Source organism: Oncorhynchus gorbuscha, linkage group LG04 (genome assembly GCF_021184085.1).
Source record: "Oncorhynchus gorbuscha isolate QuinsamMale2020 ecotype Even-year linkage group LG04, OgorEven_v1.0, whole genome shotgun sequence".
NCBI lineage: Eukaryota > Metazoa > Chordata > Actinopteri > Salmoniformes > Salmonidae > Oncorhynchus > Oncorhynchus gorbuscha.
The window spans coordinates 57,861,406-57,930,634 of record NC_060176.1 but is presented as its reverse complement, the minus strand read 5'-3'; the positions used below and the strand labels follow the sequence as shown (position 1 = coordinate 57,930,634).

The following is a 69,229-nucleotide window of genomic DNA, read 5'->3' as shown; positions in this document are numbered from 1 at the left end:
GAGGTGAGAGAAGACAGAGGATGCAGGAGTTGAGCAAACCAATAGAGAAAATGCCCATGACAAGGAAACTTATGGGGGGTGATAAGGGCCATATTTAAACCTCGTGAAGCTACTCATACCTCTCACGAAGTCACCTAATGTCTTCCTAACTCCATAAAATACCACCATGAATTAACACTGTTAATGGAGACAAGTTTTTTTCTAAGGCGCCAAACTGCCGACGAGTTTACGTCACTTGACACGTACACGTCATGTAGACGTAGCGTTCACGTTGTGTAACGTGGCACTGACACGTCATGTGTCGTCATGTGTCGGTTTGCTTGTAAGTTTATTATGTTTAGTTTATTATTAAAGATCTCACCATGAACGCCTTACAGACGTCGACATGTACATGATTTTGTAAAAAACAATATTTAATTGCCAGAGTAATCCATTCAATTTAATGTGTCGATTTAGCTAAAATAAGCTTATCACCTCAATACAAAAATTATTAGACTAGTTGATATCGCAGCCAGCCACCATTACTGTGTAGTTACTGTATGCCTATTACTCACATCAATACAGCCACAGGGGCTTCTTTGTTGGAGATAGCCCTATTCAGAAATAAGAGGTAACCTAGGTCTCTAGTGGCACATTCAAAAGAACTCGTAATTCGGCAATCTCTGACTTTCGACTTCAGTGTGTTCAAGACAACTGGGAACTCGGAAGAGCTCAGACTGGGAAAATAGTTTTGAACGTCATCAGATTCAGAAACTTGCATCTTTCTCTGACCTAAAAATCAACCATTTTCAATCGTTTTTCCCCAGAGTTCCCAGTTTAACAGACACAATCACTGTCACTATGCAATCCTTAGGTTATACATTTCTGTGGAGATGTTTTATGGTCAAAAGCAGGGCTCGAATTGACGGATATAGGCTTAACCCTTGTTATAGAGATGGGTAAAAAGCATATGCTACCCCTTGTTTGCTTAGCCTTAGAAAAAACAACGGTCCAGATTATGTAAAGCAATCTAGGCTATAACAATGATTACCTCCCCGATTATTCCTGCACAGTATACTAGCCTATTGAAGGACTTGCTCAGCATCAACATGGTTTCTTGGTGGACCAATAGGCTTATGAAAACATTCATTTTTAAATTAAAAGCAAGTGTCACCATCACAGGAAAATATGGTTGAATTAAATGCTCTGTAATTTAGAATATTAGTGGTAGGCTATACCTACCACAAAATACCAAAAATATAGAATCGGTATGGGTCTATCCATAGACCAAACAGTTTAACAGAAACACTTTATTACTCAGGAGAATCACCTTGAATCAGGCTATTAATTTCAGTGCAGTTGCGTTCTTAGTCTAAACGGAACCGAAAACGCCCCAGCCTGTTATGATGACAGATCATGATAAAGCCTGAACATTTCAGCTATATTTGTCATTGATTGAACCCACAATCGCCTACATATTTCATACACATTGAGGCCTTTATTTAGTCTGGCTTTGACAAACAATAGCTTGACTAGGATACATTGACTTTTCTCCACATTATATTTGTTCCCAATTAGGAAAATTTGGTCCTATTAATAAGCTTCTGTTTTCCTATTCATTTTCATAGGCTAACCATTGTGATTAATGATATTTACCATCATCTGCTTTGATGAATAAACAGGCATCAGGGTATCAAAACAAAAACTATATTGCATTTAATTCAACCATATTTTCCTGTGATGGTGACACTTGCTTTTAATTTAAAAGTTAATGTTTTCATAACCCTATTTATTCAACCACAAGGGTTTACTAATGAGGTATACCTTTTTTTAAATCATAATAGAGGATTGCTGAATTAGGCCAGCTTAAAATGAAAACATGCCAGCCAGACAAGTTAGTGTATGGGCGGCAGGTAGCCTAGCGGTTAGGAGAGTTAAGCCAGTAACGGTTGCTGATTTGAATCTGCGTGCTGACTAGGTGAAAAATCTGTCGATGTGCCCTTGAGCAAGGCACTTAACCCTAATTGCTCTGGAAAAAAGTGTCTGCTAAATGACTCAAATGTAAGAATAAAATGTATTTGCAATTCAGTAATCCTCTATTATGATTTTTTTTAAACACGTATACCTCATTAGTAAACCCTTGTGGTTGAATATATACAGTGGGGGGGAAGTATTTAGTCAGTCACCAATTGTGCAAGTTCTCCCACTTAAAAAGATGAGAGAGGCCTGTAATTTTCACCATAGGTACACTTCAACTATGACAGACAAAATTAGATTTTTTTATATTTTTAAACCACATTGTAGGATTTTTTATTAACTAATTTGCAAATTATGGTGTATTTGGTCAATAACAAAAGTTTATCTCAATACTTTGTGATATACCCTTTGTTGGCAATGACAGAGGTCAAACGTTTTCTGTAAGTCTTCACAAGGTTTTCACACACTGTTGCTGGTATTTTGGCCCATTCCTCCATGCATATCTCCTCTAGAGCAGTGATGTTTTGGGGCTGTTGCTGGGCAACACAGACTTTCAACTCCCTCCAAAGATTTTCTATGGGGTTGAGATCTGGAGACTGGCTAGGCCACTCCAGGACCTTGAAATGCTTCTTACGAAGCCACTCTTTCGTTGCCCGGGCGGTGTGTTTGGGATCATTGTCATGCTGAAAGACCCAGCAACGTTTCATCTTCAATGCCCTTGCTGATGGAAGGAGGTTTTCACTCAAAATCTCACAATACATGGCCCCATTCATTATTTTATTTACACGGATCAGTCGTCCTGGTCCCTTTGCAGAAAAACAGCCCCAAAGCATGATATTTCCACCCCCATGCTTCACAGTAGGTATGGTGTTCTTTGGATGCAACTCAGCATTCTTTGTCCTCCAAACACGACAAGTTGAGTTTTTACCAAAAAGTTATATTTTGGTGTCATCTGACCATATGACATTCTCCCAATCTTCTTCTGGATCATCCAAATGCTCTCTAGCAAACTTCAGATGGGCCTGGACATGTACTGGCTTAAGCAGGGGGACACGCATGGCACTGCAGGATTTGAGTCCCTGGCGGCATAGTGTGTTACTGATGGTAGGCTTTGTTACTTTGGTCCCAGCTCTCTGCAGGTCATTCACTAGGTCCCCCCTGGTGGTTCTGGGATTTTTGCTCACCGTTCTTATGATAATTTTGACCCCATGGGGTGAGATCTTGCGTGGAGCCCCAGATCGAGGGAGATTATCAGTGGTCTTGTATGTCTTTCCTAATAATTGCTCCCACAGTTGATTTCTTCAAACCAAGTGGCTTACCTTTTGCAGATTCAATCTTCCCAGCCTGGTGCAGGTCTACAATTTTGTTTCTGGTGTCCTTTGACAGCTCTTTGGTCTTGGCCATAGTGAAGTTTGGAGTGTGACTGTTTGAGGTTGTGGACAGGTCTTTTATACTGATAACAAGTTCAAACAGGTGCCATTAATACAGGTAACGAGTGGAGGACAGAGAAGCCTCTTAAAGACGATGTTACAGGTCTGTGACAGCCAGAAATCTTGCTTGTTTGTAGGTGACCAAATACTTATTTTTCATTTGCAAATACATTCATTAAAAATCCTAAAATGTCATTTTCTGGATTTTTTTTCTCATTTTGTCATAGTTGAAGTGTACCTATGATGAAAATTACAGTCCTCTCACATCTTTTTAAGTGGGAGAACTTGCACAATTGGTGGCTGACTAAATACTTTTTTTGCCCCACTGTATATAGTGTAGGTCCTAGGATACAACAACGAATAATGTTGAACTAACAAATACCATCAAGGGATACCTTACAATTTACAATAATGAACACCTTATGAAACAGCTGTGAAAACCAACCTGCCAATATTAAAGATTGAAATATATAAACCTAGATATTTGTTTTGGTACAGGTGTGTCAATTTACTTTCACAGATTTTCTCTACGCTCACATAACAATAATAGCCTGAAATACTTAACTCTGGTGGGTGGAGTCCAGGCACTGCTGCTCTGTTTGCTCTGAGTGTTTGCAACACTAGTGTTTTTAGTTCATCTGTGTATCTCACATTATGTGCCCAGTATGATAGAGCAAGAACATTTCTTAGCAGATAATGACAACATGACAATATCAGTAGCTGTAGATGATGTAATGACATCAGGTGGATCCATTTCTGGGTGTTAGGCAGAACCCTTAGGTCCTGGAGAACAAGAGCAAAGTAAAGGGAACAGGGCAAGAGACAGAGAAGTAAACAAGCAAACACACAGGTTACAGGTTGATCAGGTTGATATGTAAAAAGACAGTTATTGAATTATTAAATTGAAATGTTTGACTAGACATGCAATATTGTTAATGTCAGACAGAAAATAAAGGATACCCGTCTGTCATTTTTTATGTCAGTGGGGTGGATGAGGGAGGTAAGGGATGGTCCCTGGAAAAGATGAGAGAGGTGAGTGGGGTGGTGTCATAACCACTTGAGTCATACACCTTAACAGTACCTATCTGGCAGCAGAGGTTACTCATTGTGACCCAGTAGTTAGCTTTGAGATTGACTATTTGGAGAACCCCTTGGCCAGTGTTGGTACTGTTGAAAGCATGACGATGCCGCACACCGCGAGGAGGCAAATGCAAATAGTTATTGAAGATTTTAATTATCACCTTAACGGATGGTGGCCCCAGCTAGAGCAAAAGCATAGTTTCCCAGGTCTCGCCTTCCTTTCATCCTTCTTCCAAACCAAATAATTTGCCCGCATGTCAAAGCTCTTGGTTCTCAGTGGACAACAGTGGACAATAGTTTTTACCTGATCAAAAACATTGCAGTGGACTTTCATTAACACGCAGGAGTCACGCAGATGTTAGTAAGGCGTTGGTATCACAATTTTTTTTACATTTATTTTATTTCACCTTTATTTAAACAAGGTAGGCAAGTTGAGAACAAGTTCTAATTTACAATTGCGACCTGGCCAAGATAAAGTAAAGCAGTTTGACACATACAACAACACATAGTTACACATGGAGTAAAACAAACATACAGTCAATAATACAGTAGAAAAATAAGTCGATATACAATGTGAGCAAATGAGGTGAGATAAGGGAGGTAAAGGCAAAAAAGGCCATGGTGGCGAAGTAAATACAATATAGCACGTAAAACACTGGAATGGTAGATTTGCAGTGGAAGAAGGTACAAAATAGAGATAGAAATAATGGGTTACAAAGGAGCAAAATAAATAATTAATACATGAGAGGAAGAGGTAGTTGTTTGGGCTAAATTAAAGATGGACTATGTACAGGTGCAGTAATATGTGAGCTTCTCTGACAGCTGGTGCTTAAAGCTAGTGAGGGAGATAAGTGTTTCCAGTTTCAGAGATTTTTGTAGTTTGTTCCAGTCATTGGCAGCAGAGAATTGGAAGGAGAGGCGGCCAAAGGAAGAATTGGTTTTGTGGGTGACCAGAGAGATATACCTGCTGGAGCGCGTGCTACAGGTGGGTGCTGCTATAGTGACCAGCGAGTTGAGATAAGGCGGGACTTTACCTAGCAGTCTTGGAGATGACCTGGAGCCAGTGGGTTTGGCGACGAGTATGAAGCGAGATCCAGCCAAAGAAAGCGTACAGGTCGCAGGGGGCTTTGGTGACAAAACGGATGGCACTGTGATAGACTGCATTCAATTTACGTAATTTTATGACTGCATCCAATTTATGATATTTTGTAAATGACATCGCCAAAGTCGAGGATCAGTAGGATGGTCAGTTTTACAAGGGTATGTTTGGCAGCATGAGTGAAGGATGCTTTGTTGCGAAATAGGAAGCCAATTCTAGATTTAACTTTGGATTGGAGATGTTTGATGTGAGTCTGGAAGGAGAGTTTACAGTCTAACCAGACACCTAGGGATTTGTAGTTGTCCACATATTCTAAGTCAGAACCGTCCAGAGTAGTGATGCTGGGTGGGCGGGCAGGTGCAGGCAGCGATCGGTTGAAGAGCATGCATTTAGTTTTACTTGTATTTAAGAGCAGTTGGAGGCCATGGAAGGAGAGTTGTATGGCATTGAAGCTCGTCTGGAGGGTTGTTAACACAGTGTCCAAAGAAGGGCCAGAAATATACAGAATGGTGTCATCTGCGTAGAGGTGGATCAGAGACTCACCAGCAGCAAGAGCGACATCATTGATGTATACAGAGAAGAGAGTCAGCCCAAGAATTGAACCCCGTGGCACACCATAGAGACTGCCAGAGGCCCGGACAACAGGCCCTCCCATTTGACACACTGAAGCCTATCAGAGAAGTAGTTGGTGAACCAGGTGAGGAAATCATTTGAGAAACCAAGGCTATCGAGTCTGCCGATGAGGATGTGTGTGATTGACAGAGTCGAAAGCCTTGGCCAGGTCAATGAATACGACTGCACAGTATTGTTTCTTATCGATGGCGGTTAAGATATATTGTTTAGGACCTTGAGCGTGGCTGAGGTGCACCCATGACCAGCTCTGAAACCAGATTGCATAGCGGAGAAGGTGCAGTGGAATTCGAAATGGTCTGTAATCTGTTTGTTGACTTGGCTTTTGAAGACCTTAAAAAGGCAGGGTAGGATAGATATAGGTCTGCAGCAGTTTGGGTCAAGAGTGTCCCCATCTTTGAAGAGGGGGATGATTGCAGCTGCTTTCCAATCTTTGGGAATCTCAAACGACACGAAAGAGAGGTTGAACAGGCTAGTAATAGGGGTTGCAACAATTTCGGCAGATCATTTTAGAAAGAAAGGGTCCAGATTGTCTAGCCCTGCAGATTTGTAGGGGTCCAGATTTTGCAGCTCTTTCAGAACATCATCTGACTGGATTTGGGAGAAGGATAAATGGGGAAGGCTTGGGCGAGTTGCTGTGGGGGGTGCAGTGCTGTTGACCGGGTTAGGGGTAGCCAGGTGGAAAGCATGGCCAGCCGTAGAAAAATGCTTATTGAAATTCTCAATTATAGTGGATTTATCGGTGGTGACAGAGTTTCCTATCCTCAGTGCAGTGAGTAGCTGGGAGGAGGTGTTCTTATTCTTCATGGACTTTATAGAGTCCCAGAACGTTTTTGAGTTTGTGTTGCAGGAAGCAAATTTCTGCTTGAAAAAGCTAGCCTTTGCTTTTCTAACTGCCTGTGTATATTGGTTTTCAGCTTCCCTGAAAAGTTGCATATCATGGGGGCTGTTCAATGCTAATGCAGAACACATAGGATGTTTTTGTCTTGGTTAAGGGCAGTCAGGTCTGGAGAGAACCAAGGGCTATATCTGTTCCTGGTTATACATTTCTTGATAAGTAATCCTTCTCACCCCCCCCCTTTAATATTTAGATGCACTATTGTAAAGTGACTGTTCTACTGGATGTCATAAGGTGAATGCACCAATTTGTAAGTCGCTCTGGATAAGAGCGTCTGCTAAATGACTTAAATGTAAATGTAAATGAATGGGGCATGCTTATTTAAGATGGTGAGGAAGGCATTTAAAAAAAACAGGCATCCTCTACTGACGGGAGTTAACATAACATGTTAACGTAACATGCAGGTGACATGCAGACGTTAGTAAGGCAGCCACACAGTGGTACAGTTTCCTGGGCTTAATTATGGCCCTTATCACCCCCCATAGAGACTCCTTCAAGGGGTGAATGGGAGTGAATTGGGCGCTCGCTCAAAAATCCAACATTAGAATGAATTACGTGAATAACAAGGACAACATTACTTATAATTTCCGAGATCTTAGTTATTTTACTTGTTATTTGTAATATCGTATTGTTTTGAAATCGTGACAATGCGTACTTTTGAGGAAAATAATCACTTTCTCTACTCATACCCTGTCTTTTTACAGGGGATTTCGTGACGATTAGTTTAGCAACCGCGTGGCGTGACCTGATTGGTCGACAGTCTGCTGGGTTGGCCGTTATACATTTCTACATTCATTGACTAATGAGATACCTATCTCCTTATTTCTTAAAGTATTTATGTTAAAGTGAGTCCCGAAAAGGTTCATCTCAAGGCTAAGGCTGGAGAATCAAAATCTAGAAAATCTTTGTTTATGACAAGCACACCTCATTTATTTATGTTTTTTCACTGTAAATATGTTGGAGGCATCCCTATGGTTCAAATTATGTACTTGCACAATTAAATAAAGGGGCCAATTGCCTAGTCTAGTCCACCATCTCTCTCTCTCTCTCTCTCTCTCTCTCTCTCTCTCTCTCTCTCTCTCTCTCTCTCTCTCTCTCTCTCTCTCTCTCTCTCTCTCTCTCTCTCTCTCTCTCTGTTGTGTGTTAATTGACAAAATAGACACATTTACTTTCTTAATTATGACTGAGAGAATAACTATCATAATTTTAACTATCATAATTTCTCCTGATGCGTTCTGCAGGCAATCTTGACTCTGAGTGAAATATGGTTGTGAAATAAATGTAATATTTCCCCCCTACCTTGTTGAGAACTCCCCTGGGACACCCTCAAGGACCCATAGGGGACCCTGGACTCCAATTTGGGCCATAGTTGCAGTCTGTGAAGTTCATAAACACTCTGTTTTCAAATGTTAGGATAATAGACCTAGAGTGGCAAAGATACCTCCTGGAGAAAATATAGTGTGTATCTAGTCATAGAATATTTCTCAATATAGACTGAGTATGAATAAAACAGATGTGTAGGCTATAAGCTGCAAACTTTGTTTTCAAATAATATGAAGGGACAGTTTTTGACTTTTCTGATTTGCCACTTTAGCAATGTCTAGATTTTATCAATAGGTGGTGCTCAAGTTCTATGATTTCATATACACTATTCAAAATGGCTTTCCTCCAGGTTTTTCTCTCCATCCAGCTCCATTTGTATAGAAAAACAAAGATACAGCACTCTCTAACATAAGAATATTGAGATGTCTATTTTAGGAGCAGCAGTAGTGCTGTAGTGCTGGTTTCTCACATGTGCCTGCATATTGCAGGGTGATGCACTATTGTGATGGGATAGTGTCTGTTGGCAAATTCAGTCACTATCAACATTTAAGTCATATTTAGATACCATTTAAATGATTATCTGCATTGTCTTGGTCTGTTTAATGGGCTGTAGGCTTTCTGGAGTTCTAGCTTGCAGTGCAGACAATAGTCTTTAACGTGACATGGCTGATTTGATTTACAGTTTGTCAATACATCAGTTAGACGAGGATGTTGAATTTATTCCGTTTTCAAGTAATTCCAACTGTCCTTCAGGGCTATCTGATAGAAGTGTGAATAACTACAGACTTTCCATATACATAGTGTTTATTTTGGTCCTAAATTGTAAGACCAACCAAAATAAAGGGGAAAGACTAAATACCAAGTTGTTATTGTGTCCTTCAACTTAGTCTATGTATCACATTGTATGATCATTGTTTTAGTGATTTGTACGGTTTACTCGAGAGCCTTGATATGTCTGAATATAAGGCTCTGCATGGTTTACTCTAGAAGAGAAATGCAAAGAGAAAGGTCTGTCTTTATTTTCAGTTTATTATACATGGGTTATAAACGTCACAAAATATCAAATTGGGTGACATCTTGCAGGAGGAAAAAAGAGCAACTTTATATTTGTCAGAGGCTCTATCAATGGAAACATAACATGCTTGTTTCAGTGCTGTGTAGATGCATTAGGAGACATTCTGTATCATTTATGTTCAAGTGCAAAAGAAGCTCCCAGCAGCTCAAAGCTCCAACTTATCATTACCAATATGTCATGTTTAAATGTTAAGTTGCTCTTTTGTTTCTTCTTTTTATTGCATTTGTGTGTTCATTTACAGGTATGAAATACATTGGGCGGAATAGGATATTAATAGATATTCTTCAACAAATGTGTTAGTTAAAACATTTTTTCCTCAACCAAAAATAGTAGTACTAATATTTCATATATCTTCGAAAATAATATTCAATTCCCAAGCATTGAATGTCAGTTTATTATAACCATTGTCAGTCTTATCATGAGCATAATCCATATTAAAATACCTGAATATAAATAACGTGCTTTAAGCAAAATAAATGTTCATTTGCAATGTCAAGCAAATGCACCACATTAATTTACAGTCAAGAGTCAAGCCTTACAAAACAAATCCACACATTGCTTTCTGTCAAATGCATTTTCTACTGAAGGCCACTATCAAACAAGTTATCAAGCGTGTTACAATGAATTTAGCAGTGTAGAATCAGTACAAAATCTAAACAAAGTGATGAAAGAGGGTGCAATTCAAATGCCTAAAACAAAATCAACAACTGGGAAACTAAAGGGGTGATAGGATTCAGAGCGTAGATGTAGACACCTGATTTATTTTTATCCATATGTAGGCATAATGAAAGTATTATTATCAGCAGTGATATTAATAGTATTAACTAAGATTTCTACCCAGACCCTGGCACAACACAGCAATTTCAAGAGATTCTTGATATTCAAATTAGAATAATTTCTGGATATATTGAAGCATCTGCAGAAATACAACAGTATTTTTTTAATATATTACAGCTGCTGAGAAAAGCTTCAACAAGTAGAACACTAGTGGAGATTATGCTTTGAAGCTTTAATCTAGTTTACTTTATAAATGCTCTTAATAGTAGTGCCTCCCTCAGTTATATTCAGTTATATTTTTTATTATTTGTGCTTGTTCCAACCCAGTTCATATGGTATCAACACAGACAGACAGTACCTTGTCTAAACAGGGATTAAAACTAAATAATGACTTGTAAATACAGTATGACCATTTTACATGCAGATCAAACTATTTCAGTGTAACAGGATCAAAACAATGCTACTTCAACCAAAAACTACAATGATAAAGTGTTACATTATAGTTTGTTTGTGTGTGCAACTTCAGTCAACCTTTCCTGCACATTGTTTGTATGAATCACTTCTAAATGATATCTAATTCTTAGTGATTAATATGCAAACATTACTACTGGTAGTCTTATTAAAGGGATACTTCAGGATTTTGGCAATTAAGCCCTTTTTCTAAATCCCCAGAGTCAGATGAACTCATAGATACCATTTATATGTCTCTGCATCCAGTTTGAAGGAAGTTAGAGGTAGTTTCGCGAGCCAATGCTAACTAGCATTAGCACGAAGAGTGGAAGTCTATGGTATCTACTAGCATGCTGGCAGTTACCATAGACATCCAGTCATTGCGCTAATGCTAGTTAGTAATTGTGCTAGTTAGGGACATAAAATAGTATCCACGAGTTCATGTGATAATGGGGAAATAGATAAAGGGCTTCACTGATAAAATCCTGAAGTATCCCTTTAACAATCTTCCTTTCTGATGTAAAATACATGTGTATCTACAAACATCCATCATAATATCTGTTAAATCACATGTACATACATGTACATATAGGTGACATCAGAGGTGCACAGGTCAGTACTATATAATATCATCCAGGAGATGGGGTGTACCCACCCAGTCTAGCGTTCTAGGCTCAGAAGCAGCCATGATCATACACATGAACTGCTTCCCTGTTCTCTTATCTATGGGGTAAATGGTAGTGGGCGTGAATCTCTTGTTGCTTTCCACAAATTCACAGAGTTGACGGTATATTTTGGGATACTCATGACGCAGGAAGACTCCCCTGGTCCTGAGCTCACGTTGGATATTGATAAAGCAGATCTCTCTGGCTTTCATACCCTCCTTTCCCTCTTTGTCAATATCAGGTGTGCCTGGTGGCGGGGTGAGAATGAGTGTCTCCATGTCACTTTCCTTCTTGAAGACCTTTTTATCTGGGCTGGAGGAGGCCAACGAAATCTTTGCATATTTTCGGACTGTTGGTGTTTGGACTCTTGGTGAAGGTCTGTTAGGCACTAGTTCACCAACAGCTATGGATACATTCAAGAGAAAACATTCATTGGGGTCATATTCATTGCCAGCCTGCTGCAGGTCCTTACAGTAATCCCCCAGGTTGTCTTTGAAGCTGTCCAGCTCTCTTAGAGACAGATATGTTGGGGACATGACAAGGCTCTCAAGCCCAACCTTCAGGAAGTTGTCAGCAGTCCCTGGGTTAGCAAAGCCCAGGAAAAGAATGCCTCTCCCTCTGGAAAGGTAGCCAGCTTTGGCAATGCGAGAGAAGGCTTTATGGATCTCAGAGTTCTCTCTGCAGTACTTCAGCATGTGCCTGCACACACTACTGATACACCCATATAGACAGTTCTCTTTATGGCTGTCCCAGTCATCCCGACGGCAGTTCCGGGAGCAGTAGAAGGTGTAGCAACTATGACAGGATTTGAAATAAAGACAGGCATTGAACAGGGTCTCTGTCCGCTTGCACTTCTTGTTGGCACACATCATGGTGTCATCGTCGTCTGTGCTGTGGTCTGGGGAGATCTCCTCTGGACTCCTTTGTATGCTCTGTAAGCCATCACACCCACTGTCTGGGTCTTTGATTGTGTCAGGGCTGGTTTTAGTGGAGGCGATTGGTGAGCTCAGAGTTCCTAGACTCTCTAGGCCTCCTAGACTCTCTAGGCCTGAAGATATTAGCTTTCCTTTTTCATCATCCTCACTAATCAACTGTTTTAGTTGGTCCATTAGATCCTGACTAGGCCGCCTGCTGGTCGAGGGTTTGTAATCAGTGACAAGATCAGCTAGCAGCTCGTCCAGTTGCTCTAGGCTCTGCTGCAGGGAATAATCTTTGTGTTGTCTGTCTTTTGTCAGCTCCGCTGACTCAGATGGCTGCTCTTGATGACGAAGAACATTTAGAGTTGGCACCTTTTCACAATCCAGTGCATCCCAGGTGGCTGACCGCACATCTTGCAGTTTGTGGTTGCGTGCGCGTATGTCATTGTCGGTTATCGTGATCTCAGGAGTTACAAACCATAGCCCAGCCTTAGTGTTCCTTCCAGGATTGTTTGGACCTTTCTCTAAGGAGTTTTCAGAGAGGGACAGGGCAGCATAGCGCCTTGGTGAACTAGATAGATTGAGTATAACTGGCTTTGGTGTATCATTAGGAAACAGAGCATGTCTCCCCTGGTATAACAGATTATCATAGCTGCGTCCACACGGCACTGCTTGCTCCCTGTCATGACGAGGATAAAGAATATTGTCCCAGGACTTTGAGTGTTTTCTGACTTCTGCTCCCAGTCTGGTTGGCTCCACATAACTGTTTTCAAACCAGGGGGCCATTACTGGCTCTTGTCTTACTCTCTGTGGTGTCAGCTGAGAGGACTGGTTAGAGTATCCAGATATACTTGAACAATACCAGTCATCTGCATAGGCCTGGGACATTTGTGTACGTCGACGGCCCTCCGTGTGATATGCCCTGTAAGGAATATACTGTTCTGCTGGGGGGTTGTACGGCTTGCTGTATAACATCCTGGAGCCATTAGACTGACAGAGATAGCCCCTGGGTTCTTCCCCATAGTACGCTCTTGCCTGTTGTGTTTGAGCAAAGTATGGCCCTGCCTCGCTTGTGGAGTAAGGTCTGGTATAGACAGCCTGCACAGGGTCTCTGCTGGACATGTGTTGCTCTGTGTAATATGGCCGGACTGGGAGAGTGTGAACCCAGCGAGTCCGTGGATCATGCACATACTGACCATTAAGAGTACTGCCTTGGCTGGTGAGGCTGGAATTATCATCCTGATAGTACGCTCTAGCAGAGGGGTGGACAGGGTATCTGGTCGGATCCTCAGTGTAGAAGAATTTAGTGGGTATATTGGGGTTTGAAAGAGTCCTCTGCTCCCTTGACAAGTATTCCCTTGGCATTATAGTGGAGGGCACCCTTCGCATGTCTACTGGCTGGATGTAGCTGGGGGGCCCGCAGGTAGTGTACTGATATGTTTGTCTATAATCGCCACTGTAACAGTCGTTTGGTGTGGGTGTCCGTACCTGCCGTGGCACAGACAGACCTCTGCTCTGACTGAAGTAGGAGTATCTCTGCCAGGGATGTTCAGTCCTCATGCTCTGAGACCTCCTGGATGTGTGCTGCAGGACCGCTGCATCTGGCTTGATATCCACACGACACCTGACATGAGGAGTGATGGCTGGCTCATCCTGTTTACTCTCCTCAGAGAAACAGTCTGAGACGTAGAGGGGAGAGTGTGGTTGCAGTTTTATAGGGTGTACCTCGTTTGAAAAAGCCTGGTTAGATGAGTAAGAGTCCCGGTGTGGTTCAGATGTCCTTAGAGGGGGGTCTGGTACAGCCTGTGGGACACCTCGTCCTCTCCTGGTTACCGGTGGAGAGACTGACATGGGCACAGTGGTAAGGGTGGTCTTGACTCTGGGAGCACTTTTTGATCTTGTCCTTTTCTTTGAATCTGACCTCGTGGCCTGACTGGTTTTGTCTGGGTTGGCATGCTGTGGTGGGGGTAGTCTAGTGTTGAACAGATCAGGGGACGAGAAACGGAGGTGTCCTGGATGATCCAGGCCATTCCAGGTCACCTCTTTATGCACCCTCTGATGCTCAGTCCTCTTGTAAGGATACTCCATTGAGGCAGAAAAGGGCTGTGGGTCGTCCAATGACTCAAGGTAGTCAAAGCTACGGCAGTGTCTTTTGTTAATGGTTTCCGTGTGTCGCTCCAGTTTGTCAATCATTTGCGAGTCACATTGTTGGAAGGGGCTGAGCGAAATGGAGTGCCCAGTGATGGGATTTAGTTTGATGTCCCGATACAGAGTAGATACCAGTATATCAGGGGGATCTGTGCGTGTCATCTTATAGGGACTCCTTCGATCTCCCCTTTCAGATTGATTCAAGATCAATATGGGCTGAGAAAAGAAAGAGAAAAGCATTTTATATCCATATTAAAACATACACAAATGTTCTTTAAAAATGTAGAAGTGGTTCTACACAGACATTAACATGTTATGATGACAGAGATTAACAAAATAAATAATCAAATTATTATTTAATTCAGCACTTTTATCTTCCATACTGTAGGCCTATTTCATTCCAGATTCAATGAAAGGAAGGAAAGGTTCACATCTAGTAAAGCATTTTAAATTTGAAGCCTGTAATCTGTGGATTTCTACACAGCTTGAGAAGAAACAGATGAAGGATTTAATTGTATCATGTTGCGATGTGCTTTTCTGCAGTGTGCCACACGAGGTTGTTCTAATTTTAGGAGAGTGGGAAATCTCGATTTTACTGCCCATCATATTGCCAAGATGCTTTACACAGCATCTAAATCTAAGACTAATATCTTGTACAAGATCAACACTTGAGAAACATACTCTTAGAAGTACGTGCTATCTAGAACCTAAAAGGGTTCTTCATCTGTCCCCATAGGAGAACCCTTTGAAGAATACTATTTGGATCTAGCTAGAACCCTTTGGTTCCAGGTAAAACCCTTTTGGGTTCCATGTAAAAGCCTTTCCATAAAGGGTTTTACATGGAACCCAAAAGAGTTCTACTCGGAACCAAAAAGGGTTCTATCTGGAACCAAAAAGTGTTCTCTTATGGGAACAACCGAAGAACCCCTTTGGAACCCTTTTTCTAAGTGTGTACTAATATAGACAAGGCCCATAAATTGACATTTAAAAAGAGAGTAACAATTAAAGTAACAAATACTGAAACTGTGCATGTTCCCCTCAAAAAAAGTACTGCATTTCTAAGAGGTAGTAAATTATCAGTATTTTATTGTAATGGCAAATCAGACTTAGTCTTAGTGGGATCTTACATACAAAGTCTGGTCATGAAAATAGTGCAAAACTGTATCTGTACAGATATCTGTATCTGTATCTGTAATCATTCACTCTAGAGAAAAAGAGTCACTAAACCATAATTCAATGGTTTGTTTCAAGCACTTTGGGAATGATTGTGTAAGGATCCAAACCTATAGTAGCCTGCAAAAGTAATAATAATAATAATATATAATAATAATATAATAATAATATATAATAATATAATAATAATATAATAATAATAATATATGCCATTGAGCAGACGCTTTTATCCAAAGCGACTTACAGTCATGTGTGCATACATTCTAAGTATTCACCCCCTTGGCATTTTTTCCATTTTGTTGCCTTACAACCTGGATTTAAAATGTATTTTTGGGAGGTTTGTATCATTTGATTTACACAACATTCCTACCACTTTGAAGATGCAAAATATTTTTTATTGTGAAGCAAACAAGAAATATGACAAAAAAACGGAAAACTTGAGCGTGCATAACTATTCACGCCCATGAAAGTCAATACTTTGTAGAGCCACCTTTTGCAGCAATTACAGCTGAAAGTCTCTTGGGGTACGTCTCTATAAGCTTGGCACATCTAGTCACTGGGATTTTTGCCCATTCTTCAAGGCAAAACTGCTCCAGCTCCTTCAAGTTGGATGGGTTCCGCTGGTGTACAGCAATCTTTAAGTCATACCACAGATTCTCAATTGGACTGAGGTCTGGGCTTTGACTAGGCCATTCCAAGACATTTAAAAGTTTCCCCTTAAACCACTTGAGTGTTGCTTTAGCAGTATGCTTAGGGTCATTGTCCTGCTGGAAGGTGAACCTCTGTCCCAGTCTCAAATCTCTAGAAGACTGAAACAGGTTTCCCTCAAGAATTTCCCTGTATTTAGCACCATCCATCATTCCTTCAATTCTGACCAGTTTCCCAGACCCTGCCAAAGATAAACATCCACCCAGCATGATGCTGCCACCACCATGCTTCACTGTGGGGATGGTATACTCGGGGTGATGAGAGGTGTTGGGTTTGCGCCAGACATAACGCTTTCCTTGATGGCCAAAAAGCTCAATTTTTGTCTCGTCTAACCAGAGTAACTTCTTCCATATTTTTTTTACTCCTTTATTTTACTTGGCAAGTCATTTAAGAACAAATTCTTATTTTCAATGACGGCCTAGGAACAGTGGGTTAACTGCCTTGTTCAGGGGCAGATAGACAGATTTGTACCTTGTCAGCTCGGGGATTCGATCTTGCAACCTTTTGGTAACTAGTCCAACACACTAACCACTCTTCCATAAAGCCCAGCTCTGTGGAGTGTACAGCTTAAAGTGGTCCTATGGACAGATACTCTAATCTCCGCTGTGGAGCTTTGCAGCTCCTTCAGGGTTATCTTTGGTCTCTTTGTTGCGTCTCTGATTAATGCCCTCCTTGCCTGGGCCATGATTTTTGGTGGGTGGCCCTCTTTATTTAACTAATTATGTGACTTCTGAAGGTAATTGGTTACACCAGATCTTATTTAGGGGCTTCATAGCAAAGGGGGTGAATAGATATGTACGCAACACTTTTCAGTTTAAAAAAAATATATATATTTTTTTTGAAACAAGTTTTTTTTTTACATTGCACTTCACCAATTTTGACTATTTTGTGTATGTCCATTACATACATACAAAATGTATTCAGGAACAGACAGGTAACAGCGTCAGCACACGGGTAAATAACGACAAATGACAATTAATGCTGAAGCAGAGAACAGAGCGGGGAACCAGACAGATATAGTTGAGGTAATGACAGATGTGATTGAGTCCAGGTGAGTCCAATAATTGCTGAAGTGCATGGCGGGGGGATGGCAGGTGTGCATAATGCTGGGGAGCCTGGCGCCTTTGAGCACCAGGGAAGCAGGTGTGACAGTACCCCCCCCCCCCCTCTAGGGGTGCCACCTGGTGTCCCACCTGGGCGAGTGCACGGGCGCTGAACAAGCCGGCTGGGTGTAAACTCCCGACGAACCGGCAGAGGCATGGGAGCCTGGCGAGCCAGCTGAGGCATAGGAGCCCGACGATCCGGCTGGGGCGTGAAAGCCTGTCGATCCTGCTGAGGCGTGGGAGCCCGATGATCCGGCGGAGGCGTAGCAGCCTGACGAGCTGGCTAGGCGTAAAAACCTGACGATCCGGCTGAGGCCCGATGTGGGATGGGCGGCTTCGTATGAAGGCTTCAGCATTCTGTAACAACCGACGCCGGAGATGAGAAGCAGATACGGAGAGTCAATATTTATTCAGGAACAGACAGATAACAAAAGAGGAACAGCATCAGCACACAGGTAAACAACGGCAAATGACAATTAATGCTGAAGAAGGGAACAGAGCGGGGAACCAGACAGATATAGGAGAGGTAATGACAGAGGTGATTGAGTCCAGGTGAGTCCAATAATCGCTGATGCATGTGACGGGGGAAGGCAGGTGTGCGTAATGCTGGGGAGCCTGGCACCTTCGAACGCCAGTGAGGGGGAGTGGGAGCAGTCGTGACAATATATACAAAAAGTATAATAGTGACTGGCAACTCCTCAGTAAATAACTCCCTTTCCATTGATTGTAGACAACAGTCAATCCCCTTCCACCCAAAAATAAAGACTATGTAAGATGCCAATGGTTTGTTTTCAAGAGTCAAGATCACTGACTCTTTGTTTCACACAATAAATAGATTTTCAACAGAATAGATTCAGTGGAATAGTGGCTTTCAGTACACATAGAGTATTTCACTAGTACATAGCTTGCTATTCATATCTTAAACAACAGTACATTGTAATAAACAAAGGGGTATAGTTGACCACTATTTATATGAAGAAATTGAATATAAATAATGTGTCTCTGTTTAAAACCAAGAATAAGGGAGTATCTAAGTATCCATGTTTCAAATAGTGCAAACATTTCAATATTTTTGCACATAGACCTTGTTTGTAATGCTTTTTCGTTTGACTTTTAAAGCACATTTCCATGACAGAGAGACAAACATAGCGGCTCCCTTGTTGGCTCTCGCCCATGAGCTAACCCTGAGATACCATCTGTTCATCCTGAGGAGAGAGGTCTGACCAAACGTCTCCCCCGTCTCCACAACACACCTAAATATAATCTACACACAGCCATCATAACCTTACCAGACCTACAGATACTATTAAATAATGTACCATGGTTACAGTCACTGACTCATCTTGTAATTGCAATTTTCAAACCCGATTTCAACATACAGCAAATATGTATTTTTTTTTAAATATTACACCATATAACACAATTGGTAACTAACAACCTGGTATCAAAATATAAAAAAATGGTCTGTTTGTTTAAATTAATGTCAACAATATAATTATTGGATTATTATTATGTTACTACTATTTTACAATGTTATTTCTAAGGAAATACACAGTAAATATTGTGGCAGACTGTAAGATGAAGCATAACCAAATATTTTTTGACAAGATAAATGTTTTTAATTATGGCTATTTATTTTTCATTACATTGGTCGCCGTCTAATTGATGGCCACCACTGAAATGCCACTGAAGCATGAATATTCTCTAATCAATCTGACATCTGTGTCAGCCATGCTACCCAAAATAGCAAAGATGATGGAATTAATTAATAATATACAGTATTACTCAGAAAGTAGGTAAATTGACAACACTGACATTGAAGTGCAGACGTATGTGTGTGTGTGTGTGTGTGTGTGTGTGTGTGTGTGTGTGTGTGTGTGTGTGTGTGTGTGTGTGTGTGTGTGTGTGTGTGTGTGTGTGTGTGTGTGTGTGTGTGTGTGTGTGTGTGTGTGTGTGTGTGTGTGTGTGTGTGTGTGTGTGTGTGTGTGTGTGTGTGTGTGTGTGTGTGTGTGTGTGTGTGTGTGTGTGTGTGTGTGTGTGTGTGTGTGTGTGTGTGTGTGTGTGTGTACAATCATACCCTCTTTCCACCATTATGCAATCCATAATGCCTTCGCCCAACAAAACAGTCGCCTGATTTGCTCTCATGCTGATAAAGGCATTGAATGTCCTTTTTAGATGGTAAGTCATCAGTGACAGCATTTTTTAAATAAAAGGTCACAGAGGATGCAGATTTATTGCCTTGGTACTGTATGTCCTTTGGTTAAAGAAGGCTATTTATCCTGAGGCAAACACACCTTTGAGCTAAACTATGGTGGATCTCTGTAATGTGTAACTTTTTGTCTCTTCTGATGTTGCTGAAATCCAGATATCAGAATTAACATGATATGGCTGAATCGTGATAGCCCTACTCTGTTCGCATTGTCTCATTTGAAAATTAGGAAATCATTGCAATCTGGAGAAAATAGCCATTTACCTGACAGTAATGTCTTCAGTATACTGAGTAGGTAGGTGACAGACATCGTTTATTTGGTTTATGCATAGGCCTATACACAATATAATATTGTCCATGATTATGTAGGCCTATATAATCGATGGAAGAGAGACTTGAGTTCAAATAAAATATTTTTCCATAGGCTACAGAAGTGCATCAAGGGGCAAGCGGGACCACTTTCACTTTAACACTGTAAACTGTTACAAATAACATTGGCTACACTCACATACCACATGCCATGTCGCCTGGATACACTCAGCACACACTGAAACATTCAAATAGGCTAGTTTTCAATAGATGCTCGACGGGCCAGTTATGCACTCTCTCTACGTGAAACGAATCCAACTTAACCTACATAGGCAACCTGTCCGTGTCGCAAATGGTCAAATTCCCTCAAAACAATTGATAAGAAAGTAAACAGTTTATCCACAGAAACAACTGTTGGGATGCATTGATACAATAGGTCTAATATGCGCTATTGTAACAGTGTCATGATTTGATCCGATGGCTGCATTTGAAAGGACAGTGATCATTGAGATGTTCTATTTTCAAAGGTGTGATTTTGGCACACCAAGATCTGAAGCACACTTTGTCCTCGTTTATTGATGCGGCACGACATTGCTGACCCAGGGTATTTGAGCATCGAAGACATCATCGGAGGAGAGGTAATCACACGCTCAAATAGACCAAAATGTTGTGTCCGTACTCAGAGGAAAAACGGAGAATTTTGAAACCCGTCCTTTCATTCCATCATCAAATAGGAGTGGATATCATCTTACCCTTCACGCCAATGATCCGCTTCCATCATATGTAGGCTACATGATCAATCCTTGGCTCCTGTTAGGTGCAGTTTTACTACATTTATTATACAGTCTTTATAAAAAATCATGCCATCTTCGCATTTAGTGCTACATGTTGTCCACAACACAGTCAACAGTGATTTAGTGCGCCCTCATGGTTTATCTGAAGCATTCGTAGCAATAAGGGGGTGTGTCTGAGTCTGCGCTTATGGGCATCAAATGACGCACTCGCGTGCATTAGCATGTGAGTTCGTATGCTTGCGTGCTGATGAGCGTTTATAAGGGACTTTGTCATGCTTATTAAATACATGTCTCTGAGGAGAATTGCATACTATCTGTGTTCATGAAAGTAGCTGCAGACACAAAAATGAAGGCTAATTTTTCATCACTGTTCATATGGGAAGATAATTCACCAATCATTTTCGCTGTACTCTCACAGGTATCCTGTCAATGAAAATTAACTCTTCATTATTTGCTTAATTTATTATTATTAATTTATTTATTAAACTGACATTATTTCCTAACCAAAATGTACTATGTGATATGAGGCATGGCAGCATGTTCAAATGTACACCTAAAAAGCTCCCTGCTGTGTTCACACAAGTTCTTCACTCATTTTATCACATATGATTAACTCACAATAGTCTCTTGCACAACAGTATAAAGACTACTGATGATAAAATGGTGGATACATGTCAAAAGTATTTGGGGCTCTTCAGTGAACAGGTTTTCTACTGTGTTATTGACTTGTTAATTGTTTATTCCATGTGTAACTCTGTGTTGTCTGTTCACACTGCTATGCTTTATCTTGGCCAGGTCGCAGTTGCAAATGAGAACTTGTTCTCAACTAGCCTACCTGGTTAAATAAAGGTGAAATAAAAAAATAAAAAAAGTAAAAAACAAGATAGCAAAATCTCTGAAACAGTGACCTCTCATCAGCACAGGGTAATGACTCCAGCTCCCCGCACCTGCTCCTCAATCTCACCTAGACACAGTTTCTGCATTAGTTGAATTGATGATGGTGACAGCACAATGTGGGCCCCAAAGCAGTTGTCACCAGCTGCTGCAGTAAAACTGCTTACTAAAGCAGTCTCACACAGAGAGAGGAGAGAAACAAGGTACAGATAATGCTCACGAAGATTGAAATGATGGCCTCTACATCTCTTTGGACATATAACATACAGTACAGCACCAGACCAGTTTCCCATAGCAGTAGAATAGGGAGCATTAACACTGTACTTGCATTTCTTCTCATGCCTGGGCTTACAGTTCTATTGGCAGAACAAAAACAAATCCTATTGGTGAGCCAGACTCCTCCATCTGTCTCATTCCACATGTATAGTACCAGTTAAAAGTTTGGACATACCTACTCATTCAAGGACTTTTCTTTATTTTTACTATTTTCTACATTGTAGAATAATAGTTAAGACATCTACACTAATAAATAACATATATGGAATCATGTAGTAACCAAAAAAGTGTTAAACAAATCAAAATATATTTTATATTTGAGATTCTTCAAAGTAGCCACTCTTTGCCTTGATGACAGCTTTGCACAGTCTTGGAATTCTCTCAACCAGCTTCACCTGGAATGCTTTTCCAAAAATCTTGAAGTCGTTCCCATATATGCTGAGCACTTGTTGGCTGGTTTTCCTTCTCTCTGCGGTCCAACTCATCCCAAACCATCTCAACTGGGTTAAGGTTGAGTGAATGTGGAGGCCAGGTCATCTGATGCAGCAATCCATCACTGTCCTTCTTTGTCAAATAGCCCTTACACAGCCTGGATGTGTGTTGGGTCATTGTCCTGTTGAAAATATAATTTTCAACAGAACAAATTATAGTCCCACTAAGCGCAAACCAGATAGGATGGTGTATCACTGCAGAATGCTGTGGTAGCCATGCTGGTTAAGTGTGCCTTGAATTCTAAATAAATAACTGACAGTGTCACCAGCCAAGCACCGCAACAACATCCCACCTCCTCCTCCTTGCTTCACGGTGGGAACTACACATGCAGAGATCATCTGTTCACCTACTCTGCGTCTCATAAAGACATGGAGGTTGGAACCAAAAATCGCAAATTTAGACACATTAGACCAAAGGACAGATTTCCACCGGTTTAATGTCCATTGCTCTTGTTTCTTGGCCCAAGCAAGTCTCTTCTTATTATTGGTGTCCTTTGCGGAAATTGAACCATGAAGGCCTGATTCACGTAGTCTCCGCTGAACAGCTGATGCTGAGATGTGTCTGTTACTTGAACTCTGTGAAGCTTTTATTTGGGCTGCAATTTCTGAGGTTGGTAACTCTAATGAACTTATCCTCTGCAGCAGAGATAACTCTGGGTCTTCCTTTGCTGTGGTGGTCCTCACGAGAGCCAGTTTCATCATTGCGCATTATGGATTTTGCAACTGCACTTGAAGAAACTTTCAATGTTATTGACATTTTCCGGATTGATTGGCCATGTCTTAAAGTATTGATGGACTGTCGTTTCTCTTTGCTTATTTGAGCTGTTCTTGCCATAATATGGACTTGGTCTTTTAGCAAATAGGGCTATCTTCTGTATACCACAACACAACTGATTGGCTCAAACGCATTAAGAAGGAAAGAAATTCCACAAATGAACTTTTAATGAGGCACACCTGTTAATTGAAATGCATTCCAGGTGACTACCTGATGAAGCTGGTTGAGAGAATGGCAAGAATGTACAAAGCTCTCATCAAGGCTAAGGGTGGGTACTTTGAAGAATCTCAAATATAAAATATATTTTGAAAACTATTTTGGTTACTACATGATTCCATATGTGTTATTTCATCAATGTCATGCCCTGACGTGACAATCGGTTTGATGTTTTCACTATTATTCTACAATGTAGTAAAAAAAATGTACAACTAAAGAAAAACCTTGGAATGAGAATGTGTGTCCAAACTTTTTACTGGTACTGTATAAGATATGATTTAGAATGATAGCACTGAGAATCTCACTCTGTGATGTGTTTTAGCATCCAATATCCCTGAGAGTGGGATCTAACGGCGCATGGTTGACTCACCTTCTCCTGCCCCACACTCTGGCATCAGATACTGTCAGCTGTTTGTTAATAGGCAATAATATATATCAGCTGTGATAAGAGGTGTCTCTGCCTCTTCAGGAGGCCCTTGGGGAGGAAATCAATGTCCTTGTGTTAATTAGAGCGCCCTGCCAAAGGGATCAATCAGACTAACACCATATAGTAGCAAAATGGAACTGCAAAAAGAGCTTGACTCTTGTCCTCTGTCTGTAAACTGGGTCTTGACTTAACTACTTTCAACGTATGCTCTCCAAAGAGCCAAATTGCCAAAGTCATCGAGGAAACCTGTATAAAAGTCTCTGAGTTGATTATGTGCTGCTGGTGGATGGGTGGCCCCCAACATGAACATGTTGATAAGTCTCTGTGTTTCTTATGTAAGAGGGTTAGTTATGTTTCCACTTGCCTCTGCAGAAATGTATATTTGATGTTTAGCTATCCCTATTGGTTGGATGAATTTACATATCAATAAGGTGTTAGGCCATTGGTTACATTTGCAGATAGGGGAGATGGTGATCATCAAATCTTCCCAGTATGACATTGATATGCAAGCGTTAGGTCACGTTCTGAAATACTATATTCTATTTTATTATTTACAATGTGTACAAGTTCACTATGTACATGTCCTTATGTGTATACAGTATATGTGTACAGTACCTGTTAGATATTGAGGGCATCCTGGAATGTGCAATTGTATGTTATTGCTGTAAGAGCGAGATAGCTATCATGCTCGAGATGTAATGGTAATAAATAAAATAATAATAATAAAGAATGGTCACATTAGTCCCTGCTAATTAGTCCCTGCTAATTCACCGTTTTTTTCTATGCTAATCACAAATCTTCCTTGTGTCTATCTTCAGATATCTCTGTCTGTAAAGGGGTGCGTAACTGGTGGCAGGGAAGTCAGACGCAGGAGAGCAGAACTAGGTAGTAGCCGGAACAGTTTCATCCAAAAACCAACGGCATAAAAATACAACAGAATATGGGTACAAAAAACCCGACGCGCACCAGTAAACAAGAGCACAAGCACTTACAACAAACAGTTCCACACAAAGACATGGGGGGAACAGAGGGTTACATACACAACAAATAATGAGGGAAATGGAAACTAGGTGTGTTGGAAAACAAGACAAAACCAATGGAAAATGAAAAGTGGATCGACGATGGCTAGAAGACCGGTGACGCCAACTGCCGAACGCCGCCCGAACAAGGAGAGGAAACGACTTCGGTGGAAGTCATGACACTGTCAATGTTATGATATTGTCTGATATTGACATGTAAGCGACAAATTATGAATCTACGGCCATCAACATACAGTTGTCCTGCACATCTAATGTGCTCCCTTGTGTCTATCGTCAGAAAATAAACTACCGATCAACTGGGACCGCCACATCTGTTACACTGGTGTCGAGACCAGCCTTCTTGTCTTTGTGGGACATCTGTTACACTGGTGTCGAGACCAGCCTTCTTGTCTTTGTGGGACATCTGTTACACTGGTGTCGAGACCAGCCTTCTTGTCTTCCTGGGACATCTGTTACACTGGTGTCGAGACCAGCCTTCTTGTCTTTGTGGGACATCTGTTACACTGGTGTCGAGACCAGCCTTCTTGTCTTCCTGGGACATCTGTTACACTGGTGTCGAGACCAGTCTTCTTGTCTTCCTGGGACATCTGTTACACTGGTGTCGAGACCAGTCTTCTTGTCTTCCTGGGACATCTGTTACACTGGTGTCGAGACCAGTCTTCTTGTCTTTGTGGGACATCTGTTACACTGGTGTCGAGACCAGCCTTCTTGTCTTCCTGGGACATCTGTTACACTGGTGTCGAGACCAGTCTTCTTGTCTTCCTGGGACATCTGTTACACTGGTGTCGAGACCAGTCTTCTTGTCTTCCTGGGACATCTGTTACACTGGTGTCGAGACCAGCCTTCTTGTCTTCCTGGGACATCTGTTACACTGGTGTCGAGACAAGTCTTCTTGTCTTCCTGGGACATCTGTTACACTGGTGTCGAGACCAGCCTTCTTGTCTTTGTGGGACATCTGTTACACTTACATGGATATTTCTATATCCACCATAGATTGTTATACAATTATATAAGAGACAACAGCTCTGAAAGGCATTCAGACCTATTCTTTACAACATTGCCAGCCAATAATAGAAGATTCAGCAGCCCATCAAAAGTGTAGTCTTTCACCTTGCAGTAAAAATAAAGGAAAAAGGAAAATACGTTAGAGGGGGTTGTTGGGGGGTTGTTGGAGGGGGTTGTTGGGGATAAATGTAAGCCTATGTGCTTGTAAAAAAATGTCTGCAGTTTGAATGTTTCAAGGGAAATTCTCCAGGGAATCTCAAGATGTTGTCTGTGCTCCCCTTGGTGGTTAATATTTTACATACAGATCACAGTCTTGGGTCTTGAATTATGTTTGGATTTTTTTAAATTACTGTATGTGTGCTATCTAAGGGTTCTTACAGTCCATGAAAGTTCATTATAACATATGTAGATGTTTTAAATCAGGCCAGGCTTTACCCTAAGCTGAGACTCTAGGGATTGAGTGAAGAACAGTGTTGTGAATCTGAGGAATCCTTTGGAGAGTCTTTCTCTAAATCCATTGGTCAAGACTGAGAGGATTAAAAAGTCAACAAATTAAACTAAACTACTCTAAGGCCCATATATCCATCAGCTTTTCCCAAACAGACCTGAGCAACCACACTGCAATGGGGCACCAGCCTCTGGGCTCAAATGATCCATGAGTATGCGATGAGGATTTAGACAAGAGTGTAGTAGTGTTAAGTCTTCTGACTAATAGGGAGCTGAAGCCCCCACCCTGACACAGAATGTGGCTCATAGGCTCATATGCAGACAGGATGATTGGGCTTTTTCATGAGTGACAAACATTATAAACTATTAAATCCCCTGAGCTGCCGACCCTTTGACATCTTTGTCTCTGTTATCCTCATCACCCTGAATGTTCTTGGGCATTTCATATGGTGTAGCAGAGATGTTCTTATGTATCCCTAACTGAAGCAGTTTGAAGTGCTATTGAGTATCACAGTGAGTATCACAGTATTACACATGCATTCACAACATGGGCTACATGTTAACATCAACGACAGTCGGTTTATTGCATTTATGTTGTGTGGTTTTGAGAGATATACAGTATATACCACACCAAGAAACTGTACAGTCATAAACAAATGCATGAAGCTATTTAACAGTTGGGAGCAGTATCCATGGTAACCCATATTGAGTAGGAGCAAAATAAAAGGCTGAATTGATTTCAAAGGGAATGAAGTAAAGTGCTGATGGGAGCTGCCCATAGAGACCATCAAAATCTACTTCAGAATCCGGAGATGAATGAAGGTGAAAATTGGTTGTAAATATGAAACAGTCTGTGAGTGGATCCAGGGGGTAAAGCGTTCGACCAACATTTTGAATGCAATGAGGTAAACAAAATCCAATCACTTCCCCATCCATTCCATATTATCAAGAGTGATCAATGAGAGGTTTATATTATGCCGGTTGCTGTGCAATAAGGGGAATAATATGGAACAATACGGTATACTTCCAAACTGGATGAAGCCTACCAACCAGACCCTTAGAGCAGATCCTCAAAGCAGTCTGTAGGGCATACTGAACACTGCTCGTATTGTCAATTCTTATATAATGTAAGAATATACAATACTATTTGCTACTGTGTTCGGCAAACAGTAACTCTTCTCTGCTAGTCTCCTGAGCGGCAGAGAGACATCCTGGGGAGCGGTTTAATTAAATCTGTGCCACACACTTCAGTCTCTCATTCTTCATCATCTGTCATGTTGGCCAGGGAGACTTAGTGGGCTTAGACCATGGGTGCAAATATGACCCAGGCCATCATTTGAAGACTACCCATGTAAACTTCTGATTTCCCACTTCTAGAAAATGATGTATGTAATTAGAGCTTTTAGATGACACGTAGTCATTTGTTAATATATTGAGTGATTTTTGAAGAGTAAGGATGTCAATGGGAGGTCATTCATGCCGTGCTGTTAAAAAGGCCTAACATGACTTGACAGACAACACATCTTCAGTGCTTCAGTTAATAGCTTTCTAATTATGCTTTGGCTCTGCCGTCCACAATAGGACAGCTCCCATCAGTGCTAAAACCACCTCAACAAAGGATTGTACAAGCCTAAGATAGGCCTACATGGTTGAAGAAAGTAAAAAGCAATCACAACTTATGAGATCAAAAAATATATATATTTTCACAGCTGACAAAATATGCAATCACTCTACTTGTAAAATACTATAACACTTTCTGAGTTAAACCATGACAGCTAAACTCCCTAAATACAACCGTGAATACTTCGTAGCTTTGACTGAATTTCACATTTCATTACTGTAAAGTCTTGTAAATATCCTAAGGGCTCAAAACATGTCCAGCCGTCAGTCATTCCCTAATGTGATATGTCAGCTGATGAGCTGTGCTGTTTGAGGTTGTCGTTTTCCATTCTTATCATGTGAATCCTGCTAATTATTGTGTCTGTCTGGGTTTCAGAGACAGTCAGAACCAGATGCACCTGTGCCCACAGCATCTCAGGGCTGTTTAAGTAGGTCAGCTCTAGAAATATCTCTGTTCAGTGAGAGAAAGAGACATCACGGACCCCATCTCTGCCATCTCCCTCACTCCCAGTCGGTGACAATGCAAGGCTAATGTTATCACAAAGATGCCTCAATCCTTTATTCATCTCCAGCAAGATAATGAGAGCTGAACTCATTAAGGACATTTCCCTCGATACTGCATGGCAGACTAACAGTACCAGTCAGGGCTTGTGTGGAGCTGTAGACCTGAACTACTTCTGAAAAGCTTTTAAATAGGTTTTCTGTATTTGCTCCCTGAAATAATACACAAAGTTGCACTGGATTTTGTCATATTAGAACACTTTTCTTCCTTCTGACAGATTGACAACATCTCATATGTCACTGTCATCATGGGGTTGTCAGTGGCTGTCAGTCCGATTCTCATGTCATATCAACTCGTGACGTGGCTGGGTAGCAGTAAATGACACTAAGCCATTTGTATGCCAGGAGATCCGAGAGTGATTTCGTGCAAGTACATCACTGTCTAGAAGGTCATCAGATATTGGTCATCAGATATTTATGAAAATGTATGGTCAGGTTGAAAACAGCTGCACTCTTAGTATCCAGATAAGAAATGCAGGCAGACATAGCTTTAAATTCAAGTGTGACCTTTCAGAACATTTAGCAGCGTTGAAACCATATTACATTCTGTGCAAATTGGATTGTGCACTCCAGACACAGTAGAGTATAATGAAAACTTTCTGGGGAAACTGGGAAAGTGATCGACTGAAAATAAAATATCGAACTCTTCTCCCTCACTCATCCTTCGCTAAGTATGTCCTTCTGCTGCTTTGGCCAACTATGGAGTTTTGACAGAGCTCAGGGACTATTCTTTTACAAGACAGCTGTGCAACACGTCCATGCTCAGTGCAGTCAAATACGTGATTTTCCTGTGTTTTATATACACTGAATGTATAAAACATTATGAACACCTGCTCTTTCCATGAGATAGACTGACCAGATGAATCCAGTTTCCCCCTCCCCACTCAGACAACTCCCCGACAGTTCTAGCAACATTCTTGCTTGAGATATGGCTCTTTGCTAAGAAACTTTTGTTTTCAATTAAAATGGTGAAAAAAATCACAGTAAGGTCCTTAATTGTTACCCATAAATAATTTGATATTGAGATAAAAACAGCTGCATTGGACCTTTAACAACCTTTTCTTCAGGCCAAGTCACAGCAAGAGAACTCTAGGGAGGCAGCAGATATTTAGGTGCAAAACCAATACTGGCACTCTTTGTGTTAGTTTATATTCTCAGAGAGCATACTTAGATTATTCATATAAAAAATAAAGCTAGAAACAAACAAGCAAACAAAACAAATGTTGGGCTATGAAGCAAATCCTTTGACGAAAGTAAAGAGACCAAGATGGGGAAGGAGTAATAACAGTCTCCTCTGTATCTCTTTGGCTGGATGGGGTAGATGCTGCCTTTGTCTGGTACAATAGTTCCAACACAATAGTTCCAACAGTGACAAGTAGTTTCTATTAACTTTACAGGGCTTGTGTGTTCGACTGTTGTACTGTATATAAACCTTGAACGAACACATTTGTTGCACAAAAAACAGGATAAAAAAAGGCTTGATCATCTTTGGATATTTTATATGCGTGCTCTGTTTCAATGAATGGGATCACTTCAACAGTGGCATTTGTGTGTAGAATTTTGTAGTAATGCTGGCAGTAAATCTTATTCACCAGATTTTTCCACCTCATGCCATGTTCATTATCCCTTTTGCATAGCTGGCATATTATGCATGAAAGTAGGTACAATCTTAAAAGATTACCAGACATTTCTAATCTACTCTGTCGCACATTTGTTACTGCCACGGCTCACTTGAAAAAGAATGTAAATCTCAATGTGACTACTCTGACTTCTCAATCCTTTTAAGGTTGCTCACACCTGTTGTATAATTAGGGCCCTGTGTTCTGTAGAATCATGTGACCATTTTATCCTGTTTAAGCCTTACACAGAAACAAGAATTATACAAAAAGGTTAAGCAGTTGTCTGAGGATGGTGCTGGACCATCTGACATAAAATGAAAAGGGTTCAAATCCAGTCATGTCACATGCCACATGATCACGCACAACACCGGGCCCTAGGTATAATATGCTGTATCTCTGTAGCTCTTATAATGTTTTAATGCATGGAGAACATGTAATATCTGTCCTTACAACAATATGATGAGAAAGACATCCGAAAATACACCAATAATTTTGGTCACTCCCCTCTACAGTATCCCAAGTTAGGATCTCATGTTGGTGCATTGGTTGCTAGATCGAATCCCGAGCTGACAAGGTCAAATCTGTCGTTCTGCCCCTGAACAAGGCACTTAACCCACTGTTCCTAGGCTGACATTGAAAATAAGAATTTGTTCTTAACTGACTTGCCTAGTTAAATAAAGGTCAAATAAAATAATACAAATTGGTGGTTGTGATGTGATAAAGTTCACAGTAAAGTGGCCTTTGGGTATCCAACTAGTTGGTCAGACTGTAACCCTGCACCACCTTGTGGTCACATTGGTAGAGCTAAACCTTATTACACCAATAAAGCATAATATGACAGTCGTTCGACTGAATAGCTCTTCTACAACTCCACAGACGAAATGAGCCATTGGCCATTCACAGCTTTCCACTGAGCTTGCTGTTATCATGTCTACTCAGAATGTTATTTTTGATCATCATTTGAACATTATGAAGAAAATGGTTCCTCATTGTTACTAATGGTCTTGAACTTTATTGAATATGTGCACATGTTGATAGCATAATTATGAAGGTACATTGCAAATAACATCACATATACTTTTATACATTTATTTGAATACTCCACAATGATTTACAATATATGTCATATTTATAATTTTTGTCTATTTTAGATACATATAGATTTCTTGTTTTATACATCTGGCAGGCATCAATATTGACCATCAATTTCACAGAAATTCATAGTGCAGATAACAAAATAAAAATAATTACATCTGCATTTAGGAAAACTACTTAAGCAAAGAAAAAAGGCATACAAATTGTAAACATACATTCAAATCTATCCATCAAAAGAATGTAAACAAAATAAACATTTCAACCCATGTCTATGAATATCAACAAACAATATTCATATAGATTGATTCAATTATGATGACACTCCAATGTATAATCCACCGGAGGATTTTAACTCCAAACACAGCTAAGATGTTCTCTGATGGATGTTCTCTGTTACAGGCAGTAGCAGAGAGCCGAGTAAAACAATACAGATGTATACCAATCACGTGTTCATCCAGACAAGTCATTTTTTTGTAGCAGGTATCATTTGATGCTTCTCTGATCCATTCATTCAATGGTATATCCTGTTTGCTGAGTTATGATTTCCATTGAGTCCCATGATAAGATGTGTAATATAAATTTTCAAACGTAGACATTTAATCCTGAATACAAAAGAAACTAAGATAAAAAAAGATTTTTCAAAAAGTAGAAATAATGCATAATTCATGATAGTGAATGCCAGTACTGAAAAAGGGCTTACAAATTATATAAATGCCAAAAATCCAAAACCAAAATCCACAAGTATTCATTGCACAAAATATCAACAAGCACAGCATGACAAACGTGACAAATCTGCATCATTCATAGGTCACGATCTGTACAACACTTCTATTTGGTTTTACAAAACAACATTTACACATTTATGCACCACTTATCACAAGGGTTCACTGTGGATACACTAAGAGTCGAAGCGTAGAGGAAGCAGAGGGGTTCTGCAGGGAGATTGGGACTTTTCCGAATTAGCTCCAAAAAACAGATTGCCTGGAACACACTCATTTTGGAAGACATATTCAGTGCCCTAGAAACAGAAGGTTTCAGCTTTGGGCTCAGGGAATATCTAGGGATTGTTTTCTGACCAATGATCAAAGGGGTCATTAATGTTTTGAGGAGAAAGTATTACATGTAGAAAATCAAACAGAAGTATACTGCAGTGGTACTGTATATCCCACAGGGGACATACCAGTATATTTATTTTACACTGCCTACATGACCCATGGTACATTCCTTGGCTGAGCATTTACTTGGACTAGGTCCCTTGCTCACAAGCTGTGACCCTGCTGGGAGCCAAGGGACAGACAGGATAGGCACCCAAACTCTCCACTCACAGAAACAGCCGCATCCCAGGCCCTTGTGATGGCAGGTAAAATAGAGCACTGAGATGGCTGTGTCTCTACAATCTGACATTCAAATCTCAAAAATATCGCTTGACTCATGTCTTCAAGTATGATTTTGTTATATTTCATGTGCAAATACATTTGAAAGAACAAATACATTCTACCTCAATAAACACACATGCTTTCATTTGCAGTGCTCATCATCCTCATTTCAGTGCAACGTTTGGAAGACCTGACCCCTGACACCAGTGTTTCACTTACCAGGACATCCCTGAGACAATACTATCTGACTGAACTTTGTGCCTGTGTAAGGCATGTTTTCCAAATTGAGAGCTATTGAGATTTTGTCTTAATCTAACAGAAGAAGGGAGAGGGAGGCAGCAACGGCATTCTCACAAAAACAACACATACTTTTGTTATGCTAATTACGCTAGCTAATTACATGTGACAACACGGTTACAAGCGGCGATGTGAGTGATTGAAATTGCAACCTTATCTCCTTTGTTGACATGCATCTATAAAAAAAAATCATATTTTAGAATGAATGAGCAGCTCAAACAGCTGTGGTGTTGCTTTACTGTAACACTGAACTGATCTACTGTAGTGTGAACAACACTGTGCCGACAAGTTTAATTTAGCGATGGTTCATTTCAGAGCCAACCAAAACTTGGTCAAATGTGTCACTATGATCTGACAGTAACAGAAAACTGTGAACACTATCATGACGATTACCAGTGTATTGTTTCCAGTATACTAGCATAAAAACAATTTCAAATGTTCAAATCGTGACCAAGTAAATATCTCCCATTACATAAAAACTGTAGCAACATAGGCCACCTACTGAAATGCAATATATAATAACACCATTTAAAAATGGACTGATGATTGATGGGGTAAGAATCTTCACCCTTACTTTTATCCGAAATTTAAACACACGTGCAACAACAAGAGAAGTGAATGTGTACTGTATGTGTGTGTGATTGTAGGAATCATTTGGAATGTAATATATATGTGAAAGTGATGGGGAATATTTCAGACTGAGAGCAACAAACCTCCCACTGGGCACATCTAGTTTTGATTTTCATTTGGTCGAGTTTAAAAAAAAAATACATGTAATTGGATTTAAGTTAAAAGTTGGGTGAAAAAAGACAAAATGCCCTTACATTGATGACTTTGCAAATCCAATCAGTTTTCCACATTGATTCAACGTCATCTCGTAGATTTTTCTGGTTGAAATAAAGTGGAAACAACATGATTTGACCAGTTTTTGTCCAGTGGGCTATCTATAATATATTCTATGTGTGGTCTTCAAATGTACAGATGTAGGATCTTAATTTGATCACTCTTTTGTTGTGGAGAATTTTCCTACACCACAGGAAATGCAGATGAGCTTTGTGATTTACATAAATGCACTGAAAACCCACACTAACACACGGTTTTTAATATTTGACATTTATTTAACCTTTATTTAACTAGGCATGTCAGTTAAGAACAAATTCTTATTTACAATGACGGCCTACACCGGCCAAACTTGGATGACGCTGGGCCAATTGTGTGCCGCCCCTTGGGACTCCCAATCACGGCCGGTTGTGATACAGCCTGGGTTATATTAACAGTATTGCACTTTTCACATAGCCTAATTTTGGCCAGCTTAACCATCGATCAAGCAATATAATGGATTTAATGTTAAAATCCTTTTGCTGCAGGATAATTTTGCTACAACAATACTGGTCAAATTAAGATCCTATGTCTGTATAGGCAGTAGATGTTTTATATGTGCATTTTCACATCAATGTACATCAATATCCATAATAGGGAGGTGTTAGTTCTATTGGTCCATTGTGTGTTGGGGAGGGGAAGAGGGAGGGACTGCCTTTCAGTCTGTCTGTCGGCGTAGGAGGGGGCTTACTCCATCTCTCAGTCTGAGAAGATACTAGCAAAAGACTTGCGTAGGTTGCGTATGGTCTCAGCCTTCACCTCATCCTGGCTAAGGCTGGCCCGTGGCGTTGGAGTTTCTGGAATGTTGAAGGCATTGGTAAGAGACTGGGATTTGCTATAAAGAGAGGAAATGGCAATAGAGGAGAGGAAGAGGCTATTAAAGTCATGCAGCAAACCCATGTAATGGTAAGAAGTATAGGGTGTAATGGTAAGAAGTGTAGAGCATGCCTGGAGAAAGAAAGAGACCATACATAGGGGAGACAGAGTTCCTTCAGTATGTATGGACATTCCTTACATATCTGATTCAGTGCACTGACCAGCTCAACTTTATATGTATACTGAATGATTGAGCTGGATGCAAAGGCATGCTTTTTTAATCATACCCCATCCCCCATCCCCCCGACCAGTGTTCCTAGTTCCATGTTCTGGACTCGACGGCACCAAGATAAATTAATTGAAGAAATTGCTTGCAGTTGTCTTTCAGTCAGTCAACTTGTGTACAACATACTATGGGGAGTCGCACTCTCACGACTTCAGTTGGAGGAGCTACAATCATGCCTGACAAGGCCAATGAAATCCACGCCACACTGGAAGCCCTGTCTTCCACAGGTTATACATGTGAGGTTCGGATTCATTCCTTCAGTTATTCCACTATTTACCTCAGTGTGAACAGGAACAATTCACGGTACTAAAACAAACACGAGACTGTCTTGAGTCACGTCAACTAAACTGTCAGTTAATGGTAGAGCATGCTCACCCCCTGCATGTTATGTGCTGAAGTTTGTACTTTGTTCTCATAAGTTTCCTAATCACAAACAATGAATTATTATTCAAATGGCTTAGCTTGGCTATAGCAATAACTAACTACTAACAAGCCGGGTTCGCGACCATGCCCCAGTATATTAAAAGATCATGTTTGTTGTCTTGTATGTCTCGGCTCGGTGCATGCTCAGGATGCTCTCTCTTAAATCAGTTTGTGTGCGAGACGAAGAGACAGCTGCCACTGTTGCCCAACTAGTCCATGGCTCAGGTTCTCTTGACAATCATGTAGCATTCCTTACGGAGCTTGGTGTTTCCAATAGTGACTTCCTCTCCTGGGTGCCCGTACCTTGGCTGAGTCGGAGTTGCGGAACGCAGAGATCGATTGGGTGCTTGGTCGACTAGAATGTCTAACGGCTCCTGTGCACTCTGTCGACAGTTATGGGAGCTTACTCAAAGAGAGAGGGCAACCAGGTTCTGTGAATATCCCCCTACCGCCTGTGTCTGCCTTGGTTAAGCACCGCTTGCCTCTCATCGCAGAAGGATCTGGGTCCCACCTCTGTGATCCGGTTCTACGTAGACTTTTGAGACTAGGCCAGCTAACAGGCGCTGCATAACGTGCTAGCCAGGTTAGGTAAATTGCAGAGGTGAGCTAGCTACTGCTAGCTATTAAGGCTTCCTGACAGTGGAATTGCTTGGGTAACTCTTGTTTAGCATACCTATCTACCATTAAGTCGCTTGGTTATTCTAAATGGACGATGCCGCCCCAGCCATTGCCGGATCCCCCTGTGTCCATAAGGGACTTGGCTTCATCCAAGGCAATACAGTCACGGAATCACAACTACGTTTGGAAGCTTGTCAATGTTTAAAGGGACATTTAAAAAAAGTTATACTTCATATTCAGCACCACATGTGAAAATGGAACGTTTCTATGTTTTGTAGTAAACAAGAAAGAGGAAGATAAGTGTTTCCAATGACATCGTCAACCAATTAGTAGACAATTAGTTAGCAATGCCTACGCATAATTGGTTTAAATTTTAAAAAAAATCACACAATGCACACCAATGATGTCATTGGAAACACGTATTTCTTCCTCTCTTTTTACTACAAAACATACATTACCGGTCAAAAGTTTTAGAACACCTACTCAATCAAGGGTTTTTCTTAATTTCTACTATTTTCATCAAAACTATAAAATAAGACATATGGAATCATGTAGTAACCAAAAAAATAGTTAAACAAATCAAAATACATTTTATATTTGAGATTCTTCAAATAGCCATCCTTTGGCAAACTACCTGCCCTCCAGGACATCTACACCACTCGATGTCACAGGAAGGCCAAAAAGATAATCAAGGACAACAACCACCCGAGCCACTGCCTGTTCACCCAGTTATCATCCAGAAGGCGAGGTGAGTACAGGTGCATCAAAGCTGGGACCGAGAGACTGAAAAACAGCTTCTATCTCAAGGCCATCAGACTGTTAAACATCACTAACATTGAGTGGCTGCTGCCAACATACTGACTTAAATCTCTAGCCACTTTAATAATTAAAAATTGGATAAAATAAATGTATCACTAGTCACTTTAAACAATGCCACTTTTTATAATGTTTACATACCCTACATTACTCATCTCATATGTATATACCGTACTCTATACATTTACATTACATTTACATTTAAGTCATTTAGCAGACGCTCTTATCCAGAGCGACTTATACCATCTACTGCATCTTGCCTATGCCGTTCGGCCATCGCTCATCCATATATTTATATGTACATGTTCTTATTCATTCCTTTACACTTGTGTGTATAAGGTAGTTGTTGTGAAATTGTTAGATTACTTGTTAGATATTACTACATGGTCATAACTAGAATAACAAGCATTTCACTACACTCGCATTAACATCTGCTAACCATGTGTATGTGACCAATACAATTTGATTTGCCTTAATGACAGCTTTGCACACTCTTGGCATTCTCTCAACCAGCTTAATGAGGTAGTCACCTGGAATGCATTTAAATTAACAGGTGTGCCTTGTTAAAAGTTAATTTGTGGAATTTCTTTCCTTCCTAATGTGTTTGAGCCAATCAGTTGTGTTGTGACACAGTAGGGGTGGTATACAGAATATAGCCCTATTTGGTAAAAGACCATACTATGGCAAGAACAGCTCAAACAAGCAGAGAGAAACGACAGTCCATCATTACTTTAAGACTTGAAGTTCAGTCAATCCGGAAAATTTCAAGAACTCTGAAAGTTTCTTCAAGTGCAGTCGTAAAACCCATCAAGCGCTATGATGAAACTGGCTCTCATGAGGACCGCCATAGGAATGGAAGACCTAGAGTTACCAGCCTCAGAAATGCACAGTGATATTTTTCTCGATGAGGGACCCGTGCCCTGTTGGGAATGGACGCTCTGGCGCACCAGTGTTTTCGGACCCTCCTTTACACGTTCTGCCAGTGGTTCTGATTCAGCCCACGCTGAAGAGGGTGTGCCAGGAGGGCTTACTGTTGGTTCTTGTGGCTGTTTGTTGGCCCATGCAGCCTTTGTTCGTGGCGATCATTTGCCTTTTAGGCAGGGAGCTGTGGCAACTCCCGTTGCGTAGCAACCTGTTGTCCCAGGCACACAGGCAGGTTTGGAATGCAAGGACGGAGATTTAGTTCCTATGGGCCTGGCCCCTGAGAGGGCCAATCTGATGGCGAGAGGTTTACGACCATTCAGTCCGCAAGGGTGCCCTCTACTAGAGGGCTGTATGCGTATAAGTGGTTGAGCTCTGGTGCCAAGATAAAGGGCTGGTTCATTTTCAGTGTGGGCATTCTTTTATTTTTTAAATATTTTTTTTTAACCCCTTTTCTCCCCAATTTTGTGGTATCAAATTGTTTTAGTAGCTATTTTCTTGTCTCATTGCTACAACTCACGTACGAGCTCGGGAGAGACGAAGGTTGAAAGTCATGCGTCCTCCGATACACAACCCAACCAAGCCGCATTGCTTCTTAACACAGCGAGCATCCAACCCAGAAGCCAGCCGCACCAATGTGTCTGTCGGAGGAAACACCGTGCACCTGGCAACCTTGGTTAGCGCGCACTGTGCCCGGCCCGCCACAGGAGTCGCTGGTGCGTGATGAGACAAGGATATCCCTACCTGCCAACCCCTCCCTAACCCGGACGATGCTAGGCCAATTGTGTGTCGCCCCACGGACCTCCCGGTTCGCGGCCGGTTACGACTGAGCCTGGGCGCGAACCCAGAGTCTCTGGTGGCACAGCTGGCGCTGCAATACAGCGCCCTTTAACCACTGCGCCACCCGGGAGGCCCCAGTGTGGGCATTCTCCACTTTCTCCACATTCTCCACTGATTGTGCGGTTCCTGGAAAGTGTACTTTTTTGGGGCTTGACGCTGGTTTTGGAGGCAACCCCTTTGAGCTTCTGGAGTCAATGGATCTGAAGATCCTCTCCCACAAAACCTCCCTGCTCATGGCTTTTGCATTAGCTAAACATGTTGGGGACCTCCACGCGTTATCCGTACATCCTTCCTGTACTCAATTTGCCCAGTGCGACTCTACGGTGATGTTATGACCAAATACGTCCTTCGCCCTGAAAGTCATGACTGTGTCCTACAGGTCCTTAGCCTTCGAGCAATTTCCATTTTCGCCTCCTTCTTTTGCTTCTGAAGAGCAACAGCGGTTACATGCCCTGTGTCCGGTGCAAACCTTTCCCATGTACATTGAACTGACCTGGGAAATCCAGTTATGTGACCAGCTTTTTGTCTGTTTACTAATCCAGCTCGCAGCAGGACGCTCTCTTCCAGTGGATTTTGGAGGCTATCACGTTGGCATATAGCAGAAAGTGGCAAGGATTACCTACCAGGGGTGTGGCTGTATCTTGGCCATTGTTTAAAGGGTTGGCCGTAGGAGATATTTGTCCTGCGGCAAGTTGGGCATCACCACACACTTTTGTGAGGTTTTATCGCTTGGATATTCCTGCTCCCAGTAAAGCCCATAGGGTGCTTACCACCGGGACAGGGGAAAGTCACTATGCAGCGCGCCGTTTGCACAATACCCAGACTGCCACATCTGGCAGGGTCAGGTCTGGGTGGTCTGCCATGAACCGTTTCATTTAGTATCCATCAGGATCAACTTAGGGCGTGATTATATTTCCACATAGTATGTTGAACCGAAGTTGACTGATTGAAAGGGAACATAACGTTAGGATTATAACTACTGTTCCCTGAAGGAGGGAAACGAGGTACAACACCTGTTTGGCCCCATGCCACCCGTTCCTGGGCTCAGTGAAGAGTAGTATTAATTTGAAGGAATTAATCCGAGCCTCACGCTTATCACCTGTGGAGGCGGTGCTTCCAGCGAGGCGCGAATTTCATTGTCAGGCGTGATTGTAGATCCGCGAAAGTGCAACTCCCCATAGTATGTTGTACCTCATTTCCCTCCTTCAGGGAACAGTAGTTAAATCCATAACATTACATTTGGACTGTTAATAGCTTGTTAAAGCCATATTTTATATGCAATATACACTAGAAGCATACATAATTTACAACATAAAGAAACCTGCATAACCCTTTCCTTGACCCTTTCCACATTGCCCTCTATCACATGTTTTAAGGAACACTGCATTAGTTGTAAATTATGTAGTGTTATTTAAACTTTCCTTTCCATGAGTCACTAGAGAATTACCAGGACATTAAACATGGTCAATAGTACTTTGTACATTGTACTCAATACAATGTCAACCAGTTTTTGGTGGCCCAAAACGAAAAGTTGTTGGAAAATTGCACCTTGTGTATTCTACTATTCTAATGCTCTTCAGTAAGTTGAGACCCTGACTGAGTTTCAAAAATATATATTATAATAATTATTTTTGGGTGGTTGGGACACCCTAGCAGCCGTGGGGCCCTAAGCGGTTGTTTATGTCGCATATCCCATAAAATCTAGCTTTATCCAAAATAAGTCCTTGTAATTTCAAGTGCAACAATAAATTAACAATGAGCAGGACACAAAAAGTGTGAACATTCCATTGGAATTGTCTTGAAAAAACTTGTTCATACACACTCAGTCCAAATATTTGGATCAAATAACAAATCGCACTGTAAACATCTGATAACATATCCCATGACAAACTATAGCTACATTGATTTGCAAACTCAATATCTAGCCTACAGTACAAATATAACACCATCATGCACATCAATCCCCTTGATGAAATAAAAATAAATGAAACCTAAATCTAGAACACAGAATCCTCTCGTCGGTTAATTACTCATCCTTATCTAGAATGAGATAGACAGAGCATCCTGTGTGGCTCACAAAAACTGCCAAAAACAATAGGAGGATGTTACATCCAATATTGAGCTATTGAATAATACAGTTGGGATACACTGAGCAAAAAGTATATTGGCATTGAATGTTTTGGGAAACTTTATGAAAGCTATTCTTACTTCAGTGGAGGGATGGCTCCCATGGCAGGAGGGTCCTGGTTGGGCTTCTGTGGGGGTTGGGGCTTCTGCTGCAGAGGAGGTTTCCCTCCCGGGTCTCCCTGGCCCTGGGCACTAAGGCGGGGCTGCTGAGTGGTGGGGGCCCCAGGGCGACCTTGCTGGGCTGGAGCCCTCTGCTGCTGGGGGCCTCCTCCCTGGGACTGCTGCCTGGCAGGCTGACCTGGCTTCTGCTGGGGCCTCTGCTGGGGCTGGCCCCCTGTGGACTTCTGGCCCATGCCTCCAAGAGGGGGGGCTCTGCTGCAGCTGGGGACCTGACTGCTGTGGCCTCTGGTTTTGAGGGGAGCCCCCCTGGCTCATGGATCGCTGGGGGGGATCCCTGACCAGAGGGGGGTTTCTGCCCCTGACCTGGGGGACGCTGCTGGGCCCCAGCTCCTGGGTTGGTTCCTTTCTGTGATGTCTGGGCAGGGGGGTTCTGGGTGTTGGGGCCTGGGGAAGGGGGCTGGCCTTGGGGAGAGGGGCGCTGATGGGAGGGGGATCCTTGGCGAGGGCTGGCAGTGCCGGTTGGTGTCTGTTGTGGGCCACCTGAAGGAGACAGAGCACTGTTTATCCTGTCCCTATTAAGTAATCATTAAAAAACAATTTAGCTATCATATTACCAGCTAATGAACAAAAGCAACTGTCCTTTGGGATTTTTGGGCCTTAATATTACAGAGCCATCTTCTTACCTTGTGGAGAAGGGCGTTGCTGAGCCTGTGGCACTTTGGGTTGTGAGATAGGCTGAGAGGATGTAGCTTTCTGCATGGCCAACATGTTACAATGAGACATAAAGTGAATGGGTTATAAATACAATCCAAATATACTAGCCAATTAGCAATAAAGACCACTCATCTAAACATACTCCTTTTGACAAATATGGACTCATCTTAAGTTTATTAGACTGAGTGGTGGTTAGCAATAGTGTCACCTGTACAGGCTGTGCAGCTGTGGGACGGACAGGAGAGGGACTTGCAGTGCGTGGGACTGTCTGGTTCATTTTGGAGATGACCAGGTCTGCAATTTGAGCACGATCTTCACCCTGCTGGTCTCCAATCAGAGGCATGGAGCAACCCACCACCTGAGAGAACGAGATGGGGAAACACAAATCAAATTGTATTAGTCACATGCGCCGAATACATCAGGTGAAATGCTTATTTACAAGCCCATAACCAACAATGCTGTTTAAAAAAATACGAATAAGAAATAAAAGTAACAAGTAGTTAAAGAGCAGCAGTAAAATAACAAGAGGGAGACTATATAGAAGGGGTATTGGTACAGAGTCAATGTGCGGGGCACTGGTTAGTCGAGGTAACATGTACATGTAGGTAGAGTTATTAAAGGGACTATGCATAGATAATAAGAGTGTATCAGCGACGTAAAAGGGAGAGGGGGGGGGGGCAATGCAAATAGTCTGGGTAGCCACAAGGTATTACAATGTTGTTACCAGTGTAATTACTGTTTTACTACACAGTTTAAGAATGCTTAAATTGCGAGCCTTTCCCAATAATGCAGTACTCAATATCAAAATAGTATGGAAGCCATGAAGCCCAAGGCAAAAAAATACCACTTAGCCTCTTGGAATTCTCATTTTAATGACTTAGTATCTTGTTTCAACAACTTAGTCTCTCATTTGAATTACTTCATTGTTATTTTGCCTAATTATACCTATTTTGTTATGCAGCTTATTGCACCGTGTAATGGTTGGTGCAGCCATTCATTCATGATTCTATCCATTGATATGATTATTCATTGACAGCTCTTTGATAGCCTAAAGCAGGGCTGCTTTTGAATGCCAGAGCATGTAAGTGGTTGAGTGTTGAGTGTGGAGCAGCGCAAATAAAATGGTGCCTTCTTCTCCCGCTCCAATATCGCTCTGGTACTGCTCAGCCACAAGCTCTGGGCCTGCCCAGCTTAGCATTTTTATTTCCTTTATCACTAGTCTTCTAATTCTGCCTATTTGGTTGTAATTATTTTGCCCCCCCCATCCACAGTAGCCTATATCTAGTTTATATTCTACTTTCTAACGTTGGGAAATGTAATTTCTATTTTGAAGGAAATGTATTCACGTATGTTTTGAGGTAGGCAATACATAGACTACTGTGAAATATGTTTGAGATTTTCTTGGAATAGAATCAATTTAATTAAGCTAAAACATCTTAAATAAATCGTAAATAATAAAGGACGGTATCAACTTCTTTTCATTAATAAAATGGAAGAAATAATCTCAAGCAAACACCAATAAGCTTCACATGTGGATTGAAAGTGGGAAAGTCGCTCTACAAATTAAATATTATTATTATAGAGACAACAAAATACACATGTAAAAGCTTAATTACATAAAGGAATATTAGTTGGAATATAACCATAACATAAACAAGAGAAAGGAGAATGGAATACATTTGAAAAGCCTAAAATGTACAAATACAATGAGACAATGTGCTTTTGTGCTATTTAAAAAAATAAAAAAATAATTGATTGGAGAAAGAAAATAAGGAGGCGGCCAGTATGGTGCAATAAACTTTAGTGAACTATTTATAGAAAAGATGTACAAAATAATACATAGGGGAAAATCAGCCTGAATAGCAGGACGCGCAACAGCAATGCGTTTTGACTACTAATTCATATGCACATTGCATCTAAAACGGTTCTTTTTAGGGGTCCATCTACATTCATTCCACCTGGGCCTATTGACCCAGCTTTGGATATGTACTACAGACTGGTGCATAAAGACATATCCAAGCTACAGGTCTTAAATGTCCAGAATGCCCCCTCTAGAGTCATCCACCTAGTGGACAAGGGAGGCGCTGTTACTGTACAAGACTGAAGTACTCAGGCAACTGAATGATCAGACGTTCTGTAAAATATTCACTACAAAACCCCACAAAAAAGCTTCTGTCATTGAGGGCATGCACAATGGTGATATCACCAAAAGAGAACACAGATTGGTGCGTAAAAACAGCTCCACACTGGTAATCTGCAGTCTCTAAAATACTCTTTAATTATCTTAATTCCCAAAGGGACAGGATGAATCTTCTTTGCAATGTCAGACCAGATTTGGCAGCAGGCCTGAAGATCTCTACTCAACGTCAAATTCTCTGATTGATAATTATGCCCCTATGTATTGTGACACTTTCGTTTACCAAATACTACACAATTAGACATAAGTTAAACTTCCTCCTGCTAATAAAAACGCCAAATCCATCCATCACGCACAGATCTCCCTCTCAAGCGCTCCTTACATTTTACATTACATTTAAGTCATTTAGCAGACGCTCTTATCCAGAGCGACTTACAAATTGGTGCATTCACCTTATGACATCCAGTGGAACAGCCACTTTACAATAGTGCATCTAAATATTTTAAGGGGGGGGGGGTGAGAAGGATTACTTTATACTATCCTAGGTATTCCTTAAAGAGGTGGGGTTTCAGGTGTCTCCGGAAGGTGGTGATTGACTCCGCTGTCCTTCTCAGGAGCTTTGCATTATCACCAAATGAATAGGTTGTTGTCATCGGTGCTATTGAAAATTGGATAGCTTATTTATGTAAACCATTAGCCAACAATTCAAAGATTAAATGAATTGTCATCATGAAAGTTTATCTCTTCATTTTATTTTGGTGATAAAATGTTTATTTTTTTGTTATTGTGAACTGTAGTCTATAACAAGTTACTCCTTTAAATTAAAGCCCTATCAGAGGAGATTCTGAAAAGCATGTTGTTCGCAGCATAAACCAGCCTATAATTTCTGAAGTTTATTCATTTATTGGTGATGGATACTTTAACTGTAAGTTTAGTAATTCTATTGATGGAAAAATTGTTTACCTCGTGCCGCACACATTTAATTCAACACTTGATTATAGCTCACAATCAAGCATAGCCACAGGAAATAGGGGTGCTGAAGGTGCTGCATCACCCACTGCAAAATCAGAATAAAAAATATTTATTAATAAAAATATACAGTTGAAGTCAGAAGTTTACATAGACTTAGGTTGGAGTCATTAAAACTTGTTTTTCAACCACTCCACAAATCTATTGTTAACAAACTATAGTTTTGGCAAGTTGGTTAGGACATCTACTTTGGGGATGACACAAGTCATTTTTCCAACAATTATTTATAGACAGATTATTTCACTTATAATTCACTGTATCACAATTCCAGTGGGTCAGAAGTTTACATATACTAAGTTGACTGCCTTTAAACAGCTTGGAAAATTCCAGAAAATGATGTCATGGCTTTAGAAGCTTCTGATAGGCTAATTGACATAATTTGAGTCAATTGGAGGTGTACCTGTGGATGCATTTCAAGGCCTACCTTCAAACTCAGTGCCTCTTTGCTTGACATCATGGGAAAATCAAAATAACTCAGCCAAGACCTCAGAAAATATTTTAGACCTCCACAAGTCTGGTTCATCCTTGAGAGCAATTTCCAAACACCTGAAGGTACCACGTTCATCTGTACAAACAATAGTATGTATGCAAGTATAAACACTATGGGACCACGTAGCCATCATACCGCTCAGGAAGGTCTCCTAGAGATGAACATACTTTGGTGCAAAAAGTGCAAATCAATCTCAGAACAACAGCAAAGGACTTTGTGAAGATGCTGGAGGAAACAGGTACAAAAGTAACTATATCCACAGTAAAACAAGTCATATATCGACATAAGCTGAAAGACTGTTCAGCAAGGAAGAAGCCACTGCTCCAAAACCGCCATAAAAAAGCCAGACTACGGTTTGCAACTGCACATGGGGACAAAGATCGTACTTTTTTTGGAGAAATGTCCTCTGGTCTGATGAAACAAAAAGGCAGGAGGGACTGGTGCACTTCACAAAATATATGGCATCATGAGGAAGAGAAATTATGTGAATATATTGAAGCAACATCTCAAGACATCAGTCAGGAAGTTAAAACTTGGTCGCAAATGCATCTTCCAAATGGACATTGACCCCAAGCATACTTCCAAAGTTGTGGCAAATGGCTTAAGGACAACAAAGTCAAGGTATTGGAGTGGCCATCACAAAGCCCTGACCTCAATCCGATAGAAAATTTGTGGGCAGAACTGAAAAAGTGTTTGCGAGCAAGGAGGCCTACAAACCTGACTCAGTTACATCAGCTCTGTCAGGAGGAATGGGCCAAAATGTATCCAACTTATTGTGGGAAACTTGTGGAAGGCTACCCGAAATGTAACGGCGTTCGTCTGTTGAAGAAAGAGAGTCGGACCGAAATGCAGCGTGTAGGTTACTCATGACTTTAATGAAAGAATGCGGTACATGAAATAACTGATACTAACTACAAAACAACAGAACGGAACGTGAAACTAATTACAGCCTATCTGGTGACTACAACACAGAGACAGGAACAAACACCCACAAAATACAAAGCGAAAGTCAGGCTGCCTAAATACGGTTCCCAATCAGAGACAACGACAAGCACCTGACTCTGATTGAGAATCGCCTCAGGCAGCCAAGCCTAACAACACCCCTAATCAGCCGCGATCCCAAATAATACAAACCCCAATACGAATACAACATATAAACCCATGTCACACCCTGGCCTACCCAAACATATAACAAAAACACAAAATAAAATGACCAAGGCGTGACAGAAACCCCCCCCCCCCCCTAAGGTGCGGACTCCCGGACGCACCTCAAAAGCATAGGGAGGGTCCGGGTGGGCGTCTGTCCATGGTGGCGGTTCTGGCTTGGGACGTGGATCCCACTCCATTAATGTCCTTGTTCCTCCCCTTTGCGTCCTGGGATAATCCACCCTCGCCGCCGACCATGGCCTAATAGTCCTCACCCAGATCCCCACATTACTGAGGGGCATCTCGGGACAGAGGGGCAGCTCGGGACAGAGGGGCAGCTCGGGACAGAGGGGCAGCTCGGGACAGAGGGGCAGCTCGGGACAGAAGCAGCCCGGGACTGAGGGGTAGCCCGGGACTGAGGGGAAGCCCAGTACTGAGGGGAAGCCCAGTACTGAGAGGAAGCCCAGTACTGAGAGGAAGCCCAGTACTGAGAGGAAGCCCAGTACTGAGAGGAAGCCCAGCACTGAGAGGAAGCCCAGCACTGAGAGGAAGCCCAGTACTGAGAGGAAGCCCAGTACTGAGAGGAAGCTCAGGCAGGTAGTAGGCTCCGGTAAATCCTGGCTGGCTGGCGGAACTGGAAGATTCCGGTTGACAAACAGATCTGGAAGAGACTGGTTGTCTGGCAGATCTGGAAGAGACTGGTTGTCTGGCAGATCTGGAAGAGACTGATTGTCTGGCAGATCTGGAAGAGACTGGTTGTCTGGCGGCGCTGGGCAGACTGGGAGCACTGGCGGCGCTGGGCAGACTGGGAGCACTGGCGGCGCTGAGCAGACTGGGAGCACTGGCGGCGCTGGGCAGACTGGGAGCACTGGCGGCGCTGGGCAGACGGGAGACTCCGGCAGCGCAGGAGAGGAGAAAAGCTCTGGCTGCGCTAAACAGGCGGGAGGCTCCGACAGCGCAGGAGAGGAGAAAAGCGCTGGCTGCGCTGAACAGGCGAGGCGCGCTGGAGGCCTGGTGCGTGGTGCTGGAACTGGTGGTACTGGATCGAGGACACGCACAGGAAGCCTGGTGCGGGGAGCTGCTACCGGAGGACTGGTGTGTAGAGGTGGCTCTGGATAGACCGGACCGTGCGCACTGGAGCTCTTGAGCACCGAGCCTGCCCAAGCTTACCTGGCTCGATGCCCACTCTAGCCCGGCCAATAGGAAAGGCTGGTATGTGCCGCACCTGGCTCTGCACTCGCACTGGAAACACCGTGCACTCCATAGCATAACACGGTGCCTGCCCGGTCTCTCTAGCCCAACGGTGAGCACAGGGAGTTTGCGCAGGTCTCCTACCTGGCATAACTATACTCCATTCTAGCCTCCCCCCAATAATTTTTTGGGGGCTGCTTTTCCGGCTTCCAACCGCGTCGCCGTGCTGCCTCCTCATACCAGCGCCTCTCCGCTTTTTTCGCATCTATTTCTTCCTTGGGACGGCGATATTCTCCAGGCTGAGCCCAGGGTCCTTTTCCTGTCTAATATCATCTCCCAAGACCAGAAGTCCTTATATTGCTGCTCCTCACAATTAACAGGGAGAGTAGGCTCAGGTCTGACCTCTGACTCAGCCACTCTCTCTCTGCGCCCTCCCCCAATAAATAATTGGGGGTTACTTTCGGTTTTCGCTCTGCATCGCCGTGTTTTCCTTTTTGAATCCATTCGCCTGTAGCCCTCTTCGCAATGCTGAAGCGAATCCCAGGCGGGCTCCTGCACTCTCTCTGGGTCGGCCGCCCACCTGTCGATTTCTTCCCACGTCGTATAATCGATGCCTCTACCGTCCATAACGTCCTCCTTTAGCTCCTGCCAGTTTATACACTGCTCGGTCCGTGAGCGGTGGGTGTTTCTGTAACGTCGTTCGTCTGTTGAAGAAAGAGAGTCGGACCGAAATGCAGCGTGTAGGTTACTCATGACTTTAATGAAAGAACGCGGTACATGAAATAACTGATACTAACTACAAAACAACAGAACGGAACGTGAAACTAATTACAGCCTATCTTTTTTTTCTTTTTTAAAATAAAAATAATTTATTATCTTCAATACCATTCATTCTTTACAACTCATAATTTACATACATACACAAAAAATGGTATTTTAAATAAACTAATTAAACTAAAACATAAACCCCAAACAAAACCTCAGGGGAGCATCTTCCCTCCCCGTTACCCTACAAAATACCTCTCCCTATCTCCCCGTCCCTAATCTATCCTCTTACAAATCTAAATGACACCCAGCCCTAAACCCCCCTTCCACCTCTCCCGAGCAGCATGCTGCCCCCACTTCCTCTCCTCCCTCTTCATCCTCCCCCTCAAATCTCCTTCCACCCTCCTCACTATCCCTTCCACCCCCCAATCTCTCCCTGTCTTCACCATGTTCTGCCTTGCTTCCCACAGCCCCGTTTAAAGAGACTCATGAGAAGCCAGAGCAGAAACCTGTCCCTATCCGTCCCTCTCGCTCTCCCTACACCCCTCTCTAACCTGGCCCACGTCAATACAAAATCCCCCTTTACCAAACCTAACAACACCCGTGCCCTAGCCCATACTACTCCGGCAAAGGCACAGTCCCAAAAGACATGGCGCACAGTCTCCTCCCTCCCACAAGAGGATCTTAGACAGGTGGGGGATTGCACCAAATTATACCGGTACAAGATGGAACGTACCGGCAAACATATAATAATATAATATAATATAATAATAATATATAATATATAATAATATAATAATATATAATATAATATATGCCATTTAGCAGACGCTTTTATCCAAAGCGACTTACAGTCATGTGTGCATACATTCTACGTATGGGTGGTCCCGGGGATCGAACCCACTACCCTGGCGTTACAAGCGCCATGCTCTACCAACTGAGCTACAGAAGGACCACTTATGAAGGCTCAACCAATTCAGGTCCTTGAGCCTGTTATCCAGACCCCGCGCCTGCACTCCCTCCCAGACCACTTCCGAGATGCCCACTACAGGCGCCGGACTCCCTGCCTTTCTGACCTCCTCGTACAGGTGCCTGTGATCTAAACCTACTCGGGCAACTTCAACCTCAGGGTGCGCACGCAGCCACTTGGCCGCATGACCAAAGTGCCACGGCAGCTGTTCCGCCCGAGGACCCGTGTTAGACCACACCATTATGCTTCTCGCCTGATACGAGAAAAACACCCGCAGGAGGTAACCGGACGGGTGTATCACTGGCTGAGCAAGCTCCGTTAAGAAGAAAGAAACAAAAATTGAGTCCAACTTGAGGGGAAAATGTGGTACCCCCCTACCTCCCTCCCCGATGGGACAGATCATGCGTGCCCTGGCGACCCACTCGCACCTGCCACTCCACATAAACTGAAACACAAGCCTCACTAGAGGCCTCCTCAGACAAGCCGGCAATGGGTAGATGTATGCCAAATACAAAAGAGACAGCAACACATTCACCTTTAGGACCAGTACTTTGCACATGAAAGACAAATACCTAGCCTTCCACATTGCTAGCTTCCTCTGTACCACTGTGATACGCATGTTCCAGTTTAGCGTCGCTGAGCCAGAGGTCTCAAAATGGACCCCGAGAATCCTCAGGGCCCCCTCACAGAGAGATAACCCCCCAGGCACATCCGTTCTACCGCGCCATCTTCCGAAAAACTTGACGGAAGACTTTGCATGGTTCAGAACTGCTCCAGACGCTCGGGTGAAATCCCCAAAGATGGCAAGGGACCTTGTCAGGCACGAGTCCTTGCACAACAGCAAGGAAGTGTCGTCGGCGTACTGCGTCATCTTAACACGCAGCCCACCACTTCCAGGGATCAGCAAACCTTCCACCCCTGCGTCTGCCCTAATGGCAGCCCCCAGAGGCTCCATGTACAGAACGAAGAGGAGAGCCGAGAGTGGGCACCCGTGCCTGACCCCAGACGAGAGGTCAAAAACATCACCCAAGTGACTATCTACACTAACTCGGCACCCTGCTCCGACATATAATGTACGAATCCATCCTATAAACTTCTCCCCAAATCCTAATCGACCTAACACTCTGAATAAAAAGGATCTATTAATGCGGTCGAAGGCTTTCGCCTGATCTAGTGCTGCTACCATTAAAGGAAGACCTCTATCTTCAACCCAAGCGATGGAGTCCCTGATTAACTGTAGGTTCCATCTAATAGAGCGGCCCTCTACCCCGCACGTCTGATCCTCATGAACGACATAGGGAAGGGCTGTGCGCAACCGGTCTGCTAAAACCTTTGCAAGTAGCTTGTAGTCTACACACAGCATGGTCAACGGCCGCCAGTTGCCACGGTCTGTTACTTCCCCCTTCTTAAATAAAAGTGACAGCACACCAACAGCCATTGATCCCCCTGGGACCCCCGTCTCAAGGATGGCCTTCAAGACTTCGAGGACCACTGGACCAAGTATACTCCAAAACTTGAGATAAAACTCAGCCGGCAGCCCATCTATCCCAGGCACCTTCCCTTTTCCCATCCTCCTAAGAGCGCTCTCAACCTCTTCTAGTGAGATCTGGGCCTCCATCACTTCTCTAATGTCCTCCGGCAACCGCCTGGACAAGTGTTCTAAAAACACATTTCCCTGCTCTACATCTATTTCCCTTTGCTTAAATAAACCTTGGAAATGATCAGTTGTCACCCTGACCATATCCTCTGGTTCTCTAACTATACTACCATTTTCTTCCCTAACACCATGCATTACCTTCCTACTCTGTCTTGCCCTAACCAACTTAAAGAACATAGCAGAACAAGTCTCATTATGTTCTAGAAAGCCACTATGCGCATGCTCAAGGAAAGCTCGAGCCTTCCGCTCCTGCAACTCCCTGAGCTGCGCCTTTAGGGTTGCGGATCTCTCCCAGTCAAACAACCCGCCGAGGTTGCCTGCCTCGTATTCGAGTTCAATTAACCTCTGGATACGATCCACCTCCCTCCTCTCCTCCCTTTTTTCCTCTTGCAATACCCCTATTAAAAAAGCCCTAATCCTCACCTTAACTAATTCCCACCACTCTAACACCCCCTCGCACATGGACCAGAGGCCCTCAAGCCTCCAAAAGAAACCATAAAACCAGGTCAACAAAAGCCTGCTCCTCCAGCACATCCCGATCTAGCTTCCAGTACCCTCTACCAAAGAGGCAGACTGGCGACCCCACCTGCAGGAGCACCCCGTCGTGATCCGAAAAGAAAACAGGCAACAGCCGCCCAGACAACTTACCCAAAGACCTGGGTACAAAAATATAGTCGAGCCTCCGCTCAACCCCCCTGGAGTTGCGCCATGTAGGACCGTCCATTTTCGGAGTAGTGTGCAGACCACCATCTACCAGACCATGGCAAGCCATTAGCCTGGCAATGGCGCCCTCACTGCTATCCCCCCTCTTCCTAAATCTGTATTAAAATCCCCCCTATCACTAATTTCCTATTTGTGACACACAGGGGCGTCAGACAGTCCACCATCTCCCTCCTGTCTGCCACCACCTGTGGCCCATACACCACCACTAATCTAAATTTACAATCCCTTATCGTGACATCCACCCCTATAACCCTCCCCTGCATTACCACAAAAGAATCCTCCACTTTTACCTCCCTGTGCCCACACAAAATCCCTACCCCCGATGAGTGCACCCCCCCAACACCCCAAACCGACGCCCCCTTGTCCCACTCCCTCTTAAACCTAATAACATCCCCTCCATCCCTCAGGTGAACCTCCTGTAAAAAAACAAAAATCAAACCCCACACCCTCCAATAACTAAAAACCGCCCTCCTCTTAACACAATCCCTTACACCCCTTACATTTAAACTAACAAAAGTAAAATTAGACTCCATGAAAAAAAAAACAAAAAAAACATGTAATACACTCAAATTCTAAACCCAGACAGAAAAAAACATAAGCAGGAGACTCACCCGATGCTCCCCTGCTCCATATCTACCGGTGAGAACACCATCCGTAATCCCGACATCCCCCCCTCTTCCTCCATCACACCATCCCAGGATGCAGGAATAGTGTTTGGTTCCGGGGTGCCCTGCACCCTGGGTCTACCCCCACAATCCTCCCCCTCCCCAGTGTTGCAGCTGGTTTGGAAAAAAATTAGGGAGGCTGAGTCTCCAAACAAAAAACTCCCCACCTCCTCTTGTACCCAGTCCTGAGTCTTGTTATGTGTGTCCCCACCCAACAGAAGTTGAGGGCCTGGGGAAACCAGCAGCAACCCAGAGGTTTCTCCCGCCCCCATCACTCTCTTGGCCATCCCTTCCCCCTCACTGTCGGCCAATCGCCCCATCCTCTTCATACTCTTCTTTGGTGATGGCGGCAGTGGAGAGATACCACCCCCCCCCCCACCAGCTCCTCCACCATACCCCTCATCTCTTCCACCAGGGCACTTTCCCCCCAGTCCACTTTCTCTTCCACAGTCTCCTTCTCCACCACTCCTCCCTCGCTTTCTTCTCTCTCATGCTCCTCCACTCGGTTGCCTTCTTCCGCCGCTTTTTCTGGTTCTCCTACTCCCGTGCCTTCAGTTTCCTTCTCTCTTCCATCCGCCGCTTCTGGCTCTTCCTCCTTCCTTGTGGCCTTCCCCTCTGGACCTGAACTCTGGTCATGAGGCGTGCTTCCTTCCCCTCCTTTTCTTCCCCCATCACCCGCTCCTGCTCCCCCCCCCAGCCGCAGACGCATATGACCTCTGACGGGCCGGCCACCCCCTCCACAGGTGTGCTGACGAGCCACACCCATGGCACGTCTTAGGCTTGTCACAATCCCTCGCCTCGTGATCCTCAGATGGACAAAATCTGCATTTTCTTGCACTGCATGAGGCGAATATGTGACCGTAGGCCATACAGTGCCTGCAAAATGGGGGCTGACGTGCATAAAACAACGTCCCCCTGTCAGCCCCTAGGGAGAACATAGCAGGAGGATGGAGGTAGCCACCATGTCCCCTTGGGTCCTCTCTGAGGAGGGCCTGGAAGCCTCTCCTCCCATTCCAAAACCCAAGGGAGTCTTTGAGGTGCCTTGCTGAGGAGACGTTATCCATGTATCTCCCCAGAAAAGCCCTCACCTCTTCGTCCTTAACATAAGGGTTGTAAATGTTGACAGTTACAACCCTAAAGTTATTCTTCGCCAGGCTTGTTATTTCGTAGTGGCACATCGGCCTCTCACCTCCCACCGCTCTTGCCCTTCTCAGGATATCATCGTGTTTTTCCTCTGTATATAGCGCCACGTCGTATGCTCCCTCCAACGAGTTGCCTTGGAAACAAAACACGTCCTTCACCGTCAGCTTTAGAATCCCCATCAATATTATCCTTCCAAACGATTCCCGTCCTAAAGGCTCCATCTCCTTTTCCTTCCAAGCAAACCGAATCGTGTTGGCCAGCCCAATCCCAGGGACCGACCGTGTTGATGTATTTAGCACCATCTCCGCAAGGAGAATGGCCCTCGTACTCTTCTTCCAAAACAAGTGAAAATAAAAAAACAAGTGACCGCGCCTATCTGATGAAACGACACAGAGACAGGTACAATCACCCACGAAATACAAAGCGAAAGTCAGGCTGCCTAAATACGGTTCCCAATCAGAGACAACGACAAGCACCTGACTCTGATTGAGAATCGCCTCAGGCAGCCAAGCCTAACAACACCCCAATACGAATACAACATATAAACCCATGTCACACCCTGGCCTACCCAAACATATAACAAAAACACAAAATACAATGACCAAGGCGTGACACGAAACCAAAGTTAAACAATTTAAAGGCAAAGCTACCAAATACTAATTGAGTGTATGTAAACTTCTGACCCACTGGGAATGTGATGAAAGAAATAAAAGCTGAAATAAATCATTCTCTCAACTATTATTCTGACATTTCACATTCTTAAAATAAAGTGGTGATCCTAACCGATTTAAGACTGGGAATTTCTACTGGGATTAAATGTCAGGAATTGTGAAAAACCGAGTTGAAATGTACTTGGCTAAGGTATATGTAAACTTCCAACTTCAACTGTATATAAATATTTGACTACAAAATAAGTGCACTGGGCCTTTTACTAGTGTTAGCGGACCAATATACAGTGGGGAGAACAAGTATTTGATACACTGCCGATTTTGCAGGTTTTTCTACTTAAAAAGCATGTAGAGGTCTGTAATTTTTTATCATAGGTACACTTCAACTGTGAGAGAGGGAATCTAAAACAAAATCCAGAAAATCACATTGTATGATTTTTAAGTAATTAATTTGCATTTTATTGCATGACAAGTATTTGATACATCAGAAAAGCAGAACTTAATATTTGGTACAGACACCTTTGTTTGCAATTACAGAGATCATACGTTTCCTGTAGTTCTTGACCAGGTTTGTACACACTGCAGCAGGGATTTTGGCCCACTCCTCCATACAGACCTTCTCCAGATCCTTCAGGTTTCGGGGCTGTCGCTGGGCAATACGGACTTTCAGCTCCCTCCAAATATTTTCTATTGGGTTCAGGTCTGGAGACTGGCTAGGACACTCCAGGACCTTGAGATGCTTCTTACGGTACCACTCCTTAGTTGCCCTGGCTGTGTGTTTCGGGTCGTTGTCATGCTTGAACACCCAGCCACGACCCATCTTCAATTCTCTTACTGAGGGAAGGAGGTTGTTGGCCAAGATCTCGCGATACATGGCCCCATCCATCCTCCGCTCAATACGGTGCAGTCGTCCTGTCCCCTTTGCAGAAAAGCATCCCCAAAGAATGATGTTTCCACCTCCATGCTTCACAGTTGGAATGGTGTTCTTGGGGTTGTACTTATCCTTCTTCAAAATCAAATCAAATTTTATTTGTCACATACACATGGTTAGCAGATGTTAATGAGAGTGTAGCGAAATGCTTGTGCTTCTAGTTCCGACAATGCAGTGATAACCAACAAGTAATCTAACTAACGATTCCAAAACTACTGTCTTATACACAGTGTAAGGGGATAAAGAATATGTACATAAGGATATATGAATGAGTGATGGTACAGAGCAGCATACAGTAGATGGTATCGAGTACAGTATATACATATGAGATGAGTATGTAGACAAAGTAAACAAAGTGGCATAGTTAAAGTGGCTAGTGATACATGTATTACATAAGGATGCAGTCGATGATGTGGAGTACAGTATATACGTATGCATATGAGATGAATAATGTAGGGTAAGTAACATTATATAAGGTAGCATTGTTTAAAGTGGCTAGTGATATATTTACATCATTTCCCATCAATTCCCATTATTAGAGTTGCTGGAGTTGGGTCAGTGTCAATGACAGTATGTTGGCAGCAGCCACTCAATGTTAGTGGTGGCTGTTTAACAGTCTGATGGCCTTGAGATAGAAGCTGTTTTTCAGTCTCTCGGTCCCAGCTTTGATGCACCTGTACTGACCTCGCCTTCTGGATGATAGCGGGGTGAACAGGCAGTGGCTCGGGTGGTTGATGTCCTTGATGATCTTTATGGCCTTCCTGTAACATCGGGTGGTGTAGGTGTCCTGGAGGGCAGGTAGTTTGCCCCCGGTGATGCGTTGTGCAGACCTCACTACCCTCTGGAGAGCTTTACGGTTGAGGGCGGAGCAGTTGCCGTACCAAGGCGGTGATACAGCCCGCCAGGATGCTCTCGATTGTGCATCTGTAGAAGTTTGTGAGTGCTTTTGGTGACAAGCCGAATTTCTTCAGCCTCCTGAGGTTGAAGAGGCGCTGCTGCGCCTTCTTCACGGCGCTGTCAGTGTGAGTGGACCAATTCAGTTTGTCTGTGATGTGTATGCCGAGGAACTTAAAACTTGCTACCCTCTCCACTACTGTTCCATCGATGTGGATAGGGGGGTGTTCCCTCTGCTGTTTCCTGAAGTCCACAATCATCTCCTTAGTTTTGTTGACGTTGAGTGTGAGGTTATTTTCCTTACACCACACTCCGAGGGCCCTCACCTCCTCCCTGTAGGCCGTCTCGTCGTTGTTGGTAATCAAGCCTACCACTGTTGTGTCGTCCGCAAACTTGATGATTGAGTTGGAGGCGTGCGTGGCCATGCAGTCGTGGGTGAACAGGGAGTACAGGAGAGGGCTCAGAACGCACCCTTGTGGGGCCCCCGTGTTGAGGATCAGCGGGGAGGAGATGTTGTTGCCTACCCTCACCACCTGGGGGCGGCCCATCAGGAAGTCCAGTACCCAGTTGCACAGGGCGGGGTTGAGACCCAGGGTCTCGAGCTTGATGACGAGCTTGGAGGGTACTATGTTGTTGAATGCCGAGCTGTAGTCGATGAACAGCATTCTCACATGCTTCTTCCTCCAAACACGGCGAGTGGAGTTTAGACCAAAAAGCTCTATTTTTGTCTCATCAGACCACATGACCTTCTCCCATTCCTTCTCTGGATCATCCAGATGGTCATTGGCAAACTTCAGACGGGCCTGGACATGCGCTGGCTTGAACAGGGGGACCTTGCATGCGCTGCAGGATTTTAATCCATGACGGCGTAGTGTGTTACTAATGGCTTTCTTTGAGACTGTGGTCCCAGCTCTCTTCAGGTCATTGACCAGGTCCTGCCGTGTAGTTCTGGGCTGATCCCTCACCTTCCTCATGATCATTGATGCCCCACGAGGTGAGAACTTGCATGGAGCCCCACACCGAGGGTGATTGACCGTCATCTTGAACTTCTTACATTTTCTAATAATTGCGCCAACAGTTGTTGCCTTCTCACCAAGCTGCTTGCCTATTGTCCTGTAGCCCATCCTAGCATTGTGCAGGTCTACAATTTAACCCTGATGTCCTTACACAGCTCTCTGGTCTTGTCCATTGTAGAGAGGTTGGAGTCTGTTTGATTGAGTGTGTGGACAGGTGTCTTTTATACGGGTAACGAGTTCAAACAGGTGCAGTTAATACAGGTAATGAGTGGAGAACTAATAGGTCTGTGAGAGCCGGAATTCTTACTGGTTGGTAGGTGATCAAATACTTATGTCATGCAATAAAATGCAAATGAATTACTTAAAAATAATACAATGTGATTTTCTGGATTTTTGTTTTAGATTCCATCTCTCACAGTTGAAGTGTACCTATGATAATTTTTTTACAGAACTCTACATGCTTTGTAAGTAGGAAAACCTGAAAAATCGGCAGTGTTTCAAATACTTGTTCTTCCCACTGTAGATATAGTTGTTGCCTGTCCCTTCCCCTGCGATTATCATCTAATGGTAAGAATGGAAAGAATAAACATTCCTCAAACATTTACATCAAAAGGTGAAAAGTTATGGGCAAAGCCACAAAATATCCAAATCAACTTAAATATTTTTATTGTGTAACGGCGTTCTTCGTTTGTAGAATGAGAGTCGGACCGAAATGCAGCGTAGTGGTTACTCATGTCTTTAATGAAAAGAAAAAAGCGATACATGAAATAACTATACAAATACAAAAACAACAAACGGAACGTGAAACCTATTACAGCCTATCTGGTGAAACTACACAGAGACAGGAACAATCACCCACGAAATACAAAGCGAAACCAGGCTACCTAAATACGGTTCCCAATCAGAGACAACGAGAATCACCTGACTCTGATTGAGAACCGCCTCAGGCAGCCAAGCCCATACAACACCCAAAATCAGCCGCAATCCCAATAATACAAAAACCCCAATACGAAATACAACAACAATAAACCCATGTCACACCCTGGCCTGACCAAATATATAATGAAAACACAAAATACAATGACCAAGGCGTGACATCTTGATCAAATATCAGGGAAAACAACCACTTTTTGTGCAGTATTAATTGTTTTCTTTCTCCAATCAAACCTAATTCTAAACTTTTCAAATATATTCCATTCTTCTTATTGTTTATATTGTGGCTTTATTCCCACTAATATTTATTTATGCAATTAAGCTTTCACATGCATATTTTTCTGTCTTTACAATAATAATGTCAAGTTTATCGGTGTTTGAGATTATTTATTCCCTTTATTTCATGAAAATAAACTGATACGGGCCTTTATTATTTATTTTAGCTTAACTAAATGGATTTATAATGTGGTGTTTCTATTCCAAGAAAATTTTAAATACATTGTACAGTAGCCTATGTATTGCCCACCTAAAACATCTGTTTATACGTTAGAAGTTCTTCAAAATGGAAACTACATATCCTAATGTTAGAAAGTAGAATATAAACTAGATATAGGCTACTCTGGGTGGGGTAGGCTAAACAATTACAACCAAATAGGCCTATTAAAATAATACTGATAAAGGAAACAAAAAATGCTAGACAGAGCACGCCCAGAGCTTGTGGCTGAGCAGTACCAGAGTGAAATTGGAGCAGGAGAGAAGCTGCTCAATTAGTCTCTGCTCCTTGCTCCACATTCGGCAACTTACATGCTCTGGCCTTCAGCCCTGCTTTAGGCTAACAAAAAACTGTCTCTTCATAATCATATCAATGGATGGAATCAGTGAGTTGCTACAGCAACCATTATACGGTCTGACAAGTTGCATAACAAATTAGGCCTAATTAGACAAAGGAACAATGAAGTTGTTTCGAAAGAGATACTAAGATGTTCAAATAAGATATTCTCTCATTCAAACGAGATAATTGCAAGAGTCTACGTATTATTATTTTTGGGGGTCTTGGGCTTCAGGGCTTCCGTAAAATAGTATAAATATTTTTTTAAATACAAAAACATGCGAAATAAGAAAGAAAACTGGAGAGTGTAAGCTATATAATAAGTATAAGAGCCAAATTGTTAACAATGCTTCTAATCCTTTTACCTCTATAATGTAGTCCTTGCCATCTTTTCCATGCAGAGCCTCCACAGCGCACATATCCAAACCGCCAAACACCTCAGAGCAGGAGTCCACCCACATCCGATACCTACGATGTTGGAGAACACTGCTAGTAACTACTAAACACACAGCTGTCTGTCTGATGCACAAAAGCCCAGTCTGTGTTAACACTCACCTGTCTGACATGGCTATCTGTTCCAGCATAGCTGAACCAGTGTTGGTTTTCCAGTTCCCTGAAATTGATGTGCGCCTGATAAACAGACAAGATCTACCGTTTAGCATGTTCTCTTTTGATCATATTATACATCAATGTTGGGATATGCAGAATAAATTATCTGTAGCCAGTGCTGAATAGCTTGGGGATTTGTAGAATGGATTGACCTCAGTCACCACAACAAGGAGATTATTTTTTCACTTACATGTAGGCCTTGTAATTGTCTCCAATTTTCTGGATGCGAACATCATACTTTGCATCGATGAAAGGTTCAGATGTGGCATAGGTCTTGGTCAGGGCAACAACACTGGCAATATCTTGGAAGTCATATTGATTGTCCACTTTCACCTGCAGGGTAAAGTCATGATTGAATAAGATTATGTCAATAGTATTCATTTGTGAAGCATAAACACTAATCCAGGCCTACTTTGTATAATTTAAAATAAGTAACAAGAGCAGTCTAGTCCTACCTTCCCTATCCCTGAGTGGGCGTGGCCCATTTTCACCACCACAGGGAAACCAGGAGTGGTAATCTGCAGCAAAAGACAACACAACATCCCCATTGGAAAACGTCATACTACACAGGCCCCAGACATGCAGGTAGGTTTGTTTGACTAAAGAGAATGTATAGCACAGCATGTCTTAGTAAATTGCTAACTGAGTAAACTGTAAACTCAAATTGAGCTGCTGTTATTTGCTAAATGTGCCAGGATGCAGTTAAATAACAAAGTATCATCACGTTTTAATGTGCATTCGGAAAGCATTAAGACCCCTTCCCTTTTTTCCACATTTTGTTACGTTACACCCTTATTCTAAAAATGATTAAATTACTTATTTTTCTCATCAATCTACACACAACACCCAATAATCACAAAATGAAAGCAGATTTTCACACATTTTTGCAAATTATTACAAATAAAAAACAGAAATACTGTATTTACATAAGTATTCAGATCCTTTGCTATTATGAGACTCGAAATTGAGCTCAGTTGCATTCTGTTTCCATTGATCATCCTTGAGATGTTTCTACAACTTGATTGGAGTCCACCTGTGGTGAATTCAATTGATTGGGCATGATTTGGAAAGGCACACACCTGTCTATATAAGGTCAAACAGTTGACAGTGCATGTCAGAGCAAAAACCAAGCCATGAGGTCGTAGCTCTGAGACAGGATTGTGTCGAGGCACAGATCTGGGGAAGGGTACCAAAAAAATGTTTGCAGTAAAATGTTTGCAGTTCCCATTCTTAAATGGAAGAAGTTAAGAACCACCATGACTCTTCCAAGAGCTGGCCGCCAGGACAAACTGAGCAAACGGGGGAGAAGGGCTTGGGTCAGGGAGGTGACTAAGAACCTGATGGTGACTAACGGAGCTCCAGAGTTCCTTTGTGGCGGGAGAACCGTCCAGAAGGACAACCATCTCTGCAGCACTCCACCAATCAGGCCTTTATGGTAGAGTGGCCAGACTGAAGCCACTCCTCAGTAAAAGGCACATGACAGCCCGCTTGGAGTACTCTCAGACCATGAGAAACAGAATTCTCTGGTCTGATGAAACCAAGATTGAACTCTTTGGCCCTGAATGCCAAGTGTCACGTCTGGAGGAAACCTGGCACCATCCCTAGGGTGAAGCATGGTGGTGGCAACATCATGCTGTGGGGATGTTTTTCAGCTACAGGGACTAGGAGACTAGTCAGGATTGAGGGAAAGATGAACGGACCAAAGTACAGCGAGATCCTTGATGAAACCTACTCCAGAGCACTCAGGACCTCAGACTGGGGGTAAACATTCACCTTCCAACAGGAGAACAACCATAAGCACACAGCCAAGACATCACAGGAGTGGCTTCGGGACTAGTCTCTGAATGTTCTTGAGTGGCCCAGCCAGAGCCCGGACATGAACCCGATCGAACATCTCTGGAGAGACCAGAAAATAGCTGTGCAGTGAAGCTCCCCATCCAACCTGACAACGCTTAAGAGGATCTTTCGAGAATGGGATAAACTCCCCAAATACAGGTGCGCCAAGCTTGTAGCGTCATACCCGAGGCTGTAATCGCTGCAAAAGGTGCTTCAACAAAGTACTGCGTAAAGGTTATGAATACTTATGTAAATGTATGAATGTGTGTGAATATGCTGAGGGCATCATGAGCCCAAACAGCAGCAGTAAAACTTTCAGAGTAATGGAGCGATACATGTTGATCATTGAGGCGAGCTGCGCCGAGAGCAGGCCAGCGACTGCAGGTGTGGAGGGGGGCAGCACTATGGCTGTACAGACACTGATCTCATTGCAGCGCTACTGAGGGGATCCATAGGGCGCAGGAAGAATCAAACCCACTCTGGCTCTACTGCGACCTGTACACATGAACCCTCCGTCTGATCAAAGACAATATTAAGATAGATCTGAGATGGATTATTGAGGTGTGCTAGCTACTCCTTTGCCCTTTTCTTACTGGACACAGAAATATGTTATTCAAACAGAAGGGCCACCTAATAGTCTTTGCTTAGGTCTGTTTAGTGTGAAAACATGGCCATGTCATGGTGGGGGAGGAGTAGAGGGAAGCAGATGGCAGAACACCCACCATTTCTCTGTGGTTGGGATAGTAAACCTGCTCGATCAGTGGGAATTCCTCTGGTCCAAGTTGCTTGTACAATCTCACCATATTAGCAAACTGAAACGAGACACGATAATACACAAGAGATTACTTTTTCAGTTAAATCAAAATTCATTATCTGTTTAGCAATCATGGCTGTTTACTTGAATTAGATTAGGCTCAGAAAGCAAATAACAAACTGCTTTATATTGCCACGCTTACCACCCATGGTTTGTCACAGAAGTTGTAGACAGAGTGTAGAGAGTTTACACCCACGAGACCAGCATACTGTAACCCAATCACTATGTGTCGGTGGTCTCCATTCTTGGCCATACTGAAGGCATGCTGCCTAACCAGCACAAAGTCTGGCCTGAAACACCTTGGAAAAATTTTAAATCACACATTACCAATACATTATATTCAAACAGACATGTCAACATTTTATTCTGGCTTTTGCACTTGAAAATTAGAAGCATCATGCATATCTTGTAACATAAGCAATCAGGACACACTTATGATATTGTCGTCTGTTTCACCTGTTCCTGATCTGTTTCACCTGTTCCTGTGATTGTCTCCACCCCCTCCAGGTGTTGCTTATTTTCCCCAGTGTATTTATCCCTGTGTTTCCTGTCTCTCTGTGCCAGTTCGTCTTGTATGTTAGTCAAGTCATGCGTGTTTTTCCCGTTCTCCTTTTGCTATTCTCTAGTTTATAGTCCTCCCGGTTTTGACCCCTGCCTGACTCTGGACTACTTTCCCACCTGCTTGATCATCCTGCCTGCCCTGACCTTGATTCTGCCTGCCCTCTGGTACCTTTTGGACTCTGAACTGGTTTTGACCCATTTGACTGTCCACGACCATTCTCTTGCCTTACCCTTTTGGATTAATAAATATTGTAAGACTCCAACAATCTGCCTCATGTGTCTGCATCTGGGTCTAGCCTTGTGTCATGATAGATGTATGTGTCTGATTATCTTAAACATCATGTAGAACACTGTATTCAAAGGATGTACAGTAGACTTACTTGGTGACCTTGGTTCCATTCCGGATTGCTTCGATATCAACACTATAGCCCCCTGTAGCATGCGCTATTAGGTTGATTTCAGAGAAGTCAGCCTGAGTGGACAACATCCGTGTCAATCCCAGTCAAACCTCAATGTGATCATAACAGGGACATATTAAAGTTATAGTTCACTGCAAAAATCTATGTTTTCCAGGCATGATGAAATAAGATTTTTTCCATTTCTTTGGAGTTGAGACAGGTGGCTCTACAAAATAGATGGTGTGGAACATTGATTCATCTTCACATTAGCCCACTTAAGAGATCAGATTTGTCTGACAGACTTTGATTTTGGAGTGAACTACTGTATTACTTCAATGGCTTTGTCCCCAAAAACTGAGGCAGAAGGTAGCCATTATCACCTCCACAGATAATGAGACATTCATTGCACAGGGCTCTTCCTGCTGAGACTCATGGGGTGCATAGTGGAAACACTCTAATGCAACATAAAAGGAGTGGACAGAAATAGGAGACATTGAAAATGCCAGTAGAGAAAATAATGCAGAAGCATTTTCAAGTCTTCTTTTACAAAGCACAGAGGGTAGCAATTAACTTCATTGTTCTATTAAGCCACCACCGGGTACAAATGTTTTGGGGTCCATGAGATCATTTTATTTTCCATGGATATTGTTAGTAGATTCAGAGTGACCTATTTCCTTAATATATTTGACAAATATGACAACATTATTATCTCACTTGATAATTATCCAACTGTCAGTCCACTTAACATAGTTCAACTATACATGTGCATGTCTTGGGATTTCTTTGATTCATTGTTTATTGCATACAGTAAGTGCAGGTCTGCAGCACCCATGTATACTCCTAGAAATAACGGTTTCAAATGGGTTCTTCAGCTGTTCCCTTAGAAAAACCCTTTTTAGTTCTGGGTATAACTGTTTTGGGTTCCATGTAGAAACCTCTGTGTATAGGGTTTTTACATGGAACCCAAAAGAGTTCTACCTGGAACCAAAAAATATTTTAAAAAGGGTCCCCTATGGCTGAAGAAGCGTTTTAGGTTCTAGATAGCACCTTTTGTTCTAAGAGTGTAGATGCAGGGGTTGTCTATCTGTGTACTTCACGCCCTGTACTGGATAAAACCCATCATGAGATGACCTGTGAGTTTCATTGGCTGTTCCATAACCTCAAATCTCCTCTCTCCATCTCTGATATAAAATAGACAATTAAAATAACAAAGGTGAACGAGCAACCCACCTGTTCCACCTTAATGTCGAATTCACCATGAACCTTTTTACCTTTGAAGACCTTTACCCTAGAGAAGAAAGGCAAGAGAAAATATTTGAATTGCATAAAAACTAGGACTACTTTGGAGAGTAGTTTTGTAATGCTATCATCAATTCTCACAAGCATACTCGATGTACAGTGCCTTCAGAAAGTATTCACACCCCTTGACCCTTTTTCACATTTTGTTGTGTTACAGCCTGTTTACAAATTAATACAAAAATGACAAGCTGAAATGTCTTGAGTCAATAAGTATTCAACCCAATTTTTATGGCAAGCCTAAATAGATTCTGGAGTAAAAATGTGCTTAACAAGACACATAATAAGTTGCATGGACTCCCTCTGTATGAAATAATAAAGTTTGACATTATTTTTTAATGACTACCTCTTCTCTGTACCCTACACAAACAATTACAGTATGTTCGGAAAGTATTCAGACCCCTTGACTTTTTCCACATTTTGTTACGTTACTGCCTTGTTCTAAAATAGATCAAATACAAGATTTTCCTCATCAATCTACACACATTATCCCAAAATGACAAAGCGAAAACAAGTTTTTAGAAATCTTTGCAAATGTATTTTTTTTAAACAGTGGCCTCCATTCTTAAATGGAAGAAGTTTCAGACCACCAAGACTCTTCCTTGAGCTGGTCGCCCGGCCAAACTGAGCAATTGGAGGAGGAGGGCCTTGGTCAGGGTGGTGACCAAGATCCTGATGGTCACTCTGACAGAGTCCTAGAGTTCCTATGTGGAGATGGGAGAAACTTCCAGAAGGACAACCATCTCTGCAGCACTCTACCAATCAGGCCTTTATGTTAGAGTGGCCAGACAGAAGCCACTCCTCAGTAAAAGGCACATGACTGTCATGTTTTGTCATTTATTATCTTGTCTTGTCCCTGTGCTTCTCAGAGTTTGCCAAATTCCCTAATCAATCATTTAGTCTTCCCACACCTGCCCGATCCTTTCCCCTGATTAGAGTCCCTATTTCTTCCTTTGTGTTCCGTTCCTGTCCTGTCGGTTCCTTGTTTAGGATTGTGTATCTCTCAGACCATGAGAAACCAAAGATTCTTGTCCTCGGTCTGGATTAAAGAAAGTCGCACCTGCATGACAATGACAGCCCGCTAAACTCTGGCCTGAAAGCCAAATGTCACGTCTGAAGGAAATCTGGCACCATCCGTACGGTGAAGCATGGTGGTGGCAGGATCATGCTGTGGGGATGCTTTTCAGCGGCAGGGACTGGGAGACTAGTCAGGATTGAGGAGTGCCCATCGGGTTCTTGGTCACCTCACTGACCAAGGCCCTTCTCCTTCAACTGCTCAGTTTGGCCGGGCGACCAACTCTAGGAAGAGTCTTGGTGGTTCAAAACTTCTTCCATTTAAGAATGATGGTGGCAACTGCGTTCTTTGGGACCTTCAGCGCTGCAGACATTTTTTGGCACCCTTCCCCAGATCTGTGCCTCGAAAACAATCCTGTTTTGGAGCTCTATGGACAAGTCCTTCTAACTCATGGCTTGGTTTTTGCTCTGACATGCACTGCCAACTGTTGGAACTTACAGTATATAGAGAGGTGTGCATCTTTTCAAATCATGTCCAATAAATTTAATTTACCACAGGTGGACTCCAATCAAGTTGTATAAACATCTCAAGGGTGATCAATGAAAACAGGATTCACCTGAGCTCAATTTCAAGTCTCATCGCAAAGGGTCTGAATAATTATATAAATATCCTACAATGTGATTTTCTGGATTTTTTTCTTTCTCATTTTGTCTGTCATCATTGAAGTGTACCTATGATGAAAATTACAGGCCTCTCTCATCTTTTTAAGTGGGAGAACTTGCACAATTGGTGGCTGACTAAATACTTTTTTTGCCCCACTGTAGGTGTGATAATAACTGTGGATAGCATTGATCAACACTGATTGTACAAAACATCAGGATCACCTGCTCTTTCCATGACATAGACTGACCAGGTGAATCAGGGGAATCCTGGTGAAGCTATGATCCCTTATTGATGTAACTCATTAAACCCACTTCAATCAGTGTAGATGAAGGGGAGCAGACAGGTTAAAGAATGATTTTTAAGCCTTGAGATAGTTGCGACATGGATTGTGTATGTGTGCCATTCAAACGGTGAATGGGCAAGACAAAATATGTAAGTGCCTTTGAACGAGGTATGGTAGTAGGTGCCAGGTGCACCGGTTGAAGTGTGTCAAGAACTGCAACCCTGCTGGATTTTCACGCTCAACAGTTTCCCATATGTATCAAAAATGGCCACCACCCAAAGGACATCCACAACTGTGGGAAGCATTGGAGTCAACATGGGCCAGCATCCCTGTGGAATGCTTTTGACACCTTGTAGAGCCCATCCCCCAACAAATTGAGGCTATTCTGATTGCAAAAGGGGGTGCAACTCAATATTAGGAAGGTGTTCCTAATGTTTTATTCACTCAGTGTACACTGTAGTATGCAGCAGTTGGGTGGCAGGTAGCCTGGCGGTTAAGAGCGTGTGGACAGTAACCGAAAGGTCGCTTGTTTGAATCCCTGAGCCGACTAGGTGAAAGGCACTTAACTCAAATTGTTCCTGTAAATAAGAGCGTCTGCTAAATTAGTAAAATGTGGTCTTGTTGTGTGTGTGTTACTATCCTTGTGGGGACCTAACAATTGATTTGCATTCAAAATCCTAACCCTTAATCCCTAACCCAACCATAACGCCTAACCTAACTAGCATACTGACACCCATTTGAGTCTAGACAGGGGCCATAACGTGTAACCTTACACAGTACTATCCTTACCAGTCTGTTTGTTGGTCATCAATTACCAGGAGTATCTTGGCACCAGAGGCAACGCCTGCTTTGTCTGCTACCTCGGTGACTTTCTCAGCAACAGCAGCAGTGGTTTGTTTGACAGCTTTAGTAAAGGAAGATAAAAATCCAGCTCCGGCTCCGCTACCAGTGCCCTCCGACTGCTGGTTGGTAGACAGACGCCTCTCCGGTGGTCCAGGCGACACTACTGCAGGGTCTTGCTGCGGCAGGTCAGGGCGTTGTAGATCAGTCATGTACCCATTGGGCAAATTGGACATAAAATTGCTGTCAGACAGCCGACGACGCAGGTAATTCATGTTGAAAATGTTTGGCTACGAAAAGGTGTATGGTGAATCTTCCTTTCTGATGCAGATGTATGAATTCGCCTACCAATAGCCTATAACACTATTTTGACATTTGAATCGAAGGATCAGTGGGAAATGTATCAACCCTGAGTCGCAGAAGAAAAAAAACAAGTTACGTCGTTAAAATAGGTATCTCCATAAAATTATTTTATTTCTAAATCTATAGATGGATTGGCCTGTATCCCCTTCAATGTTCAGACCTCTTCAATTGACTCGAAGAAGGATTATCGGTCACGATGAGAAACACACAGTCAACACGAATATCTAAGCTTCGCCTACCTCCAATTGTCCAAATTCGAGCCGTATCCAACAAAACATTAATGAGTGGCTGCGTAAAATAGATAACATGTGAGTCTGGCATCCACGTTCACTGACCAAACAGGCCGTGCTTCGGTCTCTTTTCTAGGGAACGGAGGTTCCGTGATTTACATTTGGGTTTCCAGAATTTGTCTTATTGCATCACCCCTATCCATTCTTTCCTTCGATGTTCGGCGCAGTTTTCCCGTCTATCCTGCGTCACTCCCTTGCATCCCTTTGAGAGGAGAGGGGCAGGTTGGGATGAGGGGTGATGCTGAGGAGATACGATTGAGGGGCGTTGCTCTCCTGTAGGGAGAAGGACTGCGGGTATCCCCCATACAGGAAATGCGCCATATGTTGCCTATACTCGTGATGAATTAAAAAAAGTTAATGAAGAAGTAATAGCATAATAGCCATAGGTTTAGGCAGTTGTTCAGATTTTGATATTCAAGGATAGTAGTGGATTTTAGAGAATTGTGTGATACATCATCATAGGCTGCACATTTATAGACAAAGCAAAGAGGGATTGTTGATGAGAGCTGGACTTTTCTAAGTAGCTTGGTCCCATAGACTAGACGTAACATAGTAAACGTAATTCCGGGATTACCAAATTAGTATGTCATGTTACTATTGGTAATGTTAATTAAGCCAGTAGGGTGGTTGGTCTGGGCGGATGGGTAGGCGTGTAACATGAATGTCTAGCAACCCAATTTAGAATTTCATCACAGACAACTTCAGAATTTTAGCTAATGAGCAACTTTTCAACTACTTACTATATTTTAGATAATTTTTAACTGCTTAGCGTGTTAGCTAACCCTTCCCCTAAACCTAACCTTAACCCTTTCAGCTAACCCTTTCCCTAACCCTTTAACCTAACTCCTGAATTTATTCCTAACCCTAACCCCTAGCCTAGCTAACGTTAGCCAGCTAGGTAACATAGCCACCTAGCTAGAATTCGTAAAGTATCATACATTTAGAAAATAAATAACATACAGCTGAAGTCAGAAGTTTAAATGTATTTGGCTAAGGTGTATGTAAACTCCGTTTTCACATTTAATCCTAGTAAAAATCCCCTGTTTTAGGTCATTTAGGATCACCACTTTATTTTAAGAATGTGAAATGTCAGAATAATAGTAGAGAGGATGATTTATTTCAGATTTGATTTATTTCATCACATTCCGAGTGGGTCAGAAGTTTACATACACTCAATTAGTATTTGGTAGCATCACCTTTAAAATGTTTCACTTGGGTCAAACATTTCGGGTAGCCTTCCACAAGCTTCCCACAATAAGTTGGGTGAATTTTGGCCCACTCCTCCTGACAGAGCTGGTGTAACTGAGTCAGGTTTGTAGGCCTCCTTGCTCGCACATGCCTTTTCAGTTCTGCCCACACATTTTCTACATGTTTGAGGTCAGGTCTTTGTGATGGCCACTCCAATACATTGACTTTGTTGTCCTTAAGCCATTTTGCCACAACTTTGGAAGTATGCTTGGGTCATTGTCCATTTGGAAGACCCATTTGCGACCAAGCTTCAACTTCCTGACTGATGTCTTTAGATGTTGCTTCAATATATCCACATCATTTCCCTTCCTCATGATGCCATCCTTTTTGTGAAGTGCACCAGGCCCTCCTGCAGCAAAGCACCCCCACAACATGATGCTGCC

General features: G+C 42.6%; 2 protein-coding genes across 4 annotated transcripts; both read right to left on the bottom strand.

The window, feature by feature from the left end:
• Nucleotides 1-9,427: 9,427 nt before the first annotated feature.
• On the bottom strand, nt 9,428-20,863 carry LOC124034358 (apical junction component 1 homolog). Of its 2 annotated transcripts, XM_046347450.1 has the most exons (3): nt 20,703-20,863; nt 17,523-17,789; nt 9,428-14,664 (listed from the first exon to the last, which is right to left on the bottom strand). In XM_046347450.1, the coding sequence occupies exon 3, from the start codon at nt 14,608-14,610 to the stop codon at nt 11,338-11,340; it is 3,273 nt and encodes a 1,090-aa protein (XP_046203406.1). In that variant the 5' UTR covers nt 14,611-14,664; nt 17,523-17,789; nt 20,703-20,863; the 3' UTR covers nt 9,428-11,337. The 2 variants fall into 2 exon arrangements, with proteins under 2 accessions (XP_046203406.1, XP_046203405.1); XM_046347449.1 differs by lacking the exon at nt 17,523-17,789.
• A 13,186-nt stretch (nt 20,864-34,049) lies between these two features.
• LOC124034357 (synapsin-2-like) lies at nt 34,050-67,836 on the bottom strand. Of its 2 annotated transcripts, none has more exons than XM_046347446.1 (13): nt 66,895-67,836; nt 64,079-64,136; nt 62,831-62,922; nt 62,032-62,188; nt 61,798-61,887; nt 59,695-59,757; nt 59,430-59,572; nt 59,186-59,260; nt 58,996-59,098; nt 41,652-41,801; nt 41,413-41,482; nt 40,691-41,269; nt 34,050-34,597 (listed from the first exon to the last, which is right to left on the bottom strand). In XM_046347446.1, the coding sequence occupies exons 1-12, from the start codon at nt 67,218-67,220 to the stop codon at nt 40,692-40,694; spliced, it is 1,905 nt and encodes a 634-aa protein (XP_046203402.1). In that variant the 5' UTR covers nt 67,221-67,836; the 3' UTR covers nt 34,050-34,597; nt 40,691. The 2 variants fall into 2 exon arrangements, with proteins under 2 accessions (XP_046203402.1, XP_046203403.1); XM_046347447.1 differs by having other exon boundaries at nt 34,050-34,559.
• Between the last annotated feature and the right edge of the window lie 1,393 nt (nt 67,837-69,229).

What these genes read in the sequence shown, in the direction of transcription:
- LOC124034357 (XM_046347446.1), bottom strand. Translation starts at nt 67,220, where the DNA reads ATGAATTACCTGCGTCGTCGGCTGTCTGACAGCAATTTTATGTCCAAT. An exon ending in AATGGAACCAAGGTCACCAA is followed by an intron (nt 62,189 to 62,830) that starts GTAAGTCTACTG and finishes AATTTTTCCAAG; the next exon opens with GTGTTTCAGGCCAGACTTTG. An exon ending in GCAAGGACTACATTATAGAG is followed by an intron (nt 41,802 to 58,995) that starts GTAAAAGGATTA and finishes TCGTTCTCTCAG; the next exon opens with GTGGTGGGTTGCTCCATGCC.
- LOC124034358 (XM_046347450.1), bottom strand. Translation starts at nt 14,610, where the DNA reads ATGACACGCACAGATCCCCCTGATATACTGGTATCTACTCTGTATCGG.